Raw genomic sequence first — 72,089 nt, forward strand, 5'->3', positions numbered from 1 at the left:
CCTGAATTTGCAAGGCTCTCCTCAATTCCGCCGCTGGGATAGTTCGTACACTCACCCATACAAACTCACTTACACTGTAAAGCTTTTTATATGTGGTTGCATAGGAGTGTTTCAAAAGGACCGGCATTTTTAGAGGGAGCAAAATTTAAAAATATAAATGCATTTCTCACAAAACAACGCCAGACAATAGAGATGAATGAAGCACGAATTGTCAAAATGGGAGAGAGAGAGGCAGTCTTATCCTTATCCGTTGAGAATATTTTGTGTTTGGTCATAGCGTAACAGCCTCATTAATTTGTAAGAAAAAAGCTTTTGGCAGCAATAATGCGTTTGAAGCTCGCGTCCAGAGAAGGCCCTAACTGTACAATCTGTATCAGAGAAAATAACTGTCAGGTGCAATCAAATAAATACCACTTAGGCTATGGTCACACTAGGCAAATATTTGACCCAAATGAGTGTCAAACATTTTTCCAGAACCATTTTCCAAATATCTGAATATGGGGTTTGGAAAATAATCTTTCCATGATGCTATATACTCAATATGAGCTAAATATGTTTTCTGGTTTGGCTGTGGCGACTGAATCTTTTTTGATTTCTGTCAAATATTTGCCCAGTGTGACCAATAGCATTACTCTTTTAGTGATTTTGACTGGTAATTTTTTTTTACACTAGTCTAGCAATCGACGCCATATCTCGTGGTAAGTGCACTGGATAAATTGAAATTTTCTGTTCGATTGGAAAATCCAGTGCACTTACCACGAGATATGGCGTCGATTGCTAGACTGTAAATGCTTTACATGGTAGTACTCGTGGAAAAATGACTTTTAGTAATCAAAATCATTCGTTGACGGTATGTCATTATTTTCAAACAATAGGCATTGCTAAGGGTAATGGCACAAGAGCTTTTGGTAATCAGATTTTCATCACATCTTCTTACCAATGTTTTACGGGGCGTGGATGGTATACAAAATCTTATGAAATCTCTTTATTATGTAAAAGTTCATATATTTTATGGAAAGTCTATAAATTTATAAAAATTTATGTACAAATTCATATCCCAGCAAAAAAAGCGTAGCCAAAAAAGTAATGAAAATGTTCTTTTTGGATCCGGAAGTGGTGCAAAATTGACTCAGAAGCGATGAATTAAACATGGACTTGTCATAGGACGGAAGTCCTCCATTTCAACAGCCGTTGCACTGCATTTGCATCACTTCTTTAGGTGTGATCCGGATTCAATGTTTTGGACGTAAATTAAAAAATTCTGTGATATTTTGTCAAATAAAGAATTTTTATAATTTGTTATAATTTTTAATGGATTCTAACGCTTGTCGGAAACGTTTCACCTCAAATATTTTCAAAAATTCACAATTTTTTCAGATTGGATTTAGCATTTTTTTCGACAAAATTTAAATGATTTGTACCATTTTATGAATTCTTACTCTGTTTTTAACCTATTTGAAGCAAAAAAAGTTAAAATTACCCATTAACGGCCATTTTCATGTAGCTCCGTTAGACTTTAACTCCCAGTTAACAGAAAGTAAAATGGAAATATCTTTTCTCCGGTTAATTTTAACTGAAAAATTTTTAGTAGTTAGGTGTCTAACTGACATATAGAATATATAGGCGGGATGACAGATATGTCTATAGTACGGTTTAAAAGTTCGTTAGCTAACGTAGCACTAACGGAGCTTCATGAAAATGGGGGTAAAAGTATAAAAAAAAAAACCATGTTATAAAAAATTGAATTAAAAGAACTTCCTGGGTAGTTTAAATTAAGAACATTATTGGGAGTGCATCTCCTGGAAGTGCTTTTAAAGTTGTGCCTTTTGAAGAACTTCCAAATTTTTTTGCTGGGATTTTATTTGTTTAGTAGACTGAAAGTGTATCCATAGTAGCAAAAAATGTGTTGTAAAACAAAATTATTCTATGCTTGTACATTTCAGGTATGGAAAATGCAGTACTATAGTACTATTTTCAATACTTTTCACCCTGGTCAGTACCGTAGTACCCCCGCGAATTATTTAGTACCTTTTGTGTAGACATTTTTGAGCCGATATCAAATTTATGGTACAATAGTTTTGACAAAATATTTTAATATTTTGAGAAAGTCTTTAACAAACTTATTTGCTAATAGTCTCTTACAAATGTGGCAAAACAGACAAGTTCATGCGGGAAGAAAAACAAAACAATATTTCTTGAATTTGAAGAATGCTTTAGTAGAAAAAAGTATGTGATTCTATATTACGCTTCCACTCGAACACTTTGTAGATAAGAAGTTATCGATCGGGTTCTAAAATAATGCAAACCATTACAGTCACGGTCGAAACTTGAGAGACAAAAATAATCTACCAACACTTGGAGAAAATCTTATCAAATACTACCAAAAAAAAAAATTATTTTCCAAAAATATATTTCTTTATTTCTATAAAAAATTTTGTCAAAATTTTATATCTATCGAAAATTTTGTCAAAATTTTATATATATCGAAAATTTTGTCAAAATTTTATATCTATCGAAAATTTTGTCAAAATTTTATATCTATCGAAAATTTTGTCAAAATTTATTTCTGTGGGAAATTTTGTCAAAATTTTATTTCTATAGAAAATTTTGTCAAAATTTTATTTCTATAGAAAATTTTGTCAAAATTTTATTTCTATAGAAAATTTTGTCAAAATTGTATGTCTATAGAAAATTTTATAAAAACTTTTATTTCTATAGAAAATTTCGTTAAAATTTTAATTCTATAGAAAATTTTGTCAAAATTTTCATTCTATAGAAAATTTTGTCAAAATTTTATTTCTATAGAAATAAAATTTTTACCAATCTACCAAACATTAGAATTCTACCAACTGTAGCGACCGTAATTACAATGCTACGGTAGGGTACGGGTCAACTCAACAAAATTTTATTTTCTTTAAAATTCAGTCTAAGGGAGCTCTTGTCAATAACTTTCCAATGGACTTTTTGTTGATTTTGGTGAAGTGTTTTTTCGATCAAAAAAATACCTTTTTTGTACTTTCTTAAAAGTTTTATTTTCCATCCCTGCTACATTTTCGGTTTTCAGAGTGTCGACGTTTGAGAGGTTTCACTGTATATAGTGTACCGTACTGTCAAATAATCTCGCGAACAATTTTTAGACGATTTGGCAAAGCTTTAATAAAAGCTCAGACAAAGTAAAGGGCGCTTCCCGTTCTCTTCACCCTTGACCATGATCATCACCATCTTGTCTTTTTTTTTTGGAAATTACTTAGTTATTAATTCACATTAACTTTTTTGTTTTTTTAATATTGTTAAACATTTGCAAAAACAAAAATATTATTTTTGTTTAGTTTCATCGCAGCCACAGTAAAAATTTCTTAATTACATGAATACTCACCCATAACATCTCCTGTTTATTTGTAGAGAATTTCACAATAAAGGAAGAGTTACTCCCTTTTGTTGTCTGGCGTTGCGAATTTGTATAGCTTCCTTTCCTTTGTTGCTCTCTATCAAATCACACACACTCACATTTATCTTTTTAAAAAAATCCACTTGGGTAATATAAAAATATAAATTAGTTTTATTTATTTATTTAATAAATAAATATTTCCGCATTTAATTCTTTTCCATGTATAGCGTAGCGTCGTGTTCCCTTACAGATTTTCTTCAAAGGCCAAACTCTCCACAACACACCTTCACCGGTTAAATTCTTTTCGTAAACTGTCAAATTAGGCAGTTGCTTGCTTCTCAATTTTCTTAGTCTCTTATTCTACCATAACCAACACCACCACCCTCAGCCAAAGACAAAGTATTTTATGTTGTGCTGCATTTTTTTTTTAACTAAACGACATCACAATAAAGCTCTACTCGTATTGCTAACGTTCTTTTGTGGTATCAAAGCAAGCTTTAGAGTTTTATGTTCTCTGCTTGTTGAAATAAAATTACACCACACAACAACAATACAAAGAATATGGGTGTTGTTATTTTAAGAATGAGTAAAGCTTAAAGCTTATCAATACGTATTTAAGTCAGGTATGATAAATGATGTTGACGAAACAGTACTAAAAATATATTAAAAATGTACTTTTCAAAGCCAAAAGATGCTAAAATTAAACAATATCAAATTTAAAGACCGGTGTGGAAATTTTTTTTTAGATTTTCTAAAAAAACTTATTTTGCAAATTTTATTTTTTTTCGTCGTGAGTGTGCGTGAGTAAACTATTACTCACGTGCACACCTCTAATCCATAGTAACAAAAAATTGATTCACTTGATACGTATGAATATTCATATCAAATTTAAAGACTATTGTAAAAGTATACGTATATTTAAATCTAGACCGGTGTGGAAATTTTTTTTAGATTTTCTAAAAAAAACTTATTTTGCAAAATTTTATTTCTACAGACAATTTTGTCAAAATTTTATTTCTGCAGAAAATTTTGTAAAAATTTTATTTTTTGTCGTCGTGAGTGTGCGTGAGTAAACTATTGCTCACGTGCACACCTCTAATCCATAGTAACAAAAAATTGATTCACTTGATATGTATGAATATTCATATCAAATTTAAAGACTATTGTAAAAGTATACGTATATTTAAATCTAGACCGATTTGGACAATTTTTTTTAGACTTTCTAAAAAAACTTATTTTGCCAAATTTTATTTCTACAGAACATTTTGTCAAAATTTTATTTCTGCAGAAGATTTTGTAAAAATTTTATTTCTACCAAAATCTTTTACATATTTTATTTCTATAGTAAATTTTGTCAAGATTTTATTACTGCAGAAAATTTTGTAAAAATTTTATTTCTATAGAAGATGTTGACAAAATTTACTATAGATATAAAATATGTAAAAAAAATTGGTAGAAATAATATTATCCTCATTTAGGTATATGTTTATTTCTTCAATGTCCGCCATTTACAATTGTTAGAGTTGAGTTGATATCTAAGAAACTTTCATAAAGGGTGATTCTTTTGAGGTTAGGATTTTCATGCATTAGTATTTGACAGATCACGTGGGATTTCAGACATGGTGTTAAAGAGAAAGATGCTCAGTATGCTTTGACATTTCATCATGAATAGACTTACTAACGAGCAACGCTTGCAAATCATTGAATTTTATTACCAAAATCAGTGTTCGGTTCGAAATGTGTTTCGCGCTTTACGTCCGATTTATGGTCTACATAATCGACCAAGTGAGCAAACAATTAAATAAGCAAAATTGCCGCATTTGGAGTGAAGAGCAACCAGAAGCGGTTCAAGAACTGCCCATGCATCCCGAAAAATGCACTGTTTGGTGTGGTTTGTACGCTGGTGGAATCATTGGACCGTATTTTTTCAAAGATACTGTTGGACGCAACGTTACGGTGAATGGCGATCGCTATCGTTCGATGCTAACAAACTTTTTGTTGCCAAAAATGGAAGAACTGAACTTGGTTGACATGTGGTTTCAACAAGATGGCGCTACATGCCACACAGCTCGCGATTCTATGGCCATTTTGAGGGAAAACTTCGGAGAACAATTCATCTCAAGAAATGGACCGGTAAGTTGGCCACCAAGATCATGCGATTTGACGCCTTTAGACTATTTTTTGTGGGGCTACGTCAAGTCTAAAGTCTACAGAAATAAGCCAGCAACTATTCCAGCTTTGGAAGACAACATTTCCGAAGAAATTCGGGCTATTCCGGCCGAAATGCTCGAAAAAGTTGCCAAAAATTGGACTTTCCGAATGGACCACCTAAGACGCAGCCGCGGTCAACATTTAAATGAAATTATCTTCAAAAAGTAAATGTCATGGACCAATCTAACGTTTCAAATAAAGAACCGATGAGATTTTGCAAATTTTAGGCGTTTTTTTTTTAAAAAAAGTTATCAAGCTCTTAACAAATCACCCTTTATTTAGGGCCGAATAACTCTATTAGGGTAATTGTTATGAAAAAGTACCAAATGACACGCGGTCGTGCTTTTGGCAGTCGAAATGTATCAAAAAAAGCACAAAAGAGTAAACTTTATCAACCCTGAATTTAAGTTTTATTTTGTATTCTCATAATACATAATCATGTGTAGGCATCACAGGGTTGTCATAGCATAACAATAAATCGTAAAATAGGAAGATAAAAAAATGCCTCGAATCGGACAAAACATTTGCAATTATCATAAACTTTTCGATATTTTGCCATAAGAAAAACAGGAGTATTGCAATATTGCCAGTTTTTAATTTATTTATATTTTGTACACTCTAAGTAATATAACAGGTTGGCTGATAAGTCCCCGATCTAACAAAGAAAAACACATTTTTTACTCAAAATTCGTTTTTATTATTCAACATAGTTCCCTTCAAGAGCGATACAACGATTATAACGACCTTCCAATTTGTTGATACCATTTTGGTAGTACTCCTTCGGTTTTGCCTCAAAATAGGCCTCAGTTTTGGCGATCACCTCTTCATTGCAGCCAAATTTTTTCCCTGCGAGCATCCTTTTGAGGTCTGAGAACAAGAAAAAGTCGCTGGGGGCCAGATCTGGGAAGCAGTTCGAAGCCCAAATCATGAATTTTTGCCATCATTCTCAATGACTTGTGGCACGGTGCGTTGTCTTGGTGGAGCAACACTTTTTTCTTCTCCATACGGGGCCGTTTTGCCGCGATTTCGACCTTCAAACGCTCCAATAACGCCATATAATAGTCACTGTTGATGGTTTTTCCCTTCTCAAGATAATCGATAAAAATTATTCCATGCGCTTCCCAAAAAACAGAGGCCATTACTTTGCCAGCGGGCTTTTGAGTCTTTCCACGCTTCGGAGACGGTTCACCGTTTGCTGTCCACTCAGCCGACTGTCGATTGGACTCAGGAGTGTAGTGATGGAGCCATGTTTCATCCATTGTCACATATCGACGGAAAAACTCGGGTGTATTACGAGTTAACAGCTGCAAACTCCGCTCAAGAACACCGCACCGTTGTTGTTTTTGGTCAAATATGAGATCGCGCGGCACCCATTTTGCACAGAGCTTCCGCATATCCAAATATTGATGAATGATATGACCAACACGTTCCTTTGATATCTTTAAGGCCTCTGCTATCTCGATCAACTTCATTTTAGGTCATTCAAAATCAGTTTGTGGATTTTTTTGATGTTTTCGTCGGTAACCACCTCTTTCGGGCGTCCACTGCGTTTCTCCGTGCTCATTTAACCACGCTTGAATTTTGCATACCAATCAATTATTGTTGATTTCCCTGGGCCAGAGTCCGGAAACTCATTATCAAGCCAAGTTTTTGCTTCCACCGTATTTTTCCCTTCAGAAAACAGTATTTTATCAAAACACGAAATTCCTTTTTTCCATTTTTTCACAATAACAAAAGTTGCTTCACAAAAGACGCTCTATCTCTCAAACTAATTGACTTACAGACGTCAAATTTTGACACGAATCATTTGAAGGTACTATGTAAAAATAATATGCATTTTATACTAGCGACGCCATCTATGTGTCAAACCGGGGACTTATCAGCCAACCTTTTATCAGAAAACAAAAATTAATTTTATTTAATTAATATTTAACATGTTATGAGCCCTACACGGTTGAAAAAGACTGTTTTTCATATGTTTGGCTATAAACATTATATGTTTGGAACACAAATTTTTAAACACAATATTTTTGAGTGCAAGCATATAATGTTCATAAAATAGCATAACATGTTTGGGACATATATGTTAATATGTTAGAACATATTATGTTTGGGACATAAAATGTTTGTAAATATAATATGCTTGAATGCAAACATATATTAATTTAGAAATAGCCTATAAACATATATGTGTTTAGTAGCTTGGAGCGCTATATAACAGGGAGCGATATTGAATTAAGTTGGTGGTTGTTGCTTGTTATTACAAAATTAACATTTTATTTTTCCTTGGGCAATTGATCAGCTACTTCTTTGATCCTTACAAACTGTGTGGTCCGCTGTTCGAATCCCCGTCCGGCAAAAGGTAAAATTAAAATAAAAAAAGTCATAAAATTGAATAATTTCTTCTACAATGTTTGTATTACAGAAAAAGGTGCTAAGAACTAAAAAATCTCGTGGAAGTGAGAAAGATGCCGGGGAATATACAATTGGGCAGAAACAAAATTTTGAGCATTCCGGTCGAAAACCTATGTTGTTAGCACCTATATTACCTGTTTATTTTCATAATTCATTATGATTGTAAATATATAAATAAATAAATAAAATTTTGAGCACAATATTGTTTGGGAGAATTTTTTTTTAAGCATATAATATTTTTGGGTGCAAAATGCTTCCAAACATATTATATGGTCACATAATAACATATTGTTTTTTGGAAGACAACATTATTGAATTTGGATGCAAAAATACAAAATGTTTGGAACTTAGACTACCCAAACATATATTGTTTAGACCAATATGCTTTCAAACATATTATATATTGGTAGAGTTCAAACATATAAATGTTTGGGCAATACCCAAAAATGTATATGCTTGAAACAAAATATGTTTGGGAGTATATGTTACAGAAGCGATTTTTTGTGAGGGTGTAATAGATGAAAAGTACCACAATGGATAAGACAAAGCAATTGCAACTCATAATATTTTGTATTCTAAAACTTAATAGTTTTTAATTTTTTCCGAGTTTTTTATTTTCAATTAAAAATGTTCAATTGCATCCTGTAATATATTATTCCATGCACTCTGCAACCGCATAAAAAATAGTCATTATTTCAATAAATATTTTTATCGACAATTGGTCAAAGGATTTCCACCGGATTTAGATGTGATGATTGAGGAGGTCACTACATAACACTAATATTGTAATGCGGAAATCTCGTTTTTACAAGCTTTGAAGAGGGATTTTCGTTTATTTTGGATCGTTATCCTGTTGAAACGTCTAACGTGACGACATTTCCTGTTCGGCATATGCACGCTCACAAAAAATCGCTTCTGTAACATATACTCCCAAACATATTTTGCTTCAAGCATATACATTTTTGGGTATTGCCCAAACATTTATATGTTTGATCTCTTCCAATATATAATATGTTTGAAAGCATATTGGTCTAAACAATATATGTTTGGGTAGTCTAAGTTCCAAACATTTTGTATTTTTCCATCCAAATTCAATAATGTTGTCTTCCAAGAAACAATATGTTATTATGTGAACATATAATATGTTTGGAAGCATTTTGCACCCAAAAATATTATATGCTTAAAAAAATTCTCCCAAACAATATTGTGCTCAAAATTTTATTTATTTATTTATATATTTACAATCATAATGAATTATGAAAATAAACAAATAATATAGGTGCTAACAACATAGGTTTTCGACCTGAATGCTCAAAATTTTGTTTCTGCCCAATTGTATATTCCCCCACATCTTTCTCACTTCCACGAGATTTTTTAGTTCTTAGCACTTTTTCTGTAATACAAATATTGTAGAAGATATTATTCAATTGTATAATTTTTTTTTATTTTAATTTTACCTTTTGCCGGACGGAGATTCGAACAGCGGACCACACAGTTTGTAAGGATCAAAGAAGTAGCTGATCAATTGCCCAAGGAAAAATAAAATGTTAATTTTGTAATAACAAGCAACAACCACCAACTTAATTCAATATCGCTCCCTGTTAAATAGCGCTCCAAGCTACTAAACACATATATGTTTATAGGCTATTTCTAAATTAATATATGCTTGCATCCAAGCATATTATATTTACAAACATTTTATGTCCCAAACATAATATGTTCTAACATATTAACATATATGTCCCAAACATGTTATGCTAGTTTATGGACATTATATGCTTGCACTCAAAAATATTGTGTTTAAAAATTTGTGTTCCAAACATATAATGTTTATAGCCAAACATATGAAAAACAGTCTTTTTCATCCGTGTGGTTACATAACATCTTCGGGAATGTTTTTATACACCCAATTATACATTTTTACCATTAATTCGATCCAGTACACCGAACCCATTAGCCAAAAATCATCCCCAGACCATGACGTAGGCTCCTCCATGCTTGACAACCTTAGCAGAAAATTGTATCCTATTCCCTCTGTAGCGTTTTTTCCTCAATTTTGTCGGGTCCAAGTAAAAAGAACTTTCGTATTAGGCACCGAAGTATTATGTTATCATAAGTTTGCACCAGTGTGATGCCTAATACGAAAGAACTTCTTATTTGAACCCGACAAAATTGAGAAAAACCGCTACAGAGAAAATAGGCTACACTGGATCGAATTAATGGTAAAATGGATTATTTTCGTATTATACCAAAAAGTGTGAAATGTACATGAAAGTATATTCTATCAATGCAGTTTGGTAGAATTTGCAGTAAGGTAACATAATTGTAAATGGTGAGCGCTGCCGTGAGATGATATCCAACTTTCTATTTGGCCAAGATGCAGGGCTTACATGACACGTGTACTCACCAAGACGGCGCCCACAAACAGCACGCGTAACCTTTCCCACGGCGGCGGGTTCTGTGTACCGGATTGACCCGATGGACCCCATCCATTGGCCAGCGGCTGCCACATCAGTGTACGTGTTGTTTTGTCCGTCTTTTTGTGTTCGAGAAGGTGCATCCCGGGGAGCCTTCTCCGTTTGCTGTTGGTCCGAGCCGGGATAGAGGAGAACCCCGGACCATGGTATTGTTCAGTCTGCCGAAACCTGATCCACCACCTTTCGGCTTCGGTCAGGTGTAACCGGTGCTTGGAGTGGGTGCATTACCGGAACTGTTCCGGCTTAACATCGCTGCGGGAGTATAGTCACACTGACTACGTGGCAGGATGCTGTACCAGCGATAGCAGCAGTGGGTCGTCTGACTATGCGACCCCCCCGACATCTCCCGTTCAACAATATTCTCCGCCGCAGCATCTTACACCCAATATTGTTGTTCCAGTTCCGGATAGTGCATCGTTTTTGCAATTTAATTGCAACGGGCTCCGAGGTAAGATTAGCGAAATCGTGGACTTTATGAATCGGAAAAGGATAAGGGTCGCAGCGATCCAGGAGACTAAGCTGAATTCCACCTGCAGCCTACGCCATTGTGATGGATACAATGTGCTTCGAAAGGATCGCACAAGAAGTGGAGGGTGTGGCCTGGCTTTCATAATACACCGTTCCGTGCAGTACAGACCTATCCCGCTTGTTCCAGACACTAGTGACCCGTATATGGAATGTATGGGGGTAGCAGTCAAGTCTGGGGCTGCCGAGATATAGCTATACAATGTGTATATACCGCCGGTTGGTAGCTGTGCTCCAGGTTATTGCCCAAACATTGAGTGGCTATTGTGCGGGCATAACCGATTGGTTCTAGGAGACTTTAATGCCGACCATGAACTTTGGCATTCACTCCTAGGTAATGACCAGAGAGGCATAGCTTTGGCCGAGCAGATAGATGACTCCACATTTTGCACGGTGAACGAAGAGGCCCTCACGAGAATTATGGGTGACTGCAGCAGTTCGCCAGATTTATCTTTAGCGTCGCCTGGTCTGATAAATGACGTTTCCTGGCAAGCCGTCATTTCGTTGGGATCGGACCACCTCCCCATAATTCTCACCATTAACCGACCCTCCGATTTCATAACCTCTGAACGCCGGACGTTTATCAATCAAAAGAAAGCCAACTGGGAAGGCTTCAGAGAATACACCGATCGCCGCTTCAGTGAGCTCCCGTCCCCCTCTCATGTTCATGTTGCCCAGAGGGCGTTCCGGGACATCATCAACGCAGCAGCCGCTCGCTTCATACCCGCTGGTCGAATTGCCCAAGTGAGGCCCAACTTCCCAGCCGAAGCGGCGGGACTCGCAGACGAGCGTGATGAACGCCGTCGTGCTAACCCTGCTGATCCTAGAATCAGAGAACTAAATCTAGAGATTAGTAAGATAGGCGACTAGCACAAGAGGAACACTTGGTTAGAGCTCCTGAAGCAATGTAACTTAGGCACAGGGACTGGTAAATTGTGGTCAACAGTGAGAGCCCTCTCGAACCCCGCTACAAGGGATGATGGGATTTCAGTCACCTTTGGCGACGTGATTTCAGTCACCTTTGGCGACGTACAGCCGAAGTTACCAATGTCATCAACAGCGCGAAACCATCTAAGGCGCTGGGCCCCGACGGAATTTCAATGCTAATGCTGACACATCTGGGAATACTGGGAGTTGAGTACCTGACCAGACTCCTCAATTTGTCCTTGGAATCACTCATTATACCCGATGTCTGGAAGATGGGAAGAGTGATTCCACTACTGAAGCCAAGCAAAGATTCGAGTAAAGGTGAATCGTACAGACCGATATCCCTTCTCTCTCCAGTAGCCAAGACACTTGAGGCACTACTCCTCCCCAGCCTTGTGGAGAATTTTCCAGCTGCCCACCACCAACATGGATTCCGTAGGGTACATAGTACCACGACGGCCTTACATGCCATTTCGACACATATCAATAGGGGACTTAACCAGCCCAAGCCGAGTCATAGGACGGTCCTCGTGGCGCTTGACCTATCGAAAGCGTTCGATACGGTCAACCATCCCACATTATTCGAGGACATCGAGAATACGTCCCTACCGGCAGGGGCGAAGCGTTGGGTTCTGAATTATATGTGTGGACGCCAGTCGTACGTGGAATTCAGGGACAAGAAATCAAAACCCGTAGAGTTAAACAGGGAGTTCCCCAGGGCGGATATCTCCGGCACTGTTTAACCTCTACCTGTCCTCGATTCCACCCCCTCCTGACGGCGGCGAGATTGTGTCTTATGCGGACGATTGCACAATCATGGCATCCGGACCCATTGTTGATGACATTTGCGATCGATTAAATGTCTACCTCGCTGATCTTACCAGTTATTTCACTGCAAGAAATTTGAGGATATCTGCCACCAAATCCTCAGCCACACTTTTCACTACATGGACGGCGGAAGTACGCAGGCAGTTGAATGTCAGAGTCGATGGCGAAACAATTCCGACAACAAATTACCCCAAGATTCTCGGGGTCACATTCGACAGCCTTTATAAGTCGTCCGCCCATGCCACTGCAATTTGTGATAAGCTCCGCGGTAGAAACAAGGTCCTCAAGTCGCTTGCCGGCAGCACTTGGGGTGCGGACAAAGAAACCTTGTTAACTACATATAAGGCAATTGGCCGGTCAGTGGTAAACTATGCAGCGCCTGTGTGGACACCTTAAACGAGCGATACGCAGTGGAATAACATACAGATCTGTCAGAACGCTGCCCTTAGAACCGCAACAGGATGTCTCCGCAGTACACCCCTGGATCACCTTTATGCGGAGACCAAGATCATCCCAGTGCGTCGACACAACTAAATGTTGTCAAAGCAGTACCTCTTGAGTTGCCATCGAAGTTGTCATCCGAATCACCATCTTGTGGATTGACAACCTCCACCCAGGAATGTAAGGGTTGATCTTCACCTTCTAGAGCCAGAGATCCAGCGTTACAAAAGAGAGCCTCTAGATCAGGCAGCATACCAGGCAGGTCTGAACAGGATTCATGAGGATACTGTAGCTGAAGCGGTGAGAAGCTACAAGGTTAATCCTGTTCTCGGTGTCCGACCGCCGCCCATTGCACCGGAGGAGAGAGACCTCCCACGGCAGACAAGGGTAGTTTTGGCCCAACTAAGATCAGGCAAGTGCAGCCGCCTCAATTCATACTTATCAGTGATTGATAGCAGCGTAGCTGACGTGTGTCCCATATGTAATCAAGGGCCACATGACACTCGTCACCTTTTTGCTTGCCCAGCTAATTTTTTTTCTTGTTGCTTATAAAAGTTGCAAAGTACTATTTAGGAACATAAATGTTGAAAAATGTGTCTTCTTTTTCCAGTTTTGATGTTATTAATAATGGTTTCGGTTATAGGAAATAATGTATAACAGTTTTATAGAACAATTTCACGAGATGATACTACACTACAATTCATCCTTTAACCTAGTACTAAGATCACGTTTTCGAACGAAAAACTGTTATATTACATATAAAAAACGTTAGCGCGGAATAAATGCGAAATTTTTGTTTTGGGCATTTTCCAACAAATATTTATACAACCCTGAATTTTTCGCACGAAAAAATAGGCAGACATATTATTTCGCATAAATAAATTAGCATCACTGGGTTTGGGATCCTATTTACAGAGATAGATGAAGATATTCGGTTTTCGCAGAAACGAACTTAATATTAAGTATTAATCTGTTAATCCATTTATTTATGGTATTTTGAAACTACTTTGGTCCACTGTATAAGTTTATATTTGTCAATAGAACTTTAGAGAAAAGCTTTACACCAAATAAAATTTCTCACCATTTAGAAGTGGTAGAAATATTTAATTACACCTCAAACAAGAGACAAAGTGTTCTTACGAGAACATTACACATTGTTGTCTTATAAAGTATTTGTTACAGCGTACGTATAGCCTCGGTGGCGCAGTAGGCAGCGCGTAAGTCTCATAATCTTAAGGTCGTGAGTTCGAGCCTCACCCGGGGCATATGTTTTTTGATTTTTTTATTTTGCATAAAATATAGAAATAATAAAAATATGGAAATTTTTAAAAATAGCATAATTGTAACTACAGTATATGTTATGAATTTAAGTCAAATTACGGTCAGGCCGAATCTTATGGTTCATCCACCATGGATTGCGTAAAAAATTCTACTAAAGACTGTAATCCACAACCGAATTACTTGAGTTGTTGTAACGCTTGCCAATGGCTAGGTGTCTTCTAATTGTTAGCTCCATATGGAGTCCTATGTTGGACAAAAAAGCCAGATTAAATTATAAGAAATATAACTAATATAAATAATTATGTTAGTCGGAGTACATCTAATGTGTAAGCAGTGTTGCCAGTATTGGGGATTTTTTTTTTTCGTGGATGGGGACAACATTTTTGAGTTGGAAACTTGGGGATTTGGTGGGGAATTTCCACAAATTTGTGAGGAATTTTCAAAATCTGTTCAGTATAATTATCAGAGTAAGAAGTATGGTTTATATGAAATTCTTTACTTCTACATGCTTAAAAAAAAGGCTTAAAGAAGTACAGAGATTCTCAAAAATATATAAAAAAAACTTTCCACCTCTTTATTCCGCGGAATTTATTTGGGTGGCCCAAGAGCTTCTTTACAATTTTTTTACTATTGTGAAATTATATCGTAAGGACTCATCTGCATACATCACTGATTTTGAAAATATATCCCATATCCCGTACATATAGAGTAGAGTTCATATCGGGACAGCAACGCATTTTGATCGATAAGTCAATTTTATTTCTTGACTATATGTTGACCGAACTCCCATTTTTATTTCTCGAGCATTTAGAAGAGGATTTCGATGACTCTTCATACTAATAATTAACTCTAATGGGGGTTGGTATCGGATGATATTTTAGGCACCCATCTCCTGGTTTTGTGTTTTGAAATCTTCATCTGTTTGTAACTCGCAAACTGGTATAAAAAATTGCACATTTTTATTTTATTTAAAATTGTGTTTTATAATTTTTAACGGCTTTTCTACAGCAGAGTCTATTTGTTTCCTTTTTTTTAAAACGTGCCAAACATTTCATGGGGAATTTTAAATTAAATTGGGGATTTTTGGTGATAAAAGCCATCCATTTTGGGGACAAGAGCCCGGAAAATAATGGCAACACTGTGTGTAAGCGTCTTGCAGATGCAGCTCTTGATAGTTTTAGCTGCTTAGCAGCGTTGCCGTTTTGGTCCGATCGGACCAAAATTGGTCCAAAAGATTTCCAATTTTTAAATTTGGTCCGATGGTCGGACCAAACGAAATTAGGCCCATTTTGGTCCATTTCAATCTATAGAAATCTATAGAAATAACATTTTGACAAAACTTTCTATAGAAATAAAGTTTTGACAAAATTTCTATAGAAATGAAATTTTCTATAGAAATAATATTTTAACAAAATTTTCTATAGAAATAAAATTTTGACAAAATTTTCTATAAAAATAAAATTTTGGTAGATTATTTTTGGCTCGAGTGGCAACCATGATTATGAACCGATATGGACCATTTTTTGTGGTATTGGGGATTGGCTATATATAACTATAGATCGATATGGACCAATTTTGGTATGGTTGCTAGTGACCATACACTAATACCATGTTACACATTTGAACCAGATCGGATGAATTTTGCTCCTCCAAGAGGCTCCGGAGGTCAAATCTGAAGAAGGCTCTATATGGGGGCTATATATAATTATGGACCAATTCTGGCACGGTTGTTAGAGATCATATACTAACACCATGTTCCAAATTTCAACCGGATCGGATGAAATTTGCTTCTCTTAGAGGCTACGCAAGTCAAATTTTGGGATCGGTTTATATGGGGCTATATATAATTATGAACCGATGGGGACCAATTTTTGCATGAGCTAACACTCAGACCATATACCATCCATCATGTACCAAATTTCAGCCGGATCGGATGAAATTTGTTTTTCTTTGAGCCTCCGCAAGCCAAATCTGGGGATCGGTTTATATGAGGGCTATATATAATTATGGACCGATGTGGACCAATTTTAGCATGGTTGTTAGAGACCATATACCAACATCATGTACCAAATTTCAGCCGGGATCGGATGAAATTTGCTTCTCTTTGAGGCTCCGCAAGCCAAATCTGGGGATCGGTTTATATGGGGGCTGTATATAACTATGGACCGATGTGGACCAATTTTGCATAGTTGTTAGAGACTCTATACCAAAACCATGTACCAAATTTCAGCCGGATCGGATGAAATTTGCTTCTCTTTGAGGCTCCGCAAGCCAAATCTGGGGATAGGTTTATATGGGGGCTATATATAATTATGGACCGATGTGGACCAATTTTTGCATGGTTGTTAGAGGCTATATACCAACACCATGTACCAAATTTCAGTCAGATCGGATGAAATATGCTTCTCTTAGAGGCTCCGTAAGCCAAATCTGAGGGTCCGTTTATATGGGGGCTAAACGTAAAAGTGTACCGATATGGCCCATTTGCAATACCATCCGACCTACATCAATAACAACTACTTGTGCCAAGTTTCAAGTCGATAGCTTGTTTCGTTCGGAAGTTAGCGTGATTTCAACAGATGGACGGACGGACATGCTTAGATCGATTCAGAATTTCACCACGACCCAGAATATATATACTTTATGGGGTCTTAGAGCAATATTTCGATGTGTTACAAACGGAATGACAAAGTTAATATACCCCCTGTGTTGTGAGAAACACGAATTTAGTAAATCTTAATGCTTAACTTGTGTATATTTTGTCCTGTTTGTCCTGTGCTTTAGTGAAATAGAGAGTTGACCTTTTTTTAGTGTAGCTCGGAATCAATACCAAAATCATTAGCGTAAAGACAAAATCTTTGGAGCCGTGAAAGCTTTTTTTCAGTGTGGGATTAGATACTATTTCAACCATAGAAAGTCCATTAAAATTTCGCGTTGATGTCAATTAAAATTGACTTTAAAATTCAACCTTTTGAAGTTGAAAAGTCGATTTGATGGCAATCACTAAATCATATCAGTCCTTTCTGATTTACTACTTTTTTAATAAATTTTTTTTTTTAATAAAAGCACTATGTATGTTACAATAATAAAATATTTTTTAAAGCATGTTTCTTCAAATTTGGAAATTTGGTCCGCTGGAGGGAATTTTGGTCCGATTTTGGAAACATTTTGGTCCAAAATAAAATTTCGTAGTGGCAACGCTGCTGCTTAGTGAGCATCTAATATAAATGACCCTCAAGGGTATTTGCAACATTGTCGCCACATTCTGCATCAATCCATTTGTCACAGAGAGAATAAAATACTCAGAGCATATTAAGCAATAAAGAACATCTGTGTCAGGGTCAGCGTTGACATTTTGGTCCGATCGGACTAAAATTGGTCAAAAAGATTTCTAATTTTTAAATTTGGTCCGATGGTCGGGCCAAACGGAATTTGGTCCGTTTTGGTCAATTTTCATAAATTTGATCAAATTTATAATTTTTTTCTAGTATTTAAAATTTTTATCACATATTAAAGACAGACCGGTTTTCACAAAAACACGTAATTTTTAAAAGAAAATCTAAAAAATCGGTTCTACCGGTCCACCAAAAATTGACTTTTTTATCAAAACCGACAATCGATTCAACGGTTTTGATCACTCTATGTATTATATGTATACACGAAAATTCACTCACTTCCGAAATTAGATTTTATTCTAGTGGTTGGTGACTCCCGCATCACGTGCTCCCCCCTAGATTAGATAAAATGCTAAACTTTAATGACCATCATAAAACGTAGTCCTCATCGATTTACTTAGTTGGAATTAATTAATGAAAACACATTACTCGCCAACATTAATGGCAAGAACAAAAATTACTTTAAACCATAGACAAATGGGAGCTTATTCGAAAATAATTGTAAATGTTAACATCGGACAACAATTGTTTAATGGTGAAATATAAACGCTTTTTTATTTTTTTTTTTTTCACGACATAAAAATTTTGCAAAAAAAAAATAATAATTTATTGGGCCATAACTCAGTATACCATCCATCCATCATAAGTCAGCCGGACACAATCAACAAAGAGTAACGACGACGGTGATGATGATGATGATTAAGAACTGCAACAAAATATCATGGCTAAATGGGATTTCAACAAGAAAATATCACTTTCAATAGAACAACAATTTGTACAAATGTATCCAATGGAAATTATGATTGATGATCTTCGTTTTTATTTGACCATTTTGCAAATTGTCTATGAAAATGTTGAGTTTACTCTTGCAACGAGTTCTTAATATAATTGACACAATTATCTTGGTCTTGATTCCCTAAAAAAGATAAAGAATTAAAATATCGACAACAATATCGGTCTTGTTTTAAGGCAATTAAATATTTATGCTAATCGTTAGACTGTAAACAATTATCATTGGAAATGTCATTGCTCTAAAAAATTGTAAATTTAAAGTATAAATCAAATGAAATTAATTCATGGTATTGAATGAGCATCAAAGAGGGCTATATATATATCAAAAAAAAAACAAGTATATACGGCCGTAAGTTCGGCCAGGCCGAAGCTTATGTACCCTCCACCATGGCTTGCGTAGAAACTTCTACTGAAGCCGATGGCAAGGTATCTTAAAACTTCCTAACCGTAATGTATACCACAAAGTCCATACGTGGTATATATGTATTAAACTAAAAAAGGCCGATTAAATACGTATATAATTAAGTTTTAAGTTTCTATAGAAATAAAATTTTGACAACATTTTCTATAGAAGTAAAATTTTGACAAAATTTTCTATAGAAATAAAATTTGGAAAAAATTTTCTATAGAAATAAAATTTTGAAAAAATTTTCTATAGAAATACAATTTTGACAAAATTTTCTATAGAAATAAAATTTTGACAAAATTTTCTATAGAAATTAAATTTTGAAAAAATTTTCTATAGAAATAAAATTTTCGTTTTGTTTGTTATTGTTGGCTTCTCTTCAATCGTTATTGTTGTTTTTTTTATCTCAGCTTAAAGCCATGCATTGACTAAACTACAAGTGTAGCTTAACCAACAGAGGAAAAGTATGCTTGTCAAATTTATTTGGGCAAAGCCGTATAGACTGCAAGATGGTTGGATGTACAGCTGTTTCGGAATTACCACATTCCTCATCAGCATCCTCTACTGGATGCATATCTCTTTTCCTTTGGCAAAGGAAAAGAGATATGCTGGCAAATTTGTTTAGGCAGTAGCCGACTATCAAACCCTTTTTCGGGAGGTTCAAGTGTAGTTCACGTTGGGTTGAGTGAATTACCCGAATTTATTCTGATAATTGGTTGATAGTTTTGCTGCAAGTAGAGGATGCTGATGAGGAATGTGGTAATTCCGAAACAGCTGTACATCCAACCATCTTGCAGTCTATAGGGCTTTGCCCAAATAAATTTGACAAGCATACTTTTCCTCTGTTGGTTAAGCTACACTTGTAGTTTAGTCAATGCATGGCTTTAAGCTGAGATAAAAAAACAACAATAACGAAATAAAATTTTGTCAAAATTTTCTATAGAAATAAAATTTTGGCGAAATTTACTATAGAAATAAAATTTTGACAAAATTTTCTATAGAAATAACATTTTGACAATGTTTTCTATAAAAATAAAATTTTGGTAGATTATTTTTGCCTCGAGTGGCAACCATGATAATGAACCGATATGGACCAATTTTTGTGTGGTATGGGATCGGCTATATATAACTATAGACCGATATGGACCAATTTAGACACGGTTATTAGCGGCCTTATACTAACACCACGTTGCAAATATCAACCGGATCGGATGAATTTTGCTCCTCCAAGAGGCTCCGGAGATCAAATCTGGGGAACGGTTTATATGGGGGCTATATATAATTATGGACCGATATGGACTAATTCTTGCGTGTTTGTTAGAGACCACATTCTAACACCATGTTCCAAATTTCAACCGCATCGGATGAATTTTGCTCCTCGAAGAGGCTCCGGAGGACAAATCTGGGGATCGATTTATATGGAGGCTATATATAATTATGGTCCGATATGGACCAATTCTTGCATGGTTGTTAGAGACCATATACTAACACCACGTACCAAATTTCAACCGGATCGGATGAACTTTGCTCCTTTAAAAGGCTCCGGAGGTCAAATCTAGGGATCGGCTTATATGGGGGCTATATGTAATTATTGACCCATGTGGACCAATTTTTGCATAGTTGTTAGAGACCATATACTTACACCATGTACAAGATTTCAGCCGGATCGGATGAAATTTGCTTCTCTTAGAGTCTCCGCAAGCCAAATCTGGGGATCGGTTTATATGGTGGCTATATATAATTAAGGATCGATGTGAACCAATTTTAGCATCGTTGTTAGAAATCATATGGTGACACCATGTACCAAATTTCAGCCGGATCGGATGAAATTTGCTTCCCTTAGAGGCTCCGCAAGCCAAATCTGGGGATGGGTTTATATGGGGGCTATATAAAATTATGCACCGATGTGGACCAATTTTTACATGATTGTTAGAGACCATATACTAACTCTATGTACAAAATTTCAGCCGGATCGGATGAAATTTGCTTATCTTAGAGGCTCCGAAAGCTAAATCGGGGGGATGGGTTTATATGGGGGCTATACGTAAAAGTGGACCGATGTGGACCAATTTTTGCATGGTTGTTAGAGACCATATACTAACACTATGTGCCAAATTTCAGCCGGATCGGATGAATTTTGCTCGTCCAAGAGGCTCCGGAGGACAAATCTGGGGATCGATTTATATGGGGGCTATATATAATTATGGACCGATATGGACCAATTTTTGCATGGTCATTAGAGACCATATACTAACACCATGTGCCAAATTTCAGCCGGATCGGATGAAATTTGCTTCTCTTAGAGGTTCCGCAAGACAAATCGGGGGATCGGTTTATATGGGGGCTATATGTAGTTATCGACCGATGTAGACCAATTTTTGCATGGTTGTTAGAGACCATATACTAACACCATGTACCAAATTTCAACCGGATGGGATGAAATTTGCTTCTCTTAGAGGCTCCGCAAGCCAAATCGGGGGATCGGTTTATATGGGGTCTATATGTAATTATGGACCGATGTGGACCAATTTTTGCATGGTCATTAGAGACCATATACTAACACCATGTACCAAATTTCAGCCGGATCGGATGAAATTTGCTTCTCGTAGAGGATACGCAAGCCAAATTTGGGGGTCGGTTTATATGTGGGCTATACGTAAAAGTGGACCGATATGGCACATTTGCAATACCATCTGACCTACATCAATAACAACTACTTGTGTCAAGTTTCAAGTCGATAGCTTGTTTCGTTCGGAAGTTAGCGTGATTTCTGATTTGACCTCCGGTGCCTTTTGGAGAAGCAAACTTCATCCGATCTGGTTGAAATTTGGTACGTGATGGTAGTGTATGATATTTAACAGCCATGCCAAAAGAGGTCTTTCGTAGACGTTTCTACGCAATCCATGGTGGAGGGTACATAAGATTCGGCCTGGCCGAACTTGCGGCCGTATATACTTGTTTTACTTTTAGTTTATTTTGTCTTTGTCTTTATGATAGGGAAGTATTTTAGCACTTGACCAAAAATGTCAGTAAAATGTCATGATTTTAACAACGCATTATGGAAATCTCAAAAAATGGAATTTGTTAAATTTTCCACGTCATAGTTAATTACTCCCATAAAGCAGTTCACTTTTTTCTGTGGGTAAATTAAAATAAAATGTCTACTTTTTAAATGTAATATTTTAGTTACAGTGAAACCTTTCAAACGTGAACACTCTGAAAACCGGACACCTCCTAAACATGGACACTTGTTTGTGGAACGTTTACATTAAAATGAACCTCTTTTGTCCAACTCTCAAAGGTTGACAAAATTTAGGCGACCGTGGGTGTCCACCTTTCAGAGGTTACATTGTATATATGTTAAAATTTTCAATAATTCTTTAACTGACTATCTTTTTTTTTTCATTTTGTTTAGAAAGGTATTTGTATAAATTAATTTTATTTTCAACTTCAATCAACTTTTTAATTGGAAATATTTTGGTGATATTTCTTCCAGTGTACAAGTGCCTTTGTCAGTCGGACAACATACCTAACGAAAAGTTCTTTTAACCTTGCCGCTTTCATCGTGGTCCTGTGGCGCAATGGATAACGCGTCTGACTACGGATCAGAAGATTCCAGGTTCGACTCCTGGCAGGATCGAAAAATAATATTTTGGCAAATTAAATAACCCCTAGCTACAATGTAAGTGTATTCTAATAGATTCCATATATTATAAAATTTTCCGTAGCTATTTTTAATTTAATTTAAAAATAATTATATGTTGTTAGACATAAAAATTTAAAAACCATAAAACATATTAACATAGAAGACAGACTGATCACTTATCTGACTATGGCCACCGACGCCGCCAGCTGTCAGTATCACGCATTTTAATTTGAATTGTGTAGTGTTACACTTTATCCGAGGCAATATCAAACCACTTTAGAATATCAATTAAATGTGTGGTTCGCCTCAATTCGTTCGTTGAGGGAGATTTGCTCTACACAAGCTTATTGGTCAGATCAGATTGGAGAGATGGTGAGAGGAGACATCAAAACGCTGTTGGTGGTTGGTTCACGCGTCCCATGTCAATAGTGCAATTGATTACACTAGTTTTGCAAATGCATGCATTTATTAGAATGGGTCAAGGGAATAATGGTAAAATTTTGGCAAATAAAATAACATGGTGGTAGCAAACATGTTCCATGTTCACCATCCAAAAATAACATTTTGGCCTTAAAACATGTTTGGGGGTTATTATATTCCTTCGCTGAGTGTACACTGTTTCCTTTACTTCAAGTTGCCCATTCTAATTTACATCTGCATAAGTTTCTCCTATTCATTTATTTGCATTTTACATCGCCCATTTGACATATTTCAAAGGCAATCGTTTGTTAACCAGGAGGAAACTAGACCACCTACTTGGTGGTCGTGGTGGGAAGTTTTAATAAATAGGACACTTGTCACACATGGCGAGGGTGCATGCAGAAAAGGAATAGGGTTCAAGTGTCCCTAGTATTTTTCAAATAACTGTACATTCCCAATATAAACCGAGAAGAGTCTAGGGTTGCCAGATGATGGTTGCGGAAATCCGGGACATTGCTCCGTACATTCCCGGATTTATCGGGACAAGTTAAAACAGTCACATTTTTCGAAAATAGTTGCCTATATTTTATCACTTGCTAAATTTGCATATACGCCATTGCGTAGTTATTGTCTGCAGTCTTTGAAATTCCTAAATATGTTGGAACCTCTGAAACTCATATTTACTGGCATATTACTTTCGGTTTTGGCAAACAAACTTAAGCTCTGCGATAACAATCGCTGCTTCTTTTGTAGTGCCTTTCGATACTGGGAATTTGGATATCGCCATGGACATGGTATAGGTATATTTCTCATTCGAGTTGGGGATTGTTATAGTGTCACTAAAGAGTCTATGGTAGTGATAGGGATAAAGTCGAATTTTAAAATGTTGGGAGAGAGTATGTTGGGAGAGAGTATAGTTATAATTTGTAAAAATGCATTTCGCAGAAAAACGTGAATTTGAAATAAAATTAGACAGCCGAATCTTAAATACCCAACAACAGCATGAATCACATATAACAGTTCCCTTTGAAAACCCTTCATCGCAGCGGGTTACTTGATAATAAAGGGTGATACGGTCAAAATTTGGTCAAGGGAAAACGCGTGTAAATCGGTGAAATCGTTTATTTAAAAAATCAAATTAAATTTCTTTTTCAAGTTCAATTAGTATAAAATTCAGGAAAAATATTCAGTTAGGCTTTCGCTTTTCCAAATCCGAATTGCCGAGTCTCACGCTTGACACCCGCCATCAGAGTTTGTACAGCCACCTTGTCCACCTTCTTCGCCGCAGAAAGCCAGTTTGCCTTGAACTGCTGCTCGTCCTTAGCAGTTTTTTGTCTTCTTTAGGTTCCGCTTGACAATAGCCCAGTATTTCTCAATTGGGCGGAGCGCTGGCGTGTTGGGAGGGTTCTTGTCCTTGGGAACCACCTGCACGTTGTTGGCGGCGTACCACTCCATGGCCTTTTTACCGTAATGGCAAGATGCCAAATCCGGCCAAAACAGTACGGAGCAACCGTGTTTCTTCAGGAAAGGCAGCAGACGTTTATTCAAACACTCTTTCACGTACATTTCTTGGTTGACAGTCCCGGAAGCTATGAAAATGCTGCTTTTCAAGACACAGGTACAGATGGCTTGCCAAACCAGATCTTTCTTTGCGAACTTTGACAGTTTTATGTGCTTGAAAATATCTGCTACCTTTCCCCTTCCTTTTGTCGTATAAAACTCCTGTCGCGGAAGCTGCTTGCTTTGACGTAGGTTTCGTCGTCCATTACCATGCAGTCAAACTTCGTCAGCATCGTCGTATACAGCCTCCGGGATCGCGCTTTGGAGTCACTACCTTCTTGTAAGTCGATAGTCCGGCTCGTTTTTTGGCTCGATGCACGGTTGTAGACGATACACCCAGCTTATTTGCGGCATCTCGGAGAGAGAGGTTAGGGTTTCGCTTGAAACTACTGGCAACTCTCTTTGTCGTTTCAGCGGCTTCCAGTTTTCGATTTCCCCACGATCCAGACTTCCTGGCTGTCGACAAACGTTCCCCAAACACTTTAATTACATTTGTAATTGTTGTTTTTGGCAACTTTTAGCGATTTTGCCAGCTTTGCGTGCGAGTAGCTCGGATTTTCGCGATGCGCGAGCAAAATTTTGATACGCTGCTCTTCTTGCTTGGACGGCATTTTGACAACTGAAGAGTGAATTCCACAATCAAAATAGGAGCAACATTCTACACACACACCTTGAAAATGAGGGGTGTTCAGGGGTTTTAAATGCAAAATTGAAAGAAATACGTCAAGTTTATATTGACCAAATTTTGACCGTATCTCCCTTTATATAGAAATGATTAAAGAACGCCTTGATTTAAAATCTAAAATCTTGAGATTTTTACCCTCAATATTCAAATGGTTAGAAGAAGTAAATTTTACTTTCAGTTTCAAGCAATTTTTATGATCAGTGCGCCTTCTATATCCTCAAGAAGTGAAATCGGTCTATATGGAGGCCCTACCAAATGGAGCAATAAAAACTAAATTCGTTAAAATTTCAGGAAAATCCGATAAAAACTACGGTTTATAAAGCCCAAGGAGTAAAATCGGGAAATCAGTCTATATGGGTGCAAAGCAAAAACATGCACCGATACATAAAATTCAGCACATCTAATTGTGGTTCAGAAAAACCTACATACCCTAGACCAAATCGGTAGGCGGGTTTATAAGGGGTATATATCAATATTTGTACCGATACACAATCTATTCGGAACACCTATTTATGGTCCTCCAAAACCTCTAGAATTCAAATTTCGAGCAAATTCAATAAAAACTACGGTTTCTAGAAGCTGAAGAAGTAAAATCCGGAGATCGGGTTATATGGCGGCTATAGCAAACCATAGACCGATACACTCAATTTTCGACACACCTATTTATGGTTCTAAAATACTTCTGGATTTCCAATTTCAGGCAAATCGGATAGAAAATTGGGTTTCTAGAAGCCCACGACCCCAAATTGGGGGGTTGGTTTATATGTGGGCTATACCACCACATGGACCGATATAGCCCATCTACGAACTTCACCTGCCTGCAAACAAAAAACGAATCTGTGCCAAATCGCACGACGATAGCTCCATTATTGCTCCATTATATAAGCTGTAGCGTGATTACAACAGACAGACGAAAATTATTATATCGTCTTAGAATTTCTCCCTGATCAAGAATATATATACTTCATTGAGTCGGAAATCGATATTTCGATGTGTTACAAACTTATTATACCATTCTATCGTGGTGGGTATAGAAAGTATGAAAATCCAAAACCAAAAAATATTTTTAAAAGCGATTTAATTTCAAACCGTTTTATTTTCTAAGAAATAAAAAAAAAAATTAAAACATATGCCTTGAGTATGTTAATTGAAATTCCGGGATTTTTGGAAAATTTTGTGAAAGATTCGGGACACTTCCTGGAGACGAAATTCCAGGCGAATACCGGCCATCTGGCAAGCCTAGAACAGTCAATTTCATCCGATACGGTTGAACTTCATACCAATTTTGCTTTCAGTACTAAAGAACACGCCAGATTTTTTTGAGAGAGATCCCCAAAATTTCGAAATTATTTCCCCAAAAAATCCCCAACTGAAATATTTTTCCCAAAGAAAAATTCATATAATTATTGTATGTGTGCAAATTTTATTCTATGAAAAATAAAAATAATCTTACAATATCGAATTCTTTAATAGGTAAGGACTTCAGCAAGTCTGTTAGCCCGTCAATCAGTGTTGCCAACTCCCCAAGGCCAAAAAGCACCAAAAATATATTATAAATTCTAACATACCACCTTCCACCACAAAATCGAAAATTAAATGCTCTACTAAAACAAAAAAAAAAAAAAAAAAAAAAAAAAAAAAAAAAAACAACTTCCGAAGATGTATTATAGAACTTTTGTGAATTGAATTTTAAGAAGTTAAGGTGGGTATTAAGATCAAGTTTAGCTGCTACAATAGTCATTTTTTCACAATAATAATAATTCATTTTAAGGAATACAAACTTTGTGAAAATTTACTTTTGGCTATTCCCAATCAAGTTATAATAAAATTTGCAGCAAATATGCCTTTTTTACTGATATAGTTTTCACTTTAGCGGCAACACTCGAACTTAGTACTAACCATTATGAACCGCTATTCAAGTATACACTTTGATCAGTTTTAATGCTTTCGTCTTATTCATTTTGGTCAGTGATGTTTTTCAACTTTCGCAATATTAATATATGGAAGGAGTCTATTGCTTATTTCAGTTGTGCGTGCTTTTGTGAATTTAATACAAACGTTTTTAATGACATCTTTACCAAATTCAAAAATTCGACATTCATCGCTCGATTTTCCTACAGAATACGCTAAATAACAATATTAATTAAAAAATAATCAATACCAACTTCATAATAATCAAATTCTATATTTGGCAATAAATTTGAGTTTCTTCGGCTCTTGAAAGTCTAATCAAAATTTTTGTATCAATTAAACTTAATACTGTTCAAAATAAAAAAAGCACCAAAAGCACTAAATGAAAATGCCAGAAAGCACCAAGTTGGTGCTTTTTTTGAAAAGGCACCAAAAAGGCAATTTGGTGCTTTTTAGAAATCGAAAAGCACTAAATTTGGTGCTAAAAGCACCAAATTGGCAACACTGCCGTCAATTGTTGCAATCGATGTGTGTTTTGCAATAAAAATTGTGGAGTTTCTTCTTCAGAAAGCTGTACTATTCCAGACAAAACTAATCTACCAAAAATTGGAGAAAATCCAAACAAGAATTATTTTGTCAAAATGTTATTTCTATAAATAATATGTTCTCAAAATTCTATTTCTATAGAAAGTTTTGTCAACATTTTATTTCTTTAGAAAGTTTTCTCAAAATTATACCTCTATAGAAAATTTTGTCAAAATTTTATTTCTACAGAAAATTTGGTCAAAATTTTGTCAAAACGCTATTTCTATAGAAAATGTCAACATTTTTTTTCTATAGAAAGTTTAGGCAAAATTTTATTTCTATACAAAATGTTGTCAACATTTTATTTCTATAGAAAATGTTGTCAAATTTTAATTTCTATAGAAAATTTTATCCAAATTTTATTTCTATAGAAAATTTTATCCAAATTTTATTTCTATAGAAAATTTTGTCTCAATTTTATTTCTATAGAAAATTTTATCCAAATTTTATTTCTATAGAAAATTTTGTCAAAATTTTATTTCAATAAAAAATTTTGTCAAAATTTTATTTCTACAAAAAATTTTGTCAAAATTGTATTTGTATGGAAAATTTTGTCAAAATTTTCTTTCTATAGACCATTTGTCAATATTTTATTTCTACAGAAAGTTTTGTTAAAATTTTATTTCTATAGAAAATTATGTCAAAATTTTATTTCTATAGAAAATTTTGCCAATCTTTATTTCTTTAGAAAATTTTGCAAATATTTATTTCTTTAGAAAATTTTGTAAAAAATATATTTCGATAGAAAATTTTGTCAAAATTTTATTTCTATAGAAAATTTTGCCAAAATAGTATTCCTATAGAAAATTATGTCAAAACTTTATGGAAATTTTATTTCCATAGGAAATTTTGTCAACATTTTATTTCCATACAAATTTTTGTCAAAATTTTATAGGAAATTTTCTCAACATTTTATTTCCATAGGAAATTTTGTCAAAATTTTTTTCCATATGAAATTTTGTAAAAATTTTATAGGACATTTTCTCAAAATTTTATTTCTATAGAAAATTTGGTCAAATTTGTATTTCAATAGAAAATTTTGTCAAATTTGTATTTCAATAGAAAACTTTGTCAAAATTTTATTTCTATAGAAAATTTTGTCAAAATTTTATTTCTATAGAAAATTTTGTCAAAATTTTATTTCCATAGGAAATTTTGTCAAAACTTTATTTCCAATTCTCAAAATTTAATTTCTTTAGAAAATTTTCTGAAAATTGTATTTCTATAGAAAATTTTGTCAAAAATTTTCTTCTACAGAAAATGTTGGCACAACTTTATTTCTATAGCTGCAAATGTTGTCAAAATTATATTTCTATAGAAAATTTTGTCAAAGTTTTACTTCTATAGAAAATGTTGTCACAATTTTATTTCTATGGAAAATTTTCTCAAAATTTTATTCGTTTAAAATTTTTGTCAATATTCTATTTCTATAAAAAAATTTGGTCAAAATTTTACTTCTATAGAAAATTGTGTCAACATTTTATTTCTATAGAAAATTTTAAAAACTTTTATTTCTATAGCAAATGTTGTCAAAATTTTATTTCTATAGAAATTTATATCAAAATTTTATTTTTATAGAATATTTTGTCAAAATTTTATTTCTATAGAAAATTTTGTCAAAATTTTACTTTTATAGAAAATTTGTGAAGCACCTCTTAGTTGGAGAGGGGTATTTTGCGTTATTTTACTTCGCTTTTACACTTTCTATAACAAATTTAATACTGTGATTGTGATTAAAAGTGAAATATCCCCAGAAAAACCCCAAATCACGACTTTATCCCCAGATTCTCAAAGTGAAAAAAATATCCCCAACCACGAGAAAAAATCCCCAGTTTGGGGAAAATCCCCTAATCTGACAACACTGCTAAATAAAACAGTCCTATTGTTCGGTTAACGGGCATTTTCATGTAGCTCTGTTGTGCTTTAGCAGCCAGTTAACAGAAAGTATTTGCAAATATCTTCTCTCCGGTTAAAATTAACTGAAACACATACATAGAAAGTTTCGCCCACGTCATGCCAAATATTGCAAATACGGCATTCAGCACATACAGGCTCGTTCACTTTAAATTACGCTTTTTTTATATGTAATTAATAATACATTTAACTAAAATTTCTACATAAATTTCTGGCATTAATTTTTCTTATTAATGTCATTGACGACCACCGTCAATGGTTTGATAGTCTCTGTTGCTAATTTCCTACCTACCTCTGCTATTGACTTTAGTGCTTAAACACTCGTCGTCAGAGAACCTACTGTCTGTTACTTAACAGCAAAGCTTCCACATTTCTCCATGGTATGTTCTCTATAGGTTTGTTTTTTATCGAACATTTATAGAATAGCGGGATAAAAAAAAGCTTTAACCTTATCAATGCGAGACATATTAAATAACCACAAAGGCAGTTCGCCACGTGTGTTTTCTGTTATGTATAACAAAAATATGAAGCATCACAATGAAAAACGGTCCTGTGGCGCAATGGATAACGCGTCTGACTACGGATCAGAAGATTCCAGGTTCGACTCCTGGCAGGATCGAAGAGTTATATTTTGTATTTGAAATTAGTATTCAATATTTTAAGAGCCATGATTGATGCCGCTAGGATTATAAACAAAGATTCCAGAGTTGGAGATTATGGAACAAGTTTGTTAACATCCTTGCACAATATACATATTTCGTCATTCCGAACCTGCGATACTAACGTTTGCAAACAGTCTTCACTAGAAGTAATAGGGAAATGAAACCATATTTAAATAAATTTGATTTAATGGAATTCGGTGGGAGCATATTTAAGTTGGTCTACTCGTCTGGTGCGTGTATATGTACATGCTCCATTATCACATTCTACCAAACAACCAGTTAGAATATGCGTAAGCGCACACGGTTTGTGTGTCAAAATGGTCTTTCGATAAGAATTTATTGCAAGTGACCAGTACGCAACTGGTGCCAATCATTCATCGAATTTAAACTAGTTTTGTGTGACCACAAGAAATATGCATATATATATATTGTATTCAGTAGACTACTTTTTATATAGGCATGCAATCGGTAACCTTTCAATAAGAAATGCGTACAGAGTGTTTTTTCCTAAGAAAAATGATATTGGTTAATTAATTTAAGTCAATGCCACAGTTTTGCGAATAATCTTATACCAAACAACTAAGCGGGTTACGTGCAAACACATCCAAATCGACAAACGATAAAATTGGCAACAATTTTAGTGTGTAAATAAAGGGTGATTCTTTTGAGGTTAGGATTTTCATGCATTAGTATTTGACAGATCACGTGGGATTTCAGACATGGTGTCAAAGAGAAAGATGCTCAGTATGCTTTGACATTTCATCATGAATAGACTTACTAACGAGCCACAACGTCGAATTTTCAGTGAATGGGCCCTAGATAAGTTGGCAGAAAATCCGCTTTTTTATCGACAAATTTTGTTCAGCGATGAGGCTCATTTCTGGTTGAATGGCTACGTAAATAAGCAAAATTGCCGCATTTGGAGTGAAGAGCAACCAGAAGCCGTTCAAGAACTGCCCATGCATCCCGAAAAATGCACTGTTTGGTGTGGTTTGTACGCTGGTGGAATCATTGGACCGTATTTTTTCAAAGATGCTGTTGGACGCAACGTTACGGTGAATGGCGATCGCTATCGTTCGATGCTAACAAACTTTTTGTTGCCAAAAATGGAAGAACTGAACTTGGTTGACATGTGGTTTCAACAAGATGGCGCTACATGCCACACAGCTCGCGATTCTATGGCCATTTTGAGGGAAAACTTCGGAGAACAATTCATCTCAAGAAATGGACCGGTAAGTTGGCCACCAAGATCATGCGATTTGACGCCTTTAGACTATTTTTTGTGGGGCTACGTCAAGTCTAAAGTCTACAGAAATAAGCCAGCAACTATTCCAGCTTTGGAAGACAACATTTCCGAAGAAATTCGGGCTATTCCGGCCGAAATGCTCGAAAAAGTTGCCCAAAATTGGACTTTCCGAATGGACCACCTAAGACGCAGCCGCGGTCAACATTTAAATGAAATTATCTTCAAAAAGTATATGCCATGGACCAATCTAACGTTTCAAATAAAGAACCGATGAGATTTTGCAAATTTTATGCGTTTTTTTTTTTAAAAAAGTTATCAAGCTCTTAACAAATCACCCTTTATAACCATAGCGATAGGCGGTAGGCGAAACATTTTTGCCGCAACGGCAAATACAATAAGCTTGACAGCGAATAATTCCCTTTTTCACGTTTCCTAGCGTTTTTGTTGTCAATACAGCATGCTTTGACAATATTAAACAATGAAGTTGAATAAAAACATACAATGGCTTGTTATTTGTTGAGTTATTTCAAGAAAAAATAATCTACACGTGTCCAGGCAACAGCAATTCCTAGTGGTGAGTTAAAAAAATTTATAAGCGATGGCAACACTATACCAGTTTTCGCCAAGGAGTTAGAATAAGTTTTAATTTAGCGACACGCCGCTAGCCGTCACGGTATTCCGTCGCGGATTTTGGGCTTCCCATAAGAAATACACGTAAATAAGTGTTCGCCTACCGCCTATCGCTATGGTAATATTTACACACTTATGGCCAGTTTCTCATCCTCCGATTAATTTTAACCGGAGGATAGACCTCCGGTTAGTAAAATTTTTGTATGGGATCAGCTGTTTTATCGACACGATAAATAATAAAACAACATTGAGAAACTGGCCCTTAGTGTGTTAGCACAACAATAGGTCTGTTCGCGTACTTTTCCAGTAAAAACTAGCAAGAGAGTAGAGGTGTGCACGTGAGTAATAGTTTACTCACGCTCACGCACACTCACGTCGGAAAAATCTTACTCACACACGATGTTGTTTGGTAGGACTCACGCACACTCACGAAAAGAAATTTTGTACTCACGCGAAAAATACTGTGACTCACGAAAAATGCCGTGACTCACGAATAGTTTTATGAGTAATTTACTTTAGCGACGTGGCTGAAATCATGAGCATTATTCAAATCGAGAGCGTTATTACACTCTTAACATCCCAGGTATCACTAAAATTGTAAATGAGTTTAACTCTTAAGCGTTTTATGTTGGTGAGCAGGATTATTTTCGTGAGCGTTATTCTTTACTCACGCACACTCACGAAGATATTATTTTCGTGACTGACGATCACGCACGAAATTTTGGTTTATTAATTACGCTCACGCACACTCACGCCGTTGCCATCGACACACGCGTGAGTCACGACAATTTCGTGTCAAGTGCACACCTCTACAAGAGAGTAAGAGTGTATTTTACTCTATTTGCTTAAAATTGCTGAAAAGTATTCGAACAGCATCCAGCAACTATATGCATGTGCAATTTTTTCAGTTTCTAACACCCATAGAAAAATTATTACCATACGGTCTCAAATCGATACCGTACGTTATTGACAGTTAGCCAACCCCGTATGGTACAATAGGGCTGTTTTCTTTTAGCACTGGATACCCTAAGCCGTGAAGGACTAAAAGAAAACAGAGTACTCGCTTATCCAGAACATCTCCAAAAATATGCAACACTGTCATCAGCTGTTTAAAAACAATCACAGAAAAGAAGTTAAATCTTGCATTTTTAATATATGAAATGCTCCAATTTGTAATAAATATTTACTGCTGCGATTATTTATGACACTGTACCACTTTGAATTACATGTTTTTTAATAAATTAGTCACAATAAGTTGCTATTGTGAATCACTTTATCAAAATACAATCCGGCAACATCGGCGCGACTTGCACTGATGAGTTGTTCTGGATAGAACACCAGTGCAACGATGTTCTGGATAGCCCATACAAATGTTGCATCCAGTGCTAAAAGAAAACAGCCCTAATATCAATACCAAATGGTACAGGCGGTACGCAAAGCATGAAAGTACCATTCGGTATTATGAAAGTACCAATATGACCTAAGCGGTACTATTATTTATACCATAAGGGTATTGATGTATAAACAGTGCGGTATTACCAAATAATACCTAAATAGTATTGGTTTAATAATATTTAGTTTAGTAAAACACAAGTAAAATGTCTTTGTTATGTACTTCATTTAATACATACAAAAAGCTAATCATTTCTCCATGCAAAGTTTTTCTCCCAATTCAGCTCCATGTCGCAATTCAGGCACGGCATCCCTCAAATCATTTCTCCATGCAAAGTTTTTCTCCCAATTCAGCTCCATGACGCAATTCAGACACGGCATCCCTCAAGTCGTCTGTTGTTGTATTTTGAAGGTTTTTGTATGTCAGTTGCGCATCTAATTAAAGGATGATCGAATTAGAAAACATAAATAATGCTAGCAAATATTATACTTACCTATACTTCGCTATGTTCACAGAATTCATTTAATTTTCGTCATCTAAACTACCAAGGCCACCAATTACAATTGGTCGCAACGTCTACATATCATGTGTTACGGCGTTGTGATAGTTAATACCACAATAATAGGGCTGTTTTCTTTTAGCACTGGATACCCTAAGCCGTGAAGGACTAAAAGAAAACAGAGTACTCGATTATCCAGGACATCTCCAAAAATATGCAACACTGTCATCAGCTGTTCAAAACCAATCACAGAAAAGAAGTGAAATCTTGAATTTTTAATGTATGAAATGCTCCAGTTTGTAATAAATATTTACTGCTGCGATTATTTATTACACTATACCACTTTGAATTTCATGTTTTTCGATAAATTAGTCACAATAACGTGCTATTGTGAATCGATGAAGCGTCACTTTATCAAAACACAATCTGGCAAGATGGGCGCAACTTGCACTGATGAGATGTTCTGGATAGAACACCAATGCAACGATGTTCTGGATAGCCCATACAAATGTTGTATCCAGTGCAAAAAGAAAACAGTCCTATTGACGACGAGCAGAGCAAATTGGGAATATTTGGGATTACTTAAATTTAATCAGTCATTGCAGTCTGTCTTTATTCAATATAAGGGCTGTTTTTTTTTTTTTGCACTGGATACCCTAAGCAGTCACGGACTAAAAGAAAACAGAGTACTCGTTTATCCAGGACATCTCCAAAAAAATGCAACACTGTCGTCAGCTGTTTAAAAACAATCACAGAAAACAAGTGAAATCTTAAATTTTTAATGTATGCTGCGATTATTCATGACACTGTATCACTGCTTCGACCGAACACCAAAAAGTTTTTCAGCGGTGGATTATCCCACCTCAGTAATGTTGGTGACATTTCGGAGGGTTTCAAAGCTTCTCTAAGTGGTTTCACTGCAATGTGGAACGCCGTTCGGACTCGGCTATAAAAAGGAGGCTTAAGGCTTAACATGGAATCGGGCAGCACTCAATGATTAGAGAGAAGTTCACCAATGTGGTATCACAATGGACTGAATAGTCTAAGTGAGCCTGATACACCGGGCTGCCACCTAACCTAACCTATCACTTTGAATTTCATGATATTCGATAAATTAATCACAATAAACTGCTATTGTGAATCTAAAAAGCGTCACTTTATCAAAATGCAATCTGGTAACACCGACTCGACTTGCCTGTTCCGGATAGAACACCAGTGCAACGATGTAGCCCATACAAATGCTGCATCCAGTGTTAAAAGAAAACAGCCCTATAATTTTGTTAATATTGTAATGTCATTATATGGACACCAAAGCTTTTGAAAGCTTTACAGTCTCGTTCTCAAATAGTGAGTAAAAGCTCCCAATGAAAAAATTATTTGTCCACAACAGTTTAATAGGTCCTGTGGCGCAATGGATAACGCGTCTGACTACGGATCAGAAGATTCCAGGTTCGACTCCTGGCAGGATCGGGGAAGTTTTCTTTTTTATTAATTTATTTAAATACATGTAATGAAAATTTAGGTAGATTTATTTCCACTATTGCCCTTCCGCCCACACATTTTTCAAATTTTCATATTGATTTATTTTAAAGTTCCAGTTTAGTCGCTAAAATCAAGATAAATCTGCAAAGACAGAATAAAATTATCGGTCCAATTCTGTGCATTTTCACAAATTGTCGCCTAATTGAAACGATTTGAAATCTTGCGAATCTGATTTGTGTATTCGCCCATTCGCAAGATTTAAAATTAAATCTATGTTCACAGTATGGCAACATAGGCCAAGGATGTTATAGACGTCATAAATTCATTCACAGTGCTGTAGTTTGTCTGCACACCGTAGATGGCTCTTTTTCGTCAGCAAATGAGTAATTTTTTAATATGGCTTTAATTTGCTTTCTTTCCTTTGTTCCCTTTTGAAATACCAAATATAGTAAAAGCATATAAAATTCTATACATCCACACTTTGTTTGTAATGCAAATTTACTGATTTGTACGGTAATTCTCATTTTCCAAAAAGAAATTGAGTCACTTTACTCAACAATTGAGTGGAATGACTGCGCACTGCAAATCAACAAAATCATGGTGATTTGTCAAAAGACGTCTATACATTTTCTTCGTGACATAGTAGAGTCCATCTTATATATGATTTTTACACTTTTATTTATACCATTAAGCTAGATGGATACTTGAATTTCAAATTGTTTATTTAAACAGTGTTTACTGTATAGCGAATTCACCTTTGTATTGCAGCCATTCAATTCACCACTATGTGGTGAATTAACTATCTCACTAAACGCATAAATCAATGAATCGCTGTTGGTGTGTGGTTATGTGTTTGGTTTGCGTTGTATTGGTAATGTTAATGTAGCGATATAAACACGCGCCTAGGTAACGGTCCTGTGGCGCAATGGATAACGCGTCTGACTACGGATCAGAAGATTCCAGGTTCGACTCCTGGCAGGATCGAAGGGTTGTATATTTTTCTATACAATATTTAATGTTTTCTTTTTACATTACACGAACAACTTTTACAAAATTCAAGCACATGAATCCAGAAATATAGTATGTGAATACCCGCTTATGTTTGCTTTAATATGATCATCAGCTACTGCACAATTTTCGCCCCTTTAAGGTTACATCCACCATCAGCAGAGGCAGAAGATTTACTTGGCCCATCCGTGGATGTATATCGTCATCTCCATACTGCACAATTTATGATGGTGATGCCAAAAAGTTGTCACTCATCCTCCACGAATTTCAAATAAATATTAAAAAAGAGAGGTGGAACCGAAACAAATTTCATTGCACCAGGTTGTTTTTATTTTTCTTTGTTTGTTCTTACTTTCATTAAGGGTGTGACATCTTCTAAATTGTTTGAAATATTGCATTTGTTGGTTAAAATGAAGAAGAAGATGTCGGGTAAATATTAATTTTTTTTTTAAGTTTCTTATAATAAGGGGAATATTAATTAATTTATTAGCTTGTAGTTATTTGCAAAAAATTTAAATAAATTCGTTCAAATCTTCAAAGTAAGAATAGTACATGTATCCGATAAATTAAATCTTTAGAGATTAGTACTTACATATGTTAGTAAAATTCTGCGGTACTATTTAACAAATTTTTTCCAGTGGGGAGATGAAGGTTGACAGGGTGAACCGAACCATTTAAATGGAATATACTACTAGTTAAGCTAATCACCTAACAAGTATATACGGCCGTAAGTGCGGCCAGGCGGAATCTTATGTACCCTCAACCATGGATTGCGTAGAAACTTAACATATACTAAAGACGGTCATCCACAATTAAATTACTTGGGTTGCAGGCGATGCACGCAGAGAAGAAACATGATTGTCACAATCATATTCGAAGAGCAAAATAATATGATAGGAGCTATTTTTGCGGCGACCATGTAACATTTTAACCTGCAACCATGTTGGCTCAGTGAACATGGTTCTAAGAAAAATGTAATTGTCCTCATCTAAAATGTTATTATATTGATAAAAAGAATTTTGTTTGAATGAAAAGACAATGGTCACGATTTAAAATGTTATGGTATTCATTAAAAATGTTTTTCTTCTAGTTAAAAGAACATGGTCACAACCTAAAATGTTTTGATCTTTATGAAAAAACTTTTTTCATCGTCGAAAAAAGGACGCCACTTGAGAAAAGAAAACACAAAATTAACTTTATTTGTTTGTTTTTATTTATTTATAAACTAATTCATTGTTTATTTGTATTTATAATGCCGTTCAAGCAAACATCATATATTTTTACACACTCTATTTTATTTCAATTTCAACAATGAGTAATTATTCCATATTTACATCGTGCGCATCAAATGTACAAACGCAGACATCATGTAACTGCAAATAAAAATAAATTATACCATATAGCAAAATGCAGAACAAAAAACAGGTACATTTTTTCAATTACACTTGCCTTTTTTGTGTTCACATAAAACCACGTGCCACTTCTGAATAAATAAATTAACACAAAACACAGTAAATCCGTATTCTCCGTCCATTCCAAGAAACAATCAACACACGACTGACGCGCAAAATGAAAATCGTGTGTACCTGCTCAATGTTTTTATAAAATTCTGTTCGCTGCAAACAAGTTAAAAAATTAAATGGTCACGAAAAAAATGTAAATGGTCTTTATGGCCATGTAATGGTTCTAGACATGTCTATACTTAACCTATAAAAATACTTTTTTCCCTGTAAAAAAGTTAAAAAAAATTGAATGGTCAGGTACATGATTTTCCCGACCATTTAATGGTCTCAAATTCTATCATTTAAATGATAGAACATGTTTGCGGTATTTGAGAACCATTCAAATGCTTATTGCCACCATAAATTTTTTTCCGCTCGAAAACTATTTTTACAAAGACAAAATACATGGTTTTCGCGGCAATTACATGCTCTAGCTAAGCATTAAATGGATGCGGCAACCATGTCCAAACATGGTTTTTCTGTGCGTGTGGCAAGGCATTTTAAAACTTCTTAATATCATCTTCTAAATTGTAAGTTTGTACATGCGGGATATATAGTAGACAAAAGAAAGGTCCATTAAATACGTATATATTCAGTTCTTGACCGGTATATATATAGGGAAGAAATGATTACGAACCGATATGAACTTTTGTTCTGTAATTATAGAGCCAGAATTGAAATATGGGGGTCGCTTTATATGGGGGCTATATACAATTATGAACACGAGTCTACCAAAAATGGCAGATTTTCTACTGTTTGGTAGATTGGTAGAATTCTTGATGTTTTGGAAGATTTTGCAAAATATTCCTCTCCATCTATGAAATGATTCATAAATTTTCTATAGAAATAACATTTTGACAAAATTTTCTACAGAAATAAAATTTTGAAAAAATCTTTTATAGAAATAAATTTTTGACAAAATTTTGTATTGAAATTATATTTTGACAAAATTTCATAAAGACATAAAATGTTGACAAAATTTTCTATAGAAATAAAATTTTGACAAAATTTTCTATAGAAATATAAAATTGTGACATTTTCTATGGCAATAAAATTTTGGTAGATTATTTTTGGTTCGAGTGGCAATCGTGATTTTTCTGTGATTGGGGATCGGATTATTTGGATTATATATAATATAGATCGATACGGACCAATTTTGACACGGTTGTTATCGGCCATACACTAGCCAAATGTACCAAATTTCAACCGGATCGGATGAAATTTGCTTCTCTTAGAGGCTCCGCAAGCCAAATCTGGGGATCGGTTTATATGGGGGCTATATAAAATTATGGACCGATGTGGACCAATTTTTACATGGTTGTTAGAGACCGTATACGAATACCATGTACCGAAATTCAACCGGAGCGGATGAAATTTGCTTCTCTTTGAGGCTCCGAAGCCAAATCTGGGGATTGGTTTATATGGGGCTATATATAATTATGGACCGATGTGGACCAATTTTTGCATGGTTGTTAGAGACCACATACCAACACCATCGGATGAATTTTGCTCCTCCAAGAGGCTCCGGAGGTCAAATCTGGGGATAGGTTTATATAAGAGCTATATATAATTATGGACCGATATGGACCTATTCTGGCATGGTTGTTAGAGACCATATACTAACACCACGTACCACGTTTCAACCGGATCGGATGAAATTTGATTCTCTTAGAGGTTCCGCAAGCCAAATCTGGGGATCGATTTATATGGGGGCTATATATAATTATGGACCAATTTTTGCATGGTTACCCAGCAAAAAAAGCGTCGCCAAAAAAGTAATGAAAATGTTCTTTTTGGATCCGGAAGTGGTGCAAAATTGACGCAGAAGCGATGAATTTAACATGGGCTTGTCATAGGACGGAAGTCCTCCATTTCAACAGCCGTTGCACTGAATTTGCATCACTTCTTTAGGTGTTATCCGAATTCAATGTTTTGGGTGTAAATTAAAAAAAATCTGTGATATTTTGTCAAATAAATATTTTTTATAATTTTAATGGATTCTAACGCTTGTCGGAAAGGTTTGAACTCAAATATTTTCAAAAAACCACAATATTTTCAGATTGGATTTAGCATTTTTTCCGACAAAATTTAAATGATTTGTACCATTTTATGAATTCTTACTCTGTTTTTAACCTATTTGAAACAAAAAAGTTAAAATTACCCATTAAAAGTATGAAAAAAAAAAAACAAGTTATAAAAAATTGAATTAAAAGAACTTCCTGGGGAGTTAAAATAAAGAACATCATTGGGAGTGCATCTTCCCGAAGTGCTTTAAAAGTTGTGCCTTTGGAAGAACTTCCAAATTTTTTTGCTGGGTATTAGAGACCATATACCAACACCATGTACCAAATTTCAGCAGGATCGGATGAAATATGCTTTTATTATAGGTTCCGCAAGCCAAATCTGGGGGTCCGAGTATGTTATATAGGGGCTATACGTAAAAGTAAACCGATATGGCCCATTTGCAATACCATCTGACCTACATCAATAACAACTATTTGCGCCAATTTTCAAGTCGATAGCTTGATTCGTTAGGAAGTACAATATTTCAATGTGTTACAAACGGAATGACAAAGTTAATATACCCCCATCCTATGGTGGAGGGTATGAAAGTCATCCGAGCCATTTTTGGATGCATAACCAGGCCTTGGGACGTGAAGCCACCGCCCATTGAAGATAATGAGGCCGCCATGCATTAGCGTAGCTGGACAATTTTACTAGGGGGGGGGGGGGCTATAGCCCCGCTAGCTAAAACTTTGTAGACTGAACTTATAGGTTCAACTAATGTTTTATTTCATAAAATTGAATAAAAAAATAGACATCAAAATAACTCGACAATCAATTTATAATAAAGCAACTAATAGTACCCAACGGGAAATTGGTGCAAATTTCCACTGACGGACCTATCACAGAACTGGTACCTGTTCTCCAGTTAGTTGCAATTTTCACATTTAGTGAAATAAAATTATCAGAATAACCTTTTGTTCGACATATTTCAAAAGTTTATTTATTTATTTTTTTTTTATTTTAATGCGTAATTTTTTGTTTTCTTTTTTCAAATAGTTTAAAAAAAGAGTAAGAATAAATAAAATGGTACAAATTATTAAAATTTTGCCACAAAAATGCAAATCCATTATAGAGAAATCGATAAAATATTCGAGGAAAACGTTTCAAACAAGCGTTAGAATGCATTAAAAATCATAAAAAAGTATAAAAATTATTTACTTGGGAAAATATTACAAAATTTTTAATTCACATTCAAAACACTGAATTCGGTTCACACCTTAAGAAGTGATCCAAATTCATTGCAACGGCTGTTGAAACGGTGGACATTCGTTCATATTACATTCATCACTTCTCCGCCAATTTTGTACCTCTTCCAGACCCAAAAAGAACATTTTCACTTCTATTTTGGCGACGCTTTTTTGCATCATTATTAAGATATATATTTATGAAAGAATAGTTTTAATATCAATTACTATTTTTTATTCACCTAAATCATAAGTTCAACCACAGCTTTATTTCATAAATATCAGACTTCTACCACAACCCAAGTAATTCGATTGTTCATGAAAGTCTTTTGTGGAACTTTGTGCGTTGTACGAGTATATACTTGTTTAATTTTTATAAAAATGTAAAATCGTAAATATGTTTTCAAATTCTGGGGGGGGGGGGCTAAAATTTTTCTGGGGGGGTCTAAGCCCCCTCCCCAGAGGCCTTCCTACGCTTATGCCGCCATGACGTGCCGCCGATTAACAATTAGACGCCATTCAATAAGAATATATTGTTTTTAATCTGAAATATTATTTACAATTATTTTATCTTCTGCCAAACAATTACTTCATATTGCATTAAATAGTGCGTTTCCATAATATTTTCATGGTAATAACCATGCAAAACAGATATCAATAAAATGTAAATTAGTTTGTAAATTAGTCTCATATTGATTCGAATTCTATTAATTTAATTTTTTTAGTGGATAATAGATAATTGACAAATAGACAAATTCAGTGTTCTTAGTATTTTCCGGGCTCTTGTCCCCAAAATAGGACACTTTCGTCCCCAAAAATGTCCAACTTTATTAAAAATTCCCCATAAAAATCCCCAATAAATGTCTGGCAAGTTTTTTTTTTTTGAAAAAAGTAAAGGAATAGACTCTGCTGTAGAGAACCGTAATAATTTAAAAATTGGAAAACATTATTTTTTTATATAAGAAGAAGATTTCACAACACACAAAACCACGAGACAGGTGCTCAAAATATGATACGATACAAGCCCTCATCAGAATCAATTATGGGTATAAAGTGCCATCAAATTTTTATCTTATACAAATCGTCTTCAAAATGCTCGGGAAATAAAAATGGGAGTTCAGTCAACATGTGTATTTATGAGTCAAAACTTAGTTCTAAATAGTCAAAAAATAAAATTGGATGAGCAATCAATAGCGTTGTTGCCCCGTATGAATTCTATTCTGTATGTATAGGATATATTATACAAATCAGTGACAGAGAATGAAGCCGACCCAATTTTGTCGGCGGCGGATGACACTAAATTTGTGCCTCCAGCGGCGGCGACGGCTAAGCCGGTATAAATTTGGCCATTCGGCGGGGGACCATTATCCATTATAAAATCAATGTGAAGTTTAGTTGTACAGCCAATCTTACAATCAAATTTACATTGCCTTCAAATTTTCTGAGCTAATTTTTTGCAAAATTATTATAGCAGCTTCAAATTGATTGATTGTACGTGGAATATTCAAAATTTAAAAAAAATACAACTATTAATACATTTTTCTGATTTAAATCGATATTTTTGATTAATCGGCGGCTAAATTTGAGTCTAGATGAGTCAACATATTCAGTCTGCGGCGACTGAACTCGACGGCGCGACTCGGCACCTTCAATCTCTGATCAGTGATGTACGCAGATGCGGGGGCAACACTTCGACCCGAGTCCTTACGAAATAATATCATACTAGTAAAAAAAAATCTTAGAAAATTATAAATGCCGTGGAATAAAGAGCAGGAATGTTTTTTTTTATATTTTTAAAATTCTCTGTACTTCTTTTTTAAATATGTAGAACTAACGAATTTCATACAAACCATAACTCTAAACGTTATTTATTATACTGAACAGATTTCGAAAATTCCCCAAATTTTTGGAAATTGCCCACCAAGTCCCCAACTCCAGTGTTGCTAGTATTTTTCTGGCTCTTGTCCCCAAATTGGTACGCTTTTGTTCCCAAAAATCCTCAATTTAATATAAAAATATAAAAACAAAAAACCCCAAAAAATTGTTCACAAATTTTTGTACAAATAAACAGTAGTGGAAAAGAGCTCCGAAGTAGAAAATCAGTAATAATTTAAGAATTGAGACCGGTGATCCTATAACAAAATTTACTATACAAATAAAATTTTGACAATTTTTTTTTAGAAATACATTTTTGGCAAAATTTTCTGTAGAAATTAAATTTTCACAAAATTTCCTATAAAAATAAAAATTTTATCAACAACTTCAAAATAAGAATTTTTGAAATGTTGGTAATATTTTTGGTAGGTTGTTTTTGACACGGATGGCAACCTTGGTTGTAGATCCATATGAAGGTGAACTATATTGTCCACATCAGTGATGAACACTGATGAGGGGGCAAAATTTAGGACCGAGCCGTCACGAAATGATTACGCAATTGTAAAAATATGTCTTAGTAAAGCTGAGTAAAATTATAAATTAGCTCTTGGGCCCCCACTATAAAAATCTGTGTCCGTTTCTAGTCTAAAATCTCTATTTCCACTTCTTGTATGCCGTAGAATAGAGAGCATTAATGTATTTTTGTTTTGCTGTGATACTTTTTTAATAATGTAGAAATAAAAAGAATTTAATGTAAACCCTATTTATTATACTGAACCGTTTTCCATAGGAAAAATCCCCAAAAAACTGCCCAAGTTTATGGAAATTCCCCAACAAATCCTCAAGTCCCCAACCACGAAAAATATCCCCGATTTGGGGGAAAATCCCCAAAACTGGCAACACTGCCCAACTCAAAATGTTCGTCCCCATATACCAAAAAAATTTCCCTGATTTGGGGAAAAGTACTGGCAAAACTGGACACATTTGTATCGGTTCAGACGTCACGCCGCCAGCTCTCATGTCAATTTTCACCTACTAAAATGAGTTGGCTTCATTTTCTAAATGGATACACCGTTTTCGTTATTGACCCAATAAAATTCCCAAAAGTACGAAAATTTTCATAAAACTCACGAAATAGTTTTGTTGATACGAAAAAAATTCATTAAAAGTACTAAAGTTTCCCATAATAATAATAAAGAAAAAACTATAGGAAAAAATTCGTAAGAAACGTAACATTTCGTACCATTTAATTAAAAATGTCTTTGCTTTTAAGACAATGACATACATATTTCATTCGTGTTCAAAGAAAATTCTTTCGGTGTAAGCTTATCAGCTCTTCTCTACAATGAGGATAATTATTTCGGTGTATACACTCGAAGAGATCGGGAATAGCTATGAAATGACATATTTTCGGTACACCATGTATTCGAGGCCCCTCTCCAAATTTTCACTTTATAATTGCGGTGATTTGTTTTTTCTATTATTTCAATTTTAGCTGTGGGCGTTATTGTATTCTTCTACCATTAAGAGATCTGGTTTGTTTGAAATATGATTTCATTTTGGGAATATTGATTTTGATGCTACGTCGTCGATTGTTTATATTCAGATGTTCTTTGTCGCTCTTCACGGTTGGGAACTTAAAATTAAGAAAAACGAAAAAAAAAAACATAACCAAATATGTGTGCCTAGGAATATGGCTGGTATAGAAATACACGTAGAAAATATTATGATACAAAAAACAAAACATGTCGAGTGACAAAAACCTTTTTCGGCGATTTTTTGATGACAAAAAATGTCATCTTTAAAATATGGTTTATTATTTATTTGAAAATTAAATAATTGATGCTTGGCAAATGAACAACAATGCTTAAACGAAAAAAAAAAATTCTTTTTGGGAAACGAAATTAAAAAAATCTTAAAATCGTTTTACTGTTTGCTTAAATTGTCGTTTCAGAGGAAGGAAGGAATGTGTGCAATGGAGAGTTGAAAATATTTGGGAAGCATTGGCAACACTATCTAAAGGTGAACAGCTGTTCTAAAATGGTCTTCTACTGAAACTGCCTTAAATTAAAGGGCATTTCTTATGGATTGATATTATCTCCTATGGTTTTTATACCCTCCACCATACACCCAGAAAAAAGGGGCTCTAATGCCAACTGAACTTTATTTCAGTTCATGAAGATTAGTTGATTTTAGTTAAATTTTGCACAATAAGAGTAAATGTTCCTTATTTGACTAATTTTTTGACGTGAACTAAAAATAAGAAAAAAAGTTGTATACAAATATAGTGCACAATTTTACTAAAAAATAAAATAGTTCATATTTTCCTAAAATGGCAGAAGTTTGCTTAAATTGAGTTCATAAGTCTCTCAAATGAGTAAATTTTACTAAAATTGTACATGTATCGAACTTCGTACAGCGCTAAAGACATTTTAACAATTTTTAAATCCAATTTGTTCTTCCAACATATGAAATTTTCTTAAAAAACAGAAAAAAATTAATTATTTTTAAAAAATTTGCTTCAATTTGACAAAAGAATATTAACTTATTTGTAACATGTTGCAATTAGAAAACTATTTTAGTTAAAATTTTCTAAAATAAACCTACATTTTCTTTCACGGTGGGGTCCCTTTTTTTGGGTGTAGGATGGGGGTATATTATCATTGTCATTCCATTTGTAACACATCGAAATATTGCTCTAAGACCCCATAAAGTATATATATATATTCTGGGTCGTGGTGAAATTCTGAGTCGATCTGAGCATGTCCGTCCGTCCGTCGGTCCGTCTGTTGAAATCACGCTAAGTTCCGAACGAAAAAAGCTATCGACTTGAAACTAGAGGTGTGCACGTGAGTAATAGTTTACTCACGCACACTCACGACTGAAAAATCATACTCACGCAGACTCACGCACGATATTTTTTGGTAGGACTCACGCTCACGCAAACTCACGAAAAGAAAATTTGTACTCTTGCACACTCATGCACGAAAAAGTACCGTGACTCACGAAAAATATCGTGACTCACGAATAATTTTATGATTAATTTACTTTACCCAAGTGTCTGAAAACATGAGCATTATTAAAATCGAGAGTGTTATTAAACTCTTAACATCCCAGGTGGCACTAAAATTGTAATTGAATTTGTAGGCACTTTGTATAATAAAAATACTTTAAATATTATTTTTGGAAAAACAAGCCAAGAAAATTATTTTACAATTTATTGAAAATAAAGAAAAGGAAATGTCATTCTGTTACTAACAACTACATAAAACGGAAGTTTTAATAAAAAGGAAAAAAAAAGAACAATCCTTATAAATTTAACTCTTAAGCGTTTTATGTTGGTGAGCAGGAATATTTTTGTGAGTGTAATTCGTTACTCACGCACACTAACGAAGATATTATTTTCGTGACTCACGCACGACATTTTGGTTTGTTAATCACGCTCACGCATACTCACGCTGTTGTCATGAGCGTGACTCACGACTCGGGCACGAATCACCAAAATTTTCGTGAGTCACGACAATTTCGTGTCACGTGCACACCTCTACTTGAAACTTGGCACAAGTAGTTGTTATTGATGTAGGTCGGATGGTATTGCAATTGGGCAATATCGGTCCACTTTTACGTTTGGCCCCCATATAAACGGACCCCCATATTTGGCTTGCGAGGCCTCTAGGAGAAGCAAATTTCATCCGATCCGGCTGAAAATTGGTACATGGTGTTAGCCATATAAGTCCATATCGGGCGAAAAATATATATGGAAGCTATATCTAGATCTGGCGATTTAACAAGGAAAATGTTGGTATTTTGACCATTTTTGTCGAAATCAGAAAAACATATATATGGGAGCTATATCTAAATCTGAACCTATTTCAATCAAATTTTGCACACATGACTATATTACTAATTGTACTCCTAGTGCAAAATTGGGGCAAAACTCTGGCTTTTGGGGCCATATAAGTCCATATCGGCCGAAAAATATATATGGAAGCTATATCTAAATCTGAACCGATTTCAATCAAATTTGGCACACTGACGATACTGACTATACTTCCAATTGTACTCCTTGTGCAAAATTTCAAGCTAATCGGGATAAAACTCTGGCTTCTGGGTCCATATAAGTGCATATCGGGCGAAAGATATGTATGGGAGCTATATCTAAATCTGAATCGATTTCAACCAAATTTGGCACGTATAGCTACAATGCTAATTCTACTCCCTGTGCAAAATTTCAACCAAATTGGGCCAAAACTCTAGCTTTTAGGACCATATTAGTCCATATCGGGCGAATGATATATATGGGAGCTATATCATCAAAATCAATAGGGTTCTATTCTGACCCAAATTAGGAACATGTGCCAAATTTGAAGGCGATTGGACTTAAATTGCGACCTAGACTTTGATCCCAAAAATGTGTTCACAGACAGACGGACGGACGGACGGACAGACGGACATGGTTATATCGACTCAGGGACCCACCCTGAGCATTATTGCCAAAGACACCATGTGTCTATCTCGTCTCCTTCTGGGTGTTACAAACATATGCACTAACTTATAATACCCTGTTCCACAGTGTGGCGCAGGGTATAAATATTTGAAAACGTACATTATCCTACACACTCAAAAACAAAATTCGCTTCTGTAACATATACCCCAAACACATTTTGCTTCAAGCCTATATATTTTCAGGATTGGTCCAAACAAAATATTGCTTGTATATATTATGTTTCACCTTAGGCATACACTGGTAGAAAAAACAATTAATTTTAAAGGCGCCAATTGGTAACTTCCTCTCTTTTACTTGCAGCATACTCTCTACGTCTCTCTTTCGAAAGACATATATGTTTATAGGATATTTCTAAATAAATATATGTCCAAACATATTATATTTTGCAATACTGTTATGTCCCAAACATAATATGTTCTAACATATTAACATATATGTCGCAAACACGTTATGCTAGTTTATGAACATTATATGCTCCAACATAAAAATGTTTCAAAAAAATTGAGTTCCAAACATGTAATTTTTACACCCAAACATATGAAAACCAGTCATTTTCGTCCGTGTACATAACCATTCAATGATTACAGCAACCATATTCCACACATTTTTTCTCTACCTATACAATACCTAACAAAATCATTGTTTATTGTTTTGGATTTTATGTGAATTTTTTATTTATTTATTTTTTTTTTTGATTTTTGTTTTAATTTTAAATATTTTCCTTATCGGAATAGTGGAGGTGTGTAATTAACTGCAAGTAACTAAGAAAAAAACAGCGAAAAATCATGTACCCAATTGATATAAAAAAAAACACAAAAATACTCGTCTTTTAAAACGTCGGTGAAATAATTCATTCAATTTCCAAGAGTATTTATTATCAACTGCCACAATTGTTTGTCTTCATGCCTTTTAGTTTTTGGGGAAAAAGTGCTAATTTCTATATTAATTCAAGCCTATTAACAATGATGATATTTAACAGGTTGGCTGATAAGTCCCCGGTCTAACAAAGAAAAACACATTTTATTGTCAAAATTCGTTTTTATTATTCAACATAGTTCCCTTCAAGAGCGATACAACGATTATAACGACCTTCCAATTTTTTGATACCATTTTGGTAGTGCTCCTTCGGTTTTGCCTCAAAATAGGCCTCAGTTTCGGCGATCACCTCTTCATTGCAGCCAAATTTTTTCCCTGCGAGCATCCTTTTGAGGTCTGAGAACAAGAAAAAGTCGCTGGGGGCCAGATCTCGAGAATACGGTGGGTGGGGAAGCAATTCGAAGCCCAATTCATGATTTTTTGCCATCGTTCTCAATGACTTGTGGCACGGTGCGTTGTCTTGGTGGAACAACACTTTTTTTCTTCTTCATATGGGACCGTTTTGCCGCGATTTCGACCTTCAAACGCTCCAATAACGCCATATAATAGTCACTGTTGATGGTTTTTCCCTTCTCAAGATAATCGATAAAAATTATTCCATGCGCATCCCAAAAAACGGAGGACATTACTTTGCCAGCGGACTTTTGAGTCTTTCCACGATTCGGAGACGGTTCACCGGTCGCTGCCCACTCAACCGACTGTCGATTGGACTCAGGAGTGTAGTGATGGAGCCATGTATCATCCATTGTCACATATCGACGGAAAAACTCGGGTGTATTACGAGTTAACAGCTGCAAACACCGCTCAGAATCATCAACACGTTGTTGTTTTTGGTCAAATGTGAGCTCGCGCGGCACCCATTTTGCACAGAGCTTCCGCATATCCAAATATTGCTGAATGATATAACCAACACGTTCCTTTGATATCTTTAAGGCCTCTGCTTTCTCGATTAACTTCATTTTACGGTCATTCAAAATTATTTTGTGAATTTTTTTTGATGTTTTCGTCGGTAACCACCTCTTTCGGGCGTCCACTGCGTTCACCGTCCTCCGCGCTCATTTCACCATGCTGGAATTTTGCATACCAATCAATTATTGTTGATTTCCCTGGGGCAGAGTCCGGAAACTCATTATCAAGCCAAGTTTCTGCTTCCACCGTATTTTTTCCCTTCAGAAAACGGTATTTTATCAAAGCACGAAATTCCTTTTTTTCCATTTTTGTCACAATAACAAAAGTTGCTTCACAAAAGACGCTCTATCTCACAAACTAATTGACTTACAGACGTCAAATTTTGACACGATTAATCTGAAGGTTAGTACTATATAAAAATAATATGCATTTAATACTAGCGACGCCATCTATGTGTCAGACTGGGGACAGCCAACCTTTTAATTAACTCACTAATTATACCCTTCACCACTACTGTGGTACTGGGTATACTAAGTTTGTGCATTTGTATGTAACGCCAAGAAGGAGTAATCATAGACCAACCTTTTAGTATACGGATCGGCTTAGAATTAAATTCTGAGTCGATTTAGTGATGTCCGTCTGTCTGTCTGTCTGTCTGTCTGTCTGTTGATGTATTTTTGTGTGCAAAGTACAGCTCACAGTTTTAGTCCGATTGTCCTAAAATTTGGTATAGGGTCCTGTTTCGGCTCAAAGACGATCCCTATTGATTTTGGAAAAAATCGGTTCAGATTTAGATATAGCTGCCATATATATTTTTCACCGATCTGGTCATAATTCGCGTGTGTATCAACCGATCTTCCTCAAATTCCGTACATCCGAATATTTTATAGGTCTCGAAAAACTTGCAAAATATCAGCCAAATCGGTTCAGATTTAGATATAGCTCCCATATATGCTTTCGCCCGATTTACACTCATTTGCCCACAGAGGCCAATTTTTTGCTCTGATTTAGTTGAAATTTTGCACAGGGAGTAGAATTAGCATAGTAGCTATGCGTGCCAAATTTGGTTGAAATCGGTTCAGATTTAGATATAGCTCCCATATATATGTTTTTCTGATTTCGACAAAAATGGTCAAAATACCAACATTTTCCTTGTAAAATCGCCACTGCTTAGTCGCAAAGTTGTAAAAATGATTCTAATTTTCCTAAACTTCTAATACATATATATCGAGCGATAAATCATAAATAAACTTTTGCAAAGTTTCCTTAAAATTTCTTCAGATTTAAATGTTTCCCATATTTTTTTACTAACATTGTGTTCCACCCTAGTGCATTAGCCGACTTAAATTTTGAGTCTATAGATTTTGTAGAAGTCTATCAAATTCTTCCAGATCGAGTGATATTTAAATGTATGTATTTGGGACAAACCTTTATATATAGCCCCCAACACATTTGACGGATGCGATATGGTATCGAAAATTTAGATCTACAAAGTGGTGCAGGGTATAATATAGCCGGCTCTGCCCGACTTTAGACTTTCCTTACTTGTTTTAAATAGGTTAAAAACATATTAAGAATAAATGAGTTGGTAAAAATTATTTAAATTTGGCAAAAAGAAAATGCTGAATCCATTCCAGAAAAATTGCGAATTTTTGAATTTGAGTGAACGTTCCAGACAAGCGTTAAAATGCACATCTAAAACACTAAATTCACATCACACCTTAAGAAGTGATGCAAATTCAAGCAAAGTTAATACTTCTACATAAAGGGAGAACTTACATACAATGGACTTTGGTAGTATGAAATAACAAGAAAATTAAAATTTTTAAAGATATTGCATTTTTAGAAAGCGTTGTCAAAACTATACATACATATATATATTATCAAAATTTTATTTCTATAGAAAAATGTATCAATTTTTTTTTCCTATAGAAAATTTGGTCAAATTTTTAATTCAATAAAAAATGTCTGTTGAGATCTCAAAAATTATTTTGAAAAGTTTTTCAGAATTATATTTCTATAGAAAATTTTTTCAAAATTTTATTTCTTATATTTTATTTTGTCAAAATTTTATTTCTATAGAAAATTTTGTCAAAATTTTATATATATATATATCGCTTCTAAGCGACCTAAAAATATGGGAAAATTTATATGGGGGAAAAAAATAATTATAAAGCGGACCTTACATGGACCTTTAATGGAAGTCAGTCGTTTACACCAAGCATCCAGCAAAAGAGAGTCGGAGAGAGACTACATTTGACAGTTATCAAATAGAGAAATTGCAAGTTTTTGCTAGAGATTTTTCTCCAGTAAAATCTTGCAAACCATAGCATACGTTGCCAGCTGGTTGTTGATAACAAACAAAGCACCAGTGCAACTGCAATTGAAAGTTAACAAATATATACAGCCGTAAGTTCGGCCAGGCCGAAGCTTATGTACCCTCCACCATGGATTGCGTAGAAACTTCTACTGAAGCCGATGGCAAGGTATCTTAAAACTTCCTAATATATACCACATAGTCCATACGTGGTATATATTAAACTAGAAAAGGTCGATTAAATACGTATATAATTAAGTTTAAAGTTTCTATAGAAATAAAATTTTGGCAACATTTTCTATAGAAGTAAAATTTGGAAAAAAAATTCTATAGAAATAAAATTTTGGCAAAATTTTCTATAGAAATAAAATTTTGACAACATTTTCTATAGAAGTAAAATTTTGACAAAATTTTCTATAGAAATAAAATTTGGAAAAAATTTTCTATAGAAATAAAGTTTTGACAAAATTTTCTATAGAAATAACATTTTGACAATGTTTTCTATAAAAAATAAAGTTTTGGTAGATTATTTTTGATTCGAGTGGCAACCATGATTATGAACCGATATGGACCAATTTTTGTGTGATTGGGGATCGGCTATATATAACTATAGACCGATATGGACCAATTTTGGCATGGTTATTAGCGGCCTTATACTAATACCACGTTGCACATTTCAACCGGATCGGATGAATTTTGCTCCTCCAAGAGGCTCCGGAGATCAAATCTGGAGATCGATTTATATGGGGGCTATATATAATTATGGACCGATATGGACCAATTCTTGCATGGTTGTTAGAGACCATATACTAACACCACGCACCAAATTTCAACCGGATCGGATGAATTTTGCTCCTCTAAGAGGCTCCGGATGTCAAATCAGGGGATCGGCTTATATGGGGGCTATATATAGTTATGGGTCGATGTGGACCAATTTTTGCATGGTCATTAGAGAACATATACCAACACCATGTACCAAATTTCAGCCGGATCGGATGAAATTTGCTTCTCTTAGAGGCTCCGCAAGCCAAATCTGGGGATCGGTTTATATGGGGGCTATATATAATTATGGACCGATGTGGACCAATTTTTGCATGGTAGTTAGAGACCACATACTAACACCATGCACCAAATTTCAGCCGGATCGGATGCAATTTGCTCCTTTTAGAGCAATCGCAAGCCAAATTTGGGGGTCCGTTTATATGGGGGCTATACGTTAAAGTGGACCGATATGGACCAATTTTTGCATGGTTGTTAGAGACCATATACTAACACCATGTACCAAATTTCAGCCTGATCGGATGAAATTTGCTTCTTTTAGAGCAATCGCAAGCCAAATCTGGGGGTCCGTTTATATGGGGGCTATACGTAAAAGTGGACCGATATGGACCAATTTTTGCATGGTTGTTAGAGACCATATACTAACACCATGTACCAAATTTCAGCCAGATCGGATGAAATTTGCTTCTCTTAGAGCAATCGCAAGCCAAATTTGGCGGTCCGTTTATATGGGGGCTATACGTAAAAGTGGACCGATATGGCACATTTGCAATACCGTCCGACCTACATCAATAACAACTACTTGTGCCAAGTTTCAAGTCGATAGCTTGTTTCGTTCGGAAGTTAGCGTGATTTCAACAGACGGACATGCTCAGATCGACTCAGAATTTCACCACGACCCAGAATATATATACTTTATGGGGTCTTAGAGCAATATTTCGATGTGTTACAAACGGAATGACATAGTTAATATACCCCCATCCTATGGTGGAGGGTATAAAAAATCAGGATTCGTTTTAATACCCTTCACCACTACTGTGGTACAGGGTATAATAAGTTTGTGCATTTGTATGTAACGCCAAGAAGGAAAAGTGTGAGACCCATCGTTTAGTATACCGATCGTCTTAGAATTAAATTCTGAGTCGATTTAGCGATGTCCGTCTGTCTGTCTGTTGGTGTATTTTTGTGTGCAAAGTACAGCTCGCAGTTTTAGTCCGATTGTCCTAAAATTTGGTATAGGGTCCTGTTGCGGCTCAAGGACGATCCCTATTGAATCGGTTCAGATTTAGATATAGCTGCCATATATATTTTTCACCGATGTGGTCATAATAGGCGTGTATATCAACCGATCTTCCTCAAATTCCGTACATCCGAATATTTTGTGAGTCTCGAAAAACTTGCAAAATATCAGCCAAATCGGTTCAGATTTAGATATAGCTCCCATATATAGCTTTCGCCCGATTTACACTCATTTGCCCACAGAGGCCAATTTTTTGCTACGATTTAGTTGAAATTTTGCACAGGGAGTAGAATTAGCATTATAGCTATGCGTGTCAAATTTGGTTGAAATCGGTTCAGATTTAGGTATAGCTCCCATATATAGCTTTCGCCCGATTTACGCTCAAATGACCACAGAGGCCAATTTTTAACTCCGATTTAGTTGAAATTTTGCACAGGGAGTAGAATTAGCATTGTAGCTATGTGTGCCAAATTTGGTTGAAATCGGTTCAGATTTAGATATAGCTCCCATATATAGCTTTCGCCCGATTTACACTCATATGACCACAGAGGCCAATTTTTAACTCCGATTTAGTTGAAATTTTGCACAGGGAGTAGAATTAGCATTGTAGCTATGCGTGCCAAATTTGGTTGACATCGGTTCAGATTTAGATATAGCTCCCATATATATGTTTTTCTGATTTCGACAAAAATGGTCAAAATACCAACATTTTCCTTGTTAAATCGCCACTGCTTAGTCGAAAAGTTGTAAAAATGACTCTAATTTTCCTAAACTTCTAATACATATATATCGAGCGATAAGTCATAAATAAACTTTTGCGAAGTTTCCTTAAAATTGCTTCAGATTTAAATGTTTCCCATATTTTTTTACTAAAATTGTGTTCCACCCTAGTGCATTAGCCAACTTAAATTTTGAGTCTATAGATTTGGTAGAAGTCTATCAAATTCTGTCCAAATCGAGTGATTTTTAAATGTATGTATTTGGGACAAACCTTTATATATAGCCCCCAACACATTTGACGGATGTGATATGGTATCGAAAATTTAGATCTACAAAGTGGTGCAGGTTATAATATAGTCGGCCCCGCCCGACTTTAGACTTTCCTTACTTGTTTGTTTTAATGTTTTAAAAGCTGAATGTGCAAATAGTTACTGGATGCCGTTCGCGTACTTTTCAGCAATTTTAAGCAAAGAGAGCATACATTCTTACTCATAGTAATTTACTATCTTGTCAAGAATCGGGATCAATTATTTTCTACTTGGTATCACTGTGCCTTGTAACTTATGATACATGCTACAAAAACAAATCGTCGACTAAAACTGTTTGTTTCTTGACACTTGATCGGGAGAGGGTGTCATTACGAATGGTGTTTATCAGTGCTGCCGCTAGTGAAAAATTGAGTGAAGTAGATTTTGGAAAAAAGTGGAGTAGATTGAATAAAATTGAAGTAGCATACATTTTTGAAAACAAAACAATAGAATTCATTTTATTATACCCTCCACCATAGGATGGGGGGTATATAACCTTTGTCATTCCGTTTGTAACACATCGAAATATTGCTCTAAGACCCCATAAAGTATATATATTCTGGGTCGTGGTGAAATTCTGAGTCGATCTAAGCATGTCCGTCCGTCTGTTAAAATCACGCTAACTTCCGAACGAAACAAGCTATCGACTTGAAACTTGGCACAAGTAGTTGTTATTGATGTAGGTCTGATGGTATTGCAAATGGGCCATATCGGTCCACTTTTACTTATAGCCCCCATATAAACGGACCCCCAAATTGCGGGGACTCTAAGAGAAGCAAATTTCATCCGATCCAGCTGAAATTTGGTACATGGCTTCAGCATATGACAACCATGAAAAATTGGTCCACATCGGTCCATAATTATATATAGCCCCCATATAAACTGATCCCCCGATTTGGCTTGCGGATCCTCTAAGAGAACCAAATTTCATCCGATCCGGCTGAAATTTGGTACATGGTGTAAGTATATGGTCTCTAACAACTATGCAAATAATTCAATGATTAAAACCGCTATGTTCATCGTAATTAAAGGAATAGGAAAAACAATTAGGTAATATGGGGAAAAATTTAAAAATTTTAAGCAGAACAAAAAGTGAAGCAGATTTTTGGAAGAAGGAGTGACGAAGTAAATTTTGTGAAAATGAAGCAAAATACTTCGATTGAAGTAGTAGCGGCAGCACTGGTGTTTATAAAGTTGTGAGAGTTTAATTTGTATGTAACGCCATGAGGCAAATACTTGCTCACTCACACACACACACTTATCTGCTGAGGGATCCAAAAACCAATAATACTAACGACTCTCCATTCAACAGCTGGTTTTTTGTTTGTTTCTTTTTTTTTTGCTTTTTGGGTATTTTGTTTGTGTTTTGAGAGTATGGGAGCTTTGATATGAATGGTGCATCTTGTGTGTACTCAGTACATTTATCAGAACGCAACGAAACGGTTCATTGTGCGGAAAATATCGGGAGACGGAATCGCGTGCGTTTTGTTGTTTTTGTGAATTGGGTGTAAGAAGTTGGAATTTTTGTATCATTGGTTTTTTGTGGCTCGATCAATTTGATGTAAGGAATTTTTGGGGAAAACATCTTTTACATTTATTTTCGTCCTCGTTGTTGTAATATGAAGTGAATTTAATAATGGTGCTATCTTATTTGTATTGCACCAAACGCGCACCTCGTTTTAAGTGTGTTTTTCGTATGAGATGATACTTTTGATTGATAGCCTGCCCTATTAACAAAAAATCATACAAGTACGCGGCGCTGTCTACGCACGGTCATAGCTCTTTGTTATATTCGAGTGTCTCGCATGGTGTCATTGAATTGTGAATCAGGAAAAAAAAACTAAAACAAAGATTTGTGTCTCACTTTGGTGTTTTTGTCTTGTTTTGACGTTGTGGCTTTATGGCGGTATTGTGTTTTGAAAATCTCATCGTCTAGTGATTGCAAAATTTTGTTTTAAACAAAATCAAATGTAACAACAATTCGAATAAGGCATAATAACAACCATATGAGCTCGAAGAGTTTTTAGATTTTTTCGTGTGTTGTGTTTTGGTTTTTTTGTGTTAAAGAAAAAGCTTAAAAAAATGAAATAAAATTTACCTGGAAACTATTAAGCGCTGTTTTCTCAAAACATCTGCGAGATATTATTGTGATTTAACCAAAAGATTAATGTCATAAAAATAAATACAAAAATCAAATAAAATGTAAACATTGTTGGTAGAGATTCAAGTCGGCGGGTGTGAAAAATATGTTGACTATAATTTATATTTTTGATTGGGTTTGATATAGCTGGTGTTTTGATAAATTTTCCCGGTTATTCGGTTCTTAAGTGTAAGTAACTAATCGTCTATAATAACGTACATCACTAGAGAGATAATAAAGAGACCGAATATCTTCATCTATCTCCGTAAATAGGGTGTCAAACGCGGGAATGTTAACTTATTTATGCGAAATAATATGCCGGTCTATTTTTTCGTGCGAAAAATCCAGGGTTGTATAGATATGTGTTTAAAAATGCTCAAAACAAAGATTTCATATTTATTCAGCGCTAACGTTTTTTATATGAAGTATAACAGTTTTTAGTGTGAAAACGTGATCTTAGCACTAGGCTTAAGAAGGGAGGTCCCTTCTCGTTGAGTTAAACATAGAATCGGACAGCACTCATTGATAAGAGAGAAGTTCAATACCTGTGGTGTAATTAGGGTGTCTAAAACCAACATCGGTTGATTCGATACCCTTACAAAAGCCGCATCCGGATAGTGAAAATATTCGGTTAATCCGGGTTTTGAGCATCGGTTTGCTGTATTTCTATCTATTCTGTTGTATGTTTCTTCCAAAAGTAGAAAGTTGTAGTGAGAAGTATTGAAGAAGTGAAAAAATAAATAAATAATAAAAAAACAACTTGAGAAATACTTTCATACTGAAAGTACCCAAGTCCATTTGGAAATGTTAATTTTTGTTAAGTTTTTTTTTTTTTTTACAACAAAGCAAGTGGTTGAAACTTATTTTCACTGATCTTTATCCACCACTTTTTGACAAAATAAAAAATCGAAGACCGGTTTTCAAATCCGTCAAATTCAAATTTGTGCAGATATCTCTACTAGAACCGAATGTAAAATTTTCTTTATAAAAAATTTCATAAAAAATCGAAGATATTAAGCTTTTTCAATACCCGGTTTTAAAAAGAAAATTAAAAAAAAAATTATCAAAAAAATTTCCTCTGCGACTCTTATTACATCCATCATTAGAACTGTATACATTAAACGGTTTGTATACATACGCGATTTAAAAAAAATCACTTGATTGCTTTTATTTTTTTCGCCAGCGGCATTACTACATTTTAATTCTCCGCAGAACCTAGTGATGTGGATTTCCGAATAATCGGTTCACTAGAACTAGGTTCCCATAACCGGTTTAAAACCGTTTTTTTTTATTTTACCCCGAAAACCACTTTTAAATAAATTTTAATATAGTAATTTCCTATGCAAAATTCCACTTTTAATGTCACGGCAAATTTGACTTTTGTTGAAAGGCACTTTAAAACCTATTACTAGTACTTTTTATTTATAACCAGCTTTATAAAAAATCACTTGATTGCTTTTAGTTTTTCGCAAGCGCCATTACTACATTTTAATTCTCCGCAGAACCTAGTGATGTGGATTTCCGAATAATCAGTTCACTAAAACTAGGTTCCCATAACCGGTTTAAAACCGTTTTTTTTATTTTACCCCGAAAACCACTTTAAAATAAATTTTAATATAGTAATTTCCTATGCAAAATTCCACTCTTAATGTCACGGCAAATTTTACTTTTGTGGAAAGGCACTTTAAAACCTATTACTAGTACTTTTTATTTATAACCGGCTTTATAAAACCGGTTCAAAATCACATTTGTTTCTATAGACATACACAGATAATCGTATAAGCTGGGATCATTCCTCATTTAAAAGATCTTACCTTTACCTTTCTAGTGATGTAAATTTAAGGCCTGATTATGCATCCAAAAATGTAACGTAGCTGTAACATAACGTCAACGTATGATTCTTTGGCGAATAGCCTAAAAGAATGAACGTACCAACAAACTATCAAGAACAGGCAGAAAAAAGGTTCCATTTTAACTGAAAACAACGCAGTAAATTTTTAATTAAATATATGCTCACGCTAATAGCATTTTTCTTCTTCTTTCAATCGATGACGCCTGTGTTTTGATCAGCTGATACGACAACGACACGTAAATTTTTGTTTTTTCTGAATCTTACGACACGTTTACGTTGTGCAAACGTTGGGTAATCGTTTGTATGGACTGTCGTATATCAAAAACAAGTAAGGAAAGTCTAAAGTCGGGCGGGGCCGACTATATTATACCCTGCACCACTTTGTAGATCTAAATTTTCGATACCATATCACATCCGTCAAATGTGTTGGGGGCTATAAATAAAGGTTTGTCCCAAATACATACATTTAAATATCAATCGATTTGGACAGAATTTGATAGACTTTTATAAAAACGATAGACTCAAAATTTAAGTTTGCTTATGCACTTAGGTGGAACACAATTTTAGTAAAAAATAAATATGGGAAACATTTAAATCTGAAGCAATTTTAAGGAAACTTTGCAAAAGTTTATTTATGATTTATCGCTCGATATATATGTATTAGAAGTTTAGGAAAATTAGAGTCATTTTTACAACTTTTTGACTAAGCAGTGGCGATTTAACAAGGAAAATGTTGGTATTTTGAACATTTTCGTCGAAATCAGAAAAACATATATATGGGAGCTATATCTAAATCTGAACCGATTTCAACCAAATTTGGCACGCATAGCTACAATGCTAATTCTACTCCCTGTGCAAAACTTCAACTAAATCAGAGCAAAAAATTGGTCTCTGTGGGCAAATGAGTGTAAATCGGGCGAAAGCTATATATGGGAGCTATATCTAAATCTGAACCGATTTGGCTGATATTTTGCAAGTCTTTCGATACTCATAAAATATTCGGATGTACGGAATTTGAGGAAGATCGGTTGATATACACGCCAATTATGACCAGATCGGTAAAAAATATATATGGCAGCTATATCGAAATCTGAACCGATTTTTTCCAAAATCAATAGGGATCGTCTTTGAGCCGAAACAGGACCCTATACCAAATTTTAGGACAATCGGACTAAAACTGCGAGCTGTACTTTGCCCACAAAAATACACCAACAGACAGACAGACGGACATCGCTAAATCGATTCAGAATAATTCTAAGCCGATCCGTATACTAAAAGGTTGGTCTATGATTACTCCTTCTTGGCGTTACATACAAATGCACAAATTTATTATACCCTGTACCACAGTAGTGGTGAAGGGTATAACAAACAGCTGACACGCAACGCTACCGTAGACCAATTAAGGTATAGACATCTCAAGTGAATTCACAGCGCTGTAGTTTGTCTGCACACCGTTCTCTTGATGAAACACCAAATATTGTAAAAGCATATAAAATGCTATACATTCACACTTTTTTTGGAATGCAAATTGACTTATCATAGACCAAGGAAGGTATAGACATCTCAAGTGAATTCACAGCGCTGTAGTTTGTCTGCACACCGTAGATGGCTCTTTTTCGTCTGCAATTGAGTGATTCTTTAATTTGGCTTTAATTTGTTTTCTTTCCTTTGTTCTCTCGTTGAAACACCAAATATTGTGAAAGTTTATAAAATACTGTTCATCCACATCTTTTTTGTAATGCAAATTGACTGATTTGTACGGTAATTCTCGTTTTCCAAAAAAAATTGAGTCACTTGACTGCGCAATTGAGTGGAATGACTGCGCACTGCAAATAAACAAAACCATGGTGAATTATCAAGGTATGTCTCTATATTTTCTTGGTCTATGGACTTATTTGTACAGCAATTCTCGTCACTTGAGTGGAATGACTGCGCACTGCAAATAAACAAAACCATGGTGAATTATCAAAGTATGTCTCTATATTTTCTTGGTCTATGTAACTGCGCACATAGACCAAGAAAATATAGAGACATACCTTGATAATTCACCATGGTTTTGTTTATTTGCAGTGCGCAGTCATTCCACTCAATTGCGCAGTCAAGTGACTCAATTTCTTTTTCGAAAACGAGAATAACCGTATAAATCAGTCAATTTGCATTACCAAAAAGATGTGGATTTATAGAATTTTACATGTTTTTCCAATATTTGGTGTTTCATCAAAAGAACAAACGAAAGAAAGCAAATTAAAGCCAAATTTAAAAATCACTCAATTGCAGACGAAAAAGAGCCATCTACGGTGTGCAGACAAACTACAGCGCTGTGAATTCACTTTCGTTGTCTATACCTTCCTTGGTCTATGCTGCGCACTGCAAACACACAATTTCATTGTGAATTATCAAACGATGTCTTTATATTTTCTTGGTCTATGATCAGCATTTCAAACATTTGTTTATTGGAAAACTTGAGTTTTATTGTAACGCAGAAAAATATTTTTTGGATTCAATCACTAAATTAATTAATCTAATAAATTCGTAATTGCTTTAATCTCTGGAATGATCCTACCACTTGATTTTTGGTTTGATTAAAAAATTATTTGAATCTATTTCGTTTTAAATTGAATAACTTTGCAAGTTTAAGATTTTAATTGAAAACATATTGGTGATATCTTTTCTGTGAATCCTGTAAGCATAACTAAAACAATGTTTTTTTTTTCAGTGTTCTACGTGCAAAAAATTTGTCTCATGCAACGGTATGGAAAACAAATCCCAACACTATCACGAAATATCGCATAATTAATTCCTTCAAGTGAAAAACCGACTAATATATTTTTTAAAAATATTTTTATCAAAGTGAAAAAAGTGCAAAAATTCTCAAAAGAAAAAAGAAACATATTTCAAAACCAAATTCCAATTTGTTCCATTTATAAACTGCAGATAATTGTTAATGATTGTGGTCTAGTTTGTTTTGAATGTAAAATTGGAGCGTGTGAAAAATAAAATTGTGAATACATAATTCCCTGTATCGTACAAAATGTGAATGAATTCATGAATGTGTGTGAGTGTATCAAAAAGAAACTACAACAACAACAACGAAATATTCGAGTAAAGCTGTAAAATTCCAATAAATGGCGTCTTCATAACACCATAGCTATTCGTTCCCTACATTACTACACATTCACAGCATACTAGTGAAATCTATTACAAACATAAAACGGAAACATATCTGCGAGCAACGCAAACCCCTCCCCGCAAAAAAAAAAAACAAACAAACAAACATACATACGACACTATATGCATCTTTTGAGGGCTAAATAATGCTCTTGACTTTTGGGCCCAAGCCTTCTATTCTATGAATTAAATTAGACAAAGTAACAACAAGCATCAATTACAACAACGTAACGTATTAAACGAAGTAAAATAGCAGCAACAACTATCTTTATTTAACTGTTGTTGGTTGTAGTTGTTTTCTTCGACCATTTTCCGAGTACTCATCGTCGTTGCAGCGCGCTCATCTCATCGGAGAAATTGTGTTACGATTGGATTTGTTTACCTTTGAGTATTCATATTGGTGGGTGGGTGTGTGTTTACTTCCTCAACAAAGCAAAGCTTGTTATCTTCGGCAAAACGTTCTCCGAATTTTGTCAGCCATCTCATTTTAGGGTAAGTAGAGAAACTTCACCACATCTTTTATTGCTCTAACATCTGTTGCTGTAAAAATAGAAAAATATTTGAAAATTACGTTATTTTGTATTTGTTGCCATATTAATTCTCGATATACATCGTATTAATTCTCCATATATGTACATCGGATGGCCGTGGTTCCTTGAATTTATTGTATTTATTGTTGGTTCTTTATCTTTGCCAAAAATAGATTCATTGGAAATGTATGGTTTTTTCCTATGCATTGTTGTTGGGGTTTCAAAGAGAGTAGCGGTAAATAAACGACATTTTGGCAACACGTAAAATACAGATGTCTTTTTATGATCATAAATGGAATCTGTATGATGGGGAATCGATATTTCGATGCAAAGAAAATGACAAACTTATACCCCCATTATATGGAGGTATAAGTTATACTCGTAAGTAGAGTTTGACCCGGTTTTTTATTAAACCTGTGATTTTCTGTGTTCCGAGAAAAATTGAATTACATTAAACTAAATTAGATCAAATCAAACTAAACTAATCATGGCTGAATAAGGAGGTTGAATCACGATAACAAAAACAACAAATTTCAATATGTTGTTTACAATTTTAAGAAGTCAAAATCAGCTGATAAAAGAATCGTATGGCATTGGTAAAAGTGGCAATTATTTATTCTTTCAATTGTCCTGAAAAAATAATTAAAATCCAGAGAAAAATAAAGGTTCAAATTTAATTGTATCACCTATGAGTGATTGTGAAGTGGATAATTCATCCGAGGAACGCCGATATGAGACAAATAAGACTATAATACCCACCAAAGTTAAGAATGGAAGTCAGTCAAATGGATCTTCGCCATCTATTAACAAAAACAGTTTATGATGCAGTTTAAAAACTGATGTGCGTGGTATTTTGGGTCTGGAATATGTTATCAAGATACTCAAGTCATCTTTGAACAATTCTCCAGCTATGAATGCACGAGTTTGTTTGAGATGCATTTGCTATGCAGTGTCATTTGGAGCACCCAGAAAAAAGTGACCCCTTCTTTAAGTTAAAATGAACTCATTGTGAAGAAAGTTGAACTTCGTATAGCGCCAAAGACATTTTTATTTGTTTGAACGATGTGATTTTCGTAGAAATTAGGAATAATGCATTCCATATATTAGTTAACATTTTCCTATATTTATATACCACTATACTACAGAATGAAAAAATTTAACTAATTTGAATTCATATATGGAATGATTTTATTGAAATTTTTTCATTCATTTCGACAAATCTTACACATTTGTGGTAAAACTTTTACTTCATAATTAGAACTGCTTACCTTCGTTTTTAAATACAATTTTATTTATTTCTATAAGCAATTTTATCTTCAATAAAAGGAATCAACAGCATCGAATCTCTTTGAAATATTAGTTTTTTATTCCACTATTTCCAATTTCCGTGTGATATTATCAACTGTAAAACGCACTTTTTCTTCTTCTTGTACTTTTCACTTTTAATAAGTTGCTGCTTAACGATGTTGTCCTCCTTTTACAATTTCAATACCTACAAATATAAAAAATCATAAAACATTTTTGTTGCAAAAGGTTAGCGTCACTGAATATTACCTGATAATTGAAGATTCCAAAATGAAGACAAATGAAAGGGTTGTTATTCTGCTGGTGTTTTCTTTCTTTATACACTATCACAAACATTGATAGATTTATTAAAAAAAACGAAAAATTTTCTCACTAATTTAAAATAACAAATATTTTATATATTTTATTTGTTATTTATTATATTATTTTACCATATTATTTTTTAACAATCTCTCCGTATACCAAAACAACGCGATTCCAACTAAAAAAACAACCGACGCGCAAATATATCGATTACACCCACGCGCAAACACATCGATTACGATGACAGGTATCGATTACAGGTAGACAATAGAAATTGAGGAAAATTTCCTATATTCTAACAAGTGTGTTTCCTTATGTTTTGAAAGGATTGCATACTTCTTAGTACGAATGAACTAAAATATTTTTCTATGCCAAGTGTTGTTCGTATGTATGAAAAACTTTCTATTATAAAGGAAGTCGCAATTATCATTTTATAAGAAATTTTACTAATTTTGAGGAAACTTGGTTTTAGTTCGGTTTTTGTTTATTTTTACGAATGCTTTGTTATCGGTGAATAAAATTTTCTTTTTCAGTAGTAAATTCTTATACCCAGCGAAGAAAATAGTATGAGTAATATTCCATGCCTTATTCTAGTTAATGAACTATTCCTAACTGCTTAAAGTTTAGGATTTTTTTACTGAAACGAGTAAATTTTATTATTTTTCACAAAAATTTACCTTAATGGAAATAAAATGGATAAACTATATTGATGAAAATTTTTTCCTTTAGTTTCGAAGGCACTTTTTTCTGGGTGAGAGCTGCAATCACCATAAACATATAATTTTGACATCTTAAAGTTTTGTCGAAATAAAAAAATTGTAATCATATGGGCCCATGATTTGACCTTCTTGTTCAGCCATGAAACTAATTATTTTTTTTATGAAATAATAAGTAACCGGTTATTCGAGCCGTTTTATCGAATACTATAAATTCAAATCATTAAGAAATCAATTCACTACATTATTCATTTAAGTTGTATGTATTTTCGATCCATCCTTAAAAAATATCCCACTATAAATCAAAATGTACTCGTGGTAAAGGTACTGAGTAACCGGTTGTAAATTTTAGTCAACATGTCATTCTATTCATGAAAATAAAATTTTTGCCGATATTTCTGCACGTGCCTATTCTATTCGCTGATGATTTTAATTGTAGTCGTAAAAAGTGGAATTGTGCATAGTAAAAAGAATATAATGAGCCGGCTTTAAACCGGTTATTATGGGAACCTGGTTTTAGTGGACTAATTTTTCGAGAATCCACATCATAAGTTTTGTGAATATTTGTATTATTTTGAATTTAGATTTAAAAGGCACCGTATACGAAAATAATTTTCTTATTAAACCGGGTACGAATATAAACCGGTTAATATCTCCGGTTCTTGGAAAAATTTAAATGCGCAGCGAAAAATGTTTCTGTTTCTAACAGGGTATGGATATAAGCCGGTTAATATATTAGGTTATGATGAAAATTTAGGGTGCGTGGGCTGGTTTTCGGAGCGGAAACCAATATATTCGGTTTCCACCAGCGTATTTGCATTGTTTTCTTTTTGATTAAATCCATTTGAAAAGTGCAAATTGTAACGTTCTTAATGCTTTCTAACTTTTCCATAAATTAAACTTTTAAATCATAGCTTGGAGGGATATCGCAACTTAGTTTCCACCTTTAAACTGCTTCGAACCGAAAAGTATTTTTTTTTCACTGTTTCTTTTTTGAATTAATTAATTTTTATTGTTCAAAATATTTGGATCGCCGTGAAGAACTTAACCCTTTCACTACCGAAATAAACCCTATGTTAAAATCTTTAATTTTTCTTCTGTTTTTATTTATACTAACAGCATGTAGAACAAAAATTGTCATTTTGAGAACCTACCACAACTACTTCAAGAGCTATATGACCTTGTTGTGAAAACTTCATTCTAGAATTGCGACCAAATGGCCTTACGAAAATGAGCGCTTTTTGGCCTACAATATCTTGCAAAATGTGAGAAAAAATACAAAAAAAAAAAACTGAAAGAGTATCAGCTATAGTTTTTGTATCAATGTCCATTTACTACAAAATATTTATAGCTTATTTAGATTAAAGCCTCTACTTTAAAATAACATCGAGAAATAAATCGAAACTAAAGGTGAGTACTATGTTCGTATTTTTCACCAAAACACTAAATTAAAAGTACAAAAATTTATGTGAAGACGATTACATTTTTATAAAGTCTTGTGAAATAATAAATGGAAAAGATCCATTTTATATTTATAATTTTATTAATTTAAAAAGTAACCGTGAAAACAAGCTGGTTTTCAGCTTGAAAACTGAACATAGTACTCAGCTTAAGTGGGAAAATAGAATTTAGTGTCTTTTTCGAATGTCCTTCTAAGTGGACATCGGTAGTGAAAGGGTTAACTGGTTACGTTAACAAGCAAAATTGTTGCATATGGGGCCCGTAAAACTCATCAGTTTATGTCCCGGAGGCGTAATTGGACTTTCTAAAAATGAGATCGAATTAACAGATAGGTTAATAGCATAGAATGCATCATAGACATGTAATTAATCATTTTAATGGTCGAAGTTTTATGATATTGATCAGGACAATGTTTATTTTTAAGATTGTGTTACGTGCCAAATAACCAGCGAATCTATTGCTTTTTCCAGTATAAAGTTTTCGGCCTCTCTCGAAGAGTTGAGGACAATTGTGACTTCTTCCTTTGGGGCCACGTGAAAAATAAGGTCTAAACCAACAGCCGATTGAAAACCTCAAATATAAAAATTCGTGGGGCTATGGAGGATATATTGCTTTTCGTTATTTGGCACATTATTCAGTTTATACTATACTTATAGCTTCCGTCTTATTAACACCTCGGCAGACATTTTATATTTATTGTGTTTTTTTTTTTTCAAAAACGTTCGAAAAAATCTCCAACAATTTACGCAATGAACAATGAGATTTTTTCTTTAATTTGGCAAGAAATATGCAATCACTTTAATTTCTTTACAAATAAATAAATTGCAGATATAGTGGGATGTATAAAAAACAAAAACGTTTCTTAATTATACACAAAAACGCAATTAAAGATTTAACGATGTTGTTTTGCGATTGTTTTTTTTTTGTTTTGGAAAATCCCTCGAAAATATATTTGAATGCACAAAATAATCGGAATTATTATCATCCACATGGTCATCATCGATAAACAATTCACGTAACTAAGTGGCAATAATTTAATGTTCCTCCAGTAACCCATTTACTACACTTCTGGATTCTGTTTCTATCTATTATTGTATTCCCACGAATATGAGGGTACTAAACTCAATTTATGTGTGGAACATTAGCGGAATGCTGAAAATAAAAACACGACGGCAATTTAATGGGAATTTTTGAAATTAACATTTCGGTAGTGTGAACACACAAAACCTAAATAATTGAACATGTCAATCAATAGCCAGCCAGACGGTTTGTATTGATACCGAATGGAATTTTAATTTTTGAGATTTTTTTTATTAATTCATTTTACATTGATTTCAATTTCATCAATAAAATAATTTTGGTAAAATTTTTTTATAGAAATGAAATTTTGCACAAATTTCGCATAAAAAATTTCCTATAAAATTAAAATTTTGATGAAAATTATATTTCGCTCATATTTCTTATAGAAATGAAACTTTCTTATGGAATTGAAAATTTGCAAATACTTCCCAGCAAAAAAATTTGGAAGTTCTTCCACAGGCACAACTTTAAAAGCACTTCCAGAAGATGTACTCCAAATGATGTTCTTTATTTTAACTACACAGGAAGTTATTTTCATTCAATTTTTTATAACATGGTTTTTTCATATTTTTGATGGGTAATTTTAATTTTTTTTGTTTCAAATTGGTTAAAAACAGTTTAAGAACTCATAAAATTGTACAAATTATTTAAATGTTGTCGGAAAAAATGCTAAATCAAATCTGAAAAAATTGTGAATTTTTGAAAATATTTGAGGTCAAACGTTTAAGACAAGAGTTAGAATCCATTAAAAATTATAAAAAATTATAAAAATTATTTATTTGTCAAAATATCACAGAATTTTTTAATTTACATCCAAAACATTGAATTCGGATCACACCTAAAGAAGTGATGCAAATTCAGTGCACCGGCTGTTGAAATGGAGGACTTCCGTCCTATGACAAGCCCATGTTAAATTCATCGCTTCTGTGTCAATTTTGCACCACTTCCGGATCCAAAAAGGACATTTTCATTACTTTTTTGGCAACGCTTTTTTTGCTAGATTTTTATAGAAATGAAATTTTGCAAAAATTTTCTGTAGTATTTTGCATAAAAACTTTATATAGAAACAAAAAAATCCCTATAGAAATTTTGAAAAAAAAACTCTTTGGAAAAACAACACAAAATTTTCTATAGGAATGAAATTTTGACAAAATTTCTTATAGAAATGAAATTTTGACAAAATTTTTTATAGAAATGATATTTAGACAAAATTTCCTATAGAAATGATATTTAGACAAAATTTCCTATACGAATGAAATTTTGACCACATTTCCTATAAGAATGAAATTTTGATAAAAATTCCTATAAGAATGAAATTTTGACAAAATTTCGTATAGAAATGAAATTTTGACAAAATTTCCTATAGAAATGAAATTTTGACAAAATTTCCTATAGAAATGAAATTTTGACAAAATTTCCTATAGAAATGAAATTTTTACAAAATTTCCTATAGAAATAAAATTTTGACAAAATTTCCTATAGAAATAAAATTTCCTATAGAAATAAAATTTTGACAAAATTTCTTATGGAAATGAAATTTGATTTCTATCAAAATTTGATATTTAGACAAAATTTCCTATACGAATGAAATTTTGACCACATTTCCTATAAGAATGAAATTTTGATAAAAATTCCTATAAGAATGAAATTTTGACAAAATTTCGTATAGAAATGAAATTTTGACAAAATTTCCTATAGAAATGAAATTTTGACAAAATTTCCTATAGAAATGAAATTTTGACAAAATTTCCTATAGAAATGAAATTTTGACAAAATTTCCTATAGAAATGAAATTTTGACAAAATTTCCTATAGAAATGAAATTTTGACAAAATTTCCTATAGAAATGAAATTTTGACAAAATTTCCTATAGAAATGGCTCGAGTGGCAACCATGATTATGAACCGAATAAAATTTGAACAAAATTTTCTATAGAAACAAAATTTTGACAAAATTTTCTATAGAAATACAATTTTGACAATGATGAAAATTTTATTATGAACCGAATAAAATGCTAACAAAATTTTGACAAAATTTCCTATAGAAATGAAATTTTGACAAAATTTCCTATAGAAATGAAATTTTGACAAAATTTCCTATAGAAATGAAATTTTAACAAAATTTCCTATAGAAATGAAATTTTTACAAAATTTCCTATAGAAATGAAATTTTGGCAAAATTTCCTATAGAAACGAAATTTTGACAAAATTTCCTATAGAAAGGAAATTTTGACAAAATTTCCTATAGAAACGAAATTTTGACAAAATTTCCTATAGAAATGAAATTTTTACAAAATTTCCTATAGAACTGAAATTTTGACAAAATTTCCTACAGAAACGAAATTTTGACAAAATTTCCTATTGAAATATTTTTTTAACAAAATTTCCTATAGAAATGAAATTTTAACAAAATTTCCTATAAAAATGAAATTTTTACAAAATTTCCTATAGTAATGAAATTTTGACAAAATTTCCTATAGAAATGAAAGTTTGACAATAGAAATTCTATAGAAATTTTGACAAAAATTTCTATAGAAATAAAATTTTGACATTTTTACAATATTTCCTATACAAATGAAATTGTTACAAAATTTTCTAAAGAAATAAAATTTTTTAAAAAATTTTGACAAAATTTTCTATAGAAATGAACTTGTGATAAAATTTCCTATAGAAATGAAATTTTAGAAAATTTTGACAAAATTTCCTATATAAATAAAAATGTGACAAAATTTCTTATCAAAATGAAATTAAATCCTTTAGAAATAAAATGTAGATAAAATTGATATGGAAAATAAATTTTGACAAAATTTCCTATAGAGAAGAAATTTTGATAACATTTACTATAACATACACCCTCAAAAAAAATCGCTTCTTTAACATACGTTCCAAACATATTTTGCAGGAAGCACATATATTATTGGATACTGCCGAAACATTAATATGTTTGTTTTATGTGAACATATCATATGTTTGGAAGCAGTTTGAGCCCAAAAATATTATATGCTTGGAAGAATTTTTCCCAAAGACGATTGTGCTCATTGCCTAACATACTCGTAATTTTTACTTCCTCGAAATATTTTAGTTCTTGGCACCTTTTTCTGTAATACAAATAATGGTGAAGAAATTATTCATTTTATAAATTTTTTAAATTTTACCTTTCGCCTGCACGGAGAATCGAACCGAGGACTATGCAGTTTGTAAGCCAACAAACTACCCACTGGACTACGTAGCTGTTATAGTCACCAATAGATAATTATCGTTATAAGTTACACTTATATAATCATAGTTTGGAGCGCCCACGAGCCCAAGGAAACATAACATTATTTAACAGAAACATACATTTGTTTGCCACGTGGACTCTCCCGTCAACTCTCCCGGTTTCCATCTCTATTTCTTTCTCTATACTCTCTCTGTCGCTTTGAATAAAATATCACAACATATGTATGTTTAGTCGAAATTTGTAAATTTATATATGTTTGCATTCACACATATGACTTTTATGAAACATTCATGCCCCAAACATAATATATTCTAACATATTAACATAGATGTCCCAAACATTTAGTGTTAGTTTAGGAACATTCCTTGTTTGCACTTAAATATATTGTGTTTTAAAATTGTGACCGAAACACATTTTGTTTATATCGGAACATATGAAAAACATATTTTTCTAAGAGTGTAGAAGTGAGATTTTGACAAAAATTTATATAGATTTGAAATTTTAATAAAATTTCCAATAGAAATTAAATTAAAAAAACCTATATAAATTAGATATTGACAAAGTTTCCTATAGAAATGAAATTTTGACAAAATTTTCTATAGAAATGAAATTTTGACAAAATTTTCTATAGAAATGAAATTTTGACAAAATTTCCTATAGAAATGAAATTTTGACAAAATTTAATATAGAAATGAAATTTTGACAAAATTTCCTATAGAAATGAAATTTTGACAAAATTTCCTATAGAAATGAAATATTGACAAAATTTCCTATTGAAATAAATTTTTAACAAAATTTCCTATAGAAATGAAATTTTTACAAAATTTCCTATAGTAATGAAATTTTGACAAAATTTCTTATAGAAATGAAAGTTTGACAATAGAAATTCTATAGAAATTTTGACAAAAATTTCTATAGAAATAAAATTTTAACATTTTTACAATATTTCCTATTCAAATGAAATTGTTATAAAATTTTCTATAGAAATAAAATTTTTTAAAAAATTTTGACAAAATTTTCTATAGAAATGAACTTGTGATAACATTTCCTATAGAAATGAAATTTTAGAAAATGTTGACAAAGTTTCCTATATAAATAAAAATGTGACAAAATTTCTTATCAAAATGAAATTACATCCTTTGACAAAATTTCCTATAGAGAAAACATTTTGATAACATTTACTATAACATAGAAGTGAGATTTTGACAAAAATTTATATAGATTTGAAATTTTAATAAAATTTCCAATAGAAATTAAATTAAAAAAACCTATATAAATTAGATTTTGACAAAGTTTCCTATAGA

The 72,089-nt window shown here is 33.9% G+C and overlaps 5 non-coding genes across 5 annotated transcripts; all 5 read left to right on the forward strand.

The window, feature by feature from the left end:
- Positions 1–14,404: 14,404 nt before the first annotated feature.
- On the forward strand, positions 14,405–14,477 carry TRNAM-CAU (transfer RNA methionine (anticodon CAU)). Its single transcript has one exon. It is a non-coding gene; the product is annotated as a tRNA-Met (tRNA).
- An 8,176-nt stretch (positions 14,478–22,653) lies between these two features.
- On the forward strand, positions 22,654–22,726 carry TRNAR-ACG (transfer RNA arginine (anticodon ACG)). The gene has a single exon. It is a non-coding gene; the product is annotated as a tRNA-Arg (tRNA).
- Positions 22,727–30,353: 7,627 nt separating this feature from the next.
- On the forward strand, positions 30,354–30,426 carry TRNAR-ACG (transfer RNA arginine (anticodon ACG)). Its single transcript has one exon. It is a non-coding gene; the product is annotated as a tRNA-Arg (tRNA).
- A 5,208-nt stretch (positions 30,427–35,634) lies between these two features.
- On the forward strand, positions 35,635–35,707 carry TRNAR-ACG (transfer RNA arginine (anticodon ACG)). The gene has a single exon. It is a non-coding gene; the product is annotated as a tRNA-Arg (tRNA).
- Positions 35,708–36,630: 923 nt separating this feature from the next.
- TRNAR-ACG (transfer RNA arginine (anticodon ACG)) lies at positions 36,631–36,703 on the forward strand. Its single transcript has one exon. It is a non-coding gene; the product is annotated as a tRNA-Arg (tRNA).
- The last annotated feature ends 35,386 nt before the right edge of the window (positions 36,704–72,089 follow it).

Source organism: Haematobia irritans, chromosome 4 (genome assembly GCF_050003625.1).
Source record: "Haematobia irritans isolate KBUSLIRL chromosome 4, ASM5000362v1, whole genome shotgun sequence".
Taxonomy (NCBI): Eukaryota; Metazoa; Arthropoda; class Insecta; order Diptera; family Muscidae; genus Haematobia; species Haematobia irritans.